The sequence below is a fragment of the Gracilinanus agilis genome, chromosome 1 (assembly GCF_016433145.1).
Source record: "Gracilinanus agilis isolate LMUSP501 chromosome 1, AgileGrace, whole genome shotgun sequence".
Taxonomy (NCBI): Eukaryota; Metazoa; Chordata; class Mammalia; order Didelphimorphia; family Didelphidae; genus Gracilinanus; species Gracilinanus agilis.
In genome coordinates this window covers 45,819,831-45,891,919 of record NC_058130.1, presented here as the reverse complement: position 1 = coordinate 45,891,919, position 72,089 = coordinate 45,819,831, and the positions used below count along the sequence as shown (strand labels likewise).

At 36.5% G+C, this 72,089-nt stretch overlaps 2 protein-coding genes across 5 annotated transcripts in view; one reads left to right on the top strand and one right to left on the bottom strand.

The window, feature by feature from the left end:
* The first annotated feature begins 18,005 nt into the window (after positions 1 to 18,005).
* On the top strand, positions 18,006 to 55,848 carry CRBN (cereblon). Of its 3 annotated transcripts, none has more exons than XM_044662621.1 (11): positions 18,006 to 18,082; positions 24,551 to 24,657; positions 25,468 to 25,670; positions 26,620 to 26,769; positions 31,444 to 31,606; positions 39,723 to 39,785; positions 42,380 to 42,464; positions 44,251 to 44,366; positions 47,688 to 47,752; positions 50,310 to 50,441; positions 54,640 to 55,848. In XM_044662621.1, exons 1-11 carry the CDS (start codon positions 18,022 to 18,024, stop codon positions 54,821 to 54,823), a joined length of 1,329 nt encoding a protein of 442 aa, XP_044518556.1. In that variant the 5' UTR covers positions 18,006 to 18,021; the 3' UTR covers positions 54,824 to 55,848. The 3 variants fall into 3 exon arrangements, with proteins under 3 accessions (XP_044518556.1, XP_044518484.1, XP_044518632.1); XM_044662549.1 differs by having other exon boundaries at positions 47,664 to 47,752; XM_044662697.1 differs by having other exon boundaries at positions 18,023 to 18,082; positions 24,554 to 24,657.
* Positions 55,849 to 62,965: 7,117 nt separating this feature from the next.
* Positions 62,966 to 72,089, bottom strand: part of TRNT1 (tRNA nucleotidyl transferase 1) — a 19,342-nt gene continuing 10,218 nt past the window's right edge. Inside the window, exons 5-7 of one of the 2 annotated variants that reach the window (XM_044656825.1) lie at positions 66,825 to 67,018; positions 64,312 to 64,565; positions 62,966 to 63,492 (exon numbers count right to left, since the gene is read on the bottom strand). In XM_044656825.1, the coding sequence (XP_044512760.1) occupies positions 63,244 to 63,492; positions 64,312 to 64,565; positions 66,825 to 67,018 (697 nt within the window). In that variant the 3' untranslated portion in view covers positions 62,966 to 63,243. The remainder of the gene's footprint in view (positions 63,493 to 64,311; positions 64,566 to 66,824; positions 67,019 to 72,089) is intronic. The other variant, XM_044656826.1, reaches the window with a different exon arrangement.

The window sequence follows — 72,089 nt, the reverse complement described above, 5'->3', positions numbered from 1 at the left end:
ACTCAGCCCAGAGAGTGAAAAAACAGATTCATACACTGGCTATTCTACATTTAGAAGTGAACTTGTTGAAATTTGGTATAAAACACTTTAAGTGTAGATCTGTTCTTCCCAAGGAATGAAGTAATAGGTGGGAAAGCATAACATCTCCCTATCTCACATCATCCCCAGTGTCAGGGTTAATAATATATTTCACTTTTTTTTTTTTTACTTAGAGTCAGACAAGCCAGCTCTGATGGATGTTGCTTTGTGTGTATGGCAAACATCAAATGCATTTTAATAATATTTTACATTAGCAAACATGTAATAATTTTCCACATAAATTTTCTGAATTTACAAGATCTAAATTGTCTCCCTCCATTTCTTCCTTCCCCTCTCCCAGAGAGAATAAACAATTTGATCTGGGTTACATATGTTTTATCATGCAAAACCTGTTTCCATACTGTTCATTGTTGTAAGAGAATGTTCATATAAAATCAAAAACCCGCAAATTAAAACAAATAAATTAAAGTGAGAAATAGTCTACTTTGGTCTTCATTCCAACTCCAACAGTTTTTTTCTCTAGAGACGGATACCATTTTTTGTCATAAGTTCTAAAGAATTGTCCTGGATCATTGTATTGCTGTCAGTAGCTGTCTTTCACAATTGATCATCCCACAATATTGCTGTTAATGTGTTCAATGTTCTTCTGGTTTTGCTTATTTACTCTGCATCAGTTCACGTACTTTTTTTAGATCTTTTCTGAAATCATCCTGTTCATCATTTCTTACAGCACAATAATATTCTGTCACCACTATATACCATAATTTGCTCAGTCATTCCCCATTTGATGGACATCCCCCTTCAATTTCCAATCCTTCACCACCATGAAAAAAAAAAGCTTGCAATGAATATTTTTGTTTAAGCAGGTCTTTTACCTTTTTTGGAAACTATAAATAATCTAAGTCAAAGGACAAAATCAAAGAAACAATTACTGATTTCATAGAAGAGAACGATAATGAGGAAACAATATCATAAATTCTTTCCTTCTCCATAGATCTCACAGGTAAACTATTCTGTGTTCCTCTAATTTACCTATGGTGTTGTTGGTGGGGGGGGGATTGAGGTGAACCCCCTGGGTTCAGGAAGGTACCCTTTGCAAGAATACAAGACTCTAAAACTTAGCTTAAAAATAAAATGAGAAATTTATTAATTTAGAAGGTAATATTGAATCCTGACAAGAGGACAGCATAGATGGGAAGCTGCCTCCTAGATGACATCAATTCTGAGGACTTTATGCTCTTTACAACAATTAATATGTGGCTTCTGGGTAGTATGCACTGAGGTATGGGGAGGGGGGGAAAGTTTGTCTGAAGACATAGGAGGTGACCCTCATAGTTTAGGGGACAGATAGATGTCTTAGATATAACCTGATGGTATCAAAGGCATAGTCTGAATACCTCTCTGTCCATCTCAAACCTAAAAGACAATCCAAGAAGGATAATCCTCCCAGGGTCTTTATTAGTAGTAGTCACAGGGATATAAGGGAGCAAAGGAATTTTCCTGCTTATAGTTTAGCCTAAAATACTTCTATAATTTGGGGCTAGAATGTCCCATACCATGTCCCCCTTCGCCAAATAGCTAGGGGGAAAGGGGTGATGGTCTCAGTATTCTGTAGCTTCTTCATAGCTGGGAATGGATATAGAGATGTCCCTGCTTATCCTTAGGAAAGAGAGAGAAGTATTAGCTGTAGGCATTATCCAGAGGTTCAGACTAGAAAGGTTGTCGCAATGGCATCTCGGTGACTCTCATGAGGGCTTTCATCCTAGAGGCAACTAGAGAAGTGACAATGTTACAAATGCAAGGTCCACATAACAAGATGCCCCCAATTATGAGGATGATAGGAATAAAAGGGACAAGTAAGGAATATAACCATGATGTCCAGGAGGATGAGCCAGGAAACCATTTTCTGTGGGTATCCACCATCCGAGTGAACAACTCATGTAACTCTTGGACTCATACCTCCACTTTGAGAGACTTATTGATATAGACACAACAAGAAGTATTCTGAACCATACAAACTCCACCTTCTGCTGCCAACAGATAGTCTCAGGCAATTCTATTGTCCATCACTACATTTGTCAGGGAATCCAAAGACTCCCAAAGTTCCTCACCCATAAGCTGTCATATTAAAAATTCTCTTAATGGTTAAGGTCAGGTTGGTTAGTCAGTATGACTTCATGTCTTAAGTGCCCTGCCCAGGGGATTGTCAGTGCTGTGGTCTTCTGAGTCCACCAGAGCAAATTGTCCCAAGAGCTCCTCTTTATACTGTGCCCTTCAGTGGGATAAGGGATTAGGGAATTCTGGTATAAAAATACTTGGGGATCCAGGAAGCCCAAAGTCCATTCCCCATAGTTGATGTAGGGGCTAAGGCAGGATGCAGTTAAAACTACTGACTTAAAAGATTCTTCAGGTGATCACCCTGGGGCATAAAATGGAGTGCTGGCCTGAGAAGCTAGGGGAGCCATATGGTGGCCACAGATGAACCTGTACCCTGAAGGGGCACAAATAGATGTGTCTGTAGATTTTAGCATTTGGGTAGCATTAATTCCCCATTTAGAGGAACTATTGCAAGATGCTAGCCTACCTGGCTGGTCTGAGGCCAGCCTCTAGCAAAGTTTTCAGCACAGACCAAGAATGTGGTTGTCAGAAAGGGGGTGCTAGGGTGGAGAACTTCTGTTTGGATGTTTACATTAGGATACCAATATGTACAAATAGAAGAATACATTGCTACTTCTATTGTGGTGTCAAGACCCTCAGAGCAGTTTCTACACACTGCATGAGTCATATTAAAAGGAAAAGAGTCAGTGTTCCAACCCATATCAAAGCACTGATACTGGAGGTTGACCCATCAATCCTTGATGAGTGCTGTATTCCCAGGGTGAAGCCCTTTTGCCTCAATTGCAGCTGTCTCAAGCACCACAGAGTACCCTGATTTCCTCATCCCATTTTCCATAAAGAACAAACCACCTGTGAATCAGACCATGTCTGGTTTAGGGAGTAGATAATCCTTAAAGTCCAGCAGGCTTGGAAAGGTGTGGTCTATCAATTCCTCAAGAGGTGTGTGTGTGTGTGGGGGGGTGTCCCAAGGAAGAGGGAGTAGGGAATCTGGGTTCAGATTCCTGTGTACCCTTAAGGTGAGCCCAGGTGTGTCTAGTAAAAGAGCCTGGTTAAGACCTCTAGTTTCCAGAATGTTGAGGAGCCTAAGGGGGAGGAGAGTGCCAGAATTTCTAAGGGCTGGCCCAGAGTTAGCTTAGACACTTCATTAACATGTCTAAGGTCTTGGACCAACCAAGCCCCATTTGTTTTTTTTCACAGGGAGGAAGAGTGAATGACTAGGTGTAGAACAATTCTCCAACCAGCCATGGGCTATGAATTTATCAATGACTGGTTGTAATCCCTTTCTAGCCTCTGGAGATATAGGGTACAGCTTTCTAAGTGGATAAGGAGAATTGGGTTTATGGTGAACCATGACTGGGGTGCCTGAATAGCTCACCCTGGAATGCCTTGATCCCAGACAAGGCAAAGCACTTTCTCCCAGATTTCTGATAAGATTGTAGAGAGTTTCTGCAAAGGAGTGACTAGCTAGGCACAATGGGGAAGATGGAGTTGAGATAAAGGAGAATTGATAACCTATATTCTTCAAGATATCCCTGTCCAGTAAGGGGAATGGGGAGGAGGGAATAATCAAAAATACATGTTGAAATAATTTGTCTTCATGGGCACAGACTAGGGGTGCCATTTCTCTACATCCAAGTATCTTCCCACGAACTCCAATTACCTTGTGCTGAGATTACTCAGCTCAACACTGAGGCAAGTCTCTAAATTAGAGCATCTTCTAATATCGAAAGAGGGAAAGGTAGACCCCAAATCCAGTGGCCCAACTGACCTCTGGGGCTGATAGGAGAGAGAAAAAGAGGTCCCACAAAAATGTCACCCCAAAAATGGGGGTTTCAGGAGTCCAAGAAGGGCCCCTTCCTACCTGAGAAACTGTGTCCTTATGGATGATCCGGGGTGCAGGAGTAGCTTTCAGGACAGCCAAATACATTGGGCACCAAATATTGTAGGGGGCTTGAGGTGAACCCCCTGGGTTCAGGAAGTACCCTTTGCAAGAATGCAAGACTCCAAAACTTAGCTTAAAAATAAAAAAGAGAAATTTATTAATTTAGAAGGTAATGTTGAATTTGGACAAGAGGACAGCATAGATGGGAAGCTGCCTCCTAGAGGACATCAATTCTGGGGTCTTTATACTCTTTATATGTGGCTTCTGGGTAGTATGCACTGAGGCATGAGGAGGAGGGAAGGGGAAAGGTTTGCCTGAAGACATAAGAGGTGACCCTTATAGTTTAGGGGTCAGATAGATGTCTTAGATACAACTCAATGATATCAAGACATAGCCTGGAGGTGTATCTCCCTGTACATCTCAAACCTAAAGGACAATCCAAGGAGGATAATCCTCCCAGGATCTTTATTAGTAGTCACAGGAATGTAGGGAGCAAAGGAATTTTCCTGCTTACAGTTTAGCATAAAATATTTCTATAATTTGGGGGTGCAATGTCCCATGCCAGTATCACTATATTTAAATCATATACCCATTTTTATTTTATCTTCAGATAGGATATGAGTTATTGGTTTATACCTAGTTTTTGTTATAGTGTTTTCCAGTTTTCCCAACTAGTAAGTTCTTATCCCCAAAGCCAGAATTATTGGTTTACCAAATACTAGATTTCTAAGGTCATTTACCCCTGTATATTGTGTATCTAATCTATTCCATTAATGCACCATTCTATTTCTCAGGGCCAGATTGTTTTGATGATATTTGGTACTGGCAAGGCCACTGTCCTTCACATCTTTTTTTTCATTAATTGCTTTCATATTCTTGATCTTTTTTTCTTCTGGATGAATTTTATTTATTTCTAGTTTTATAAAGTAAACAGTTGGCTGTTTCATTGTCATGGCACTGAATAAATTAACTAGGTAGAACTGTCATTTTGCCTATCCATGAGCAATTAATGTATTTCCAGTTATTTAGACCTGATTTTATTTATGTGAAAACAGTATTGTAATTGTGTTCATATAATTCCTGTGTTTGTCTTTGCAAATAGATTCCCAAGTATTTTATATTGTCTAGAATTATTTTAAATGGAATTTTTCTGTCTCTTGCTCCTGAACTTTGTTGGTAACATACAGAAATGCTGACAACTTATGAGTTGTCCTGCAACTTTCTTAAATTTACTAATTATTTCACCTAGTTTTTAAGTTGATTCTCTAAGATTCTGTAAGTATACTTTCATATCATCTGCAAAGAGTGATAGTTTGGTTTCCTCATTGTCTACTTTAACTCCTTCATTTTTTTCTTTTCTTATTGCTAAAGCTAACATTTCTAGTACAATAATAAATAATAGGGATTAAATAAATAGACAATCTTGCTTCTGTAGTATACAGAATTGGGGGTTATAGTTTTTTTCTAGCTTTGGCTGAGTTCCAAAAAAGCTGTTAGAGGTTTTAGAATCTTGAGGAGAGAGGCAGTTGACTGGATCTTCCGTGAAGGGAGGAAGTCAATGAGCGAGCTCTTAGATTATCTAGCTTCAATATTGAAATGTAGCCTAGCATTGATAGATTTACTTAAGAAATTATTATTTTAGATAGACCCTTTATATCTTCCTTTCCTAATACCACCCTGCCTTCCCTCCCTTACCTTAGTGGCTGTGGAGTTTATAAGGAGAGAAATTAGAGAAGAGTTAAATCTGTGAATAATTATCTAATTGATAGCATTATTATAATTTAATCAAATCATCATTTATTTTCTTTTAGATAGCATTTTGTAGAACTGAGTAAGGCAGGTCCTTACTCAGATTCCATCTTTACTTCCCTTCCCCCACCTGAGGTTCCTGAGATAACTGATAGGGCTTTCCTTTAATCCACCTTCCTGACCAACATCCTTCAAACAATTAAATACTTTGTGTTTCAATAGTTCTATTTAGTGTATTTTGTCTGTTAGTTATCAAGAGGGGAGAAGAGGGAAAGAGACAACATACTCTGGGCTCAGAGGGTAGCTGAGGCATCCATCTTGAAAGGAAGGTGTTACTTCAAAATAGGTCCCTTTCTGTGAAATTAACTAAAGCCTGTTTGTTAATTTCAGTCTAGTCTATTACCCTCAGCTTGTGTTTGAGTCTAAGTCCCAGTCTGTAAGCCTGCTGTGTTAGCCTGTTTAGTTTAACTTCTTTCTCCCAAGAAGATCTCTGTTTCCCTTCTGTGTTATACTCCTGACTTCAGTCCTATTATACCCTGAATCTCCTTTAATCCCAGCCTACCTGTAGCCTAGTTTATCCACTTACCAAGTCTCCAACATCCTCCTTTCAATTCCCTTATCCCAAACACCTTTCCTCAAATTACCCCCATAACACTTCACCCCTGATTATATTGGGAAGCTTTCAAATTTATTGCCATTGTAAATGATACTTGCCAATGGTTTTAGATAGATACTGCTTGTCATTTCAAGGAAAGGTTCATTTGCTCCTATGTTTATTAGTGTTGTTAATAAGAATTGATGTATTTTGTAGAAGACTTTTTCTGCATTTATTGAGATTGTGATTTCTGTTAATTTTGTAAGTTATATGGTCAATTATGCTGATAGTTTCCCTAATATGAAATGAGACTTGAATTCCTATAGAAATCCCACCTGGTCATAGTGAAAGATCTTTGTAGTATATTGCTGTAGTCGTTCTGCTCATATTTTATTTAAGATTTTTACACTGATATTCATTAAAGAAATTTGATCTGATTTTTTCTTTGTTTTTTCTCTTCCTGGCTTAGGTATCAACACCATATTTGTGTCATTTATGACTCATTATCTTCCTATTTTCCTAAATAATTTATGTAATGTTGGGTTTAATTCTTCTTTAAATGTTTGATAGAATTCACTTATGAATCCATTTGGCCCAAGGAATTTTTTCTTAGGGAGTTCTTTGATGGCTTATCCAATTTTATTTTTTTCTGAGATCAGAATATTTAAGTATTCTATTTCCTCTTTTGTTAATCTGGGCAACTTATGTTTTTTGTAAATATTCATTCATTTCTCCTAGATTGTCAAGATATATTGGCATATAATTAGAAAAAAAAAGCTCCTAATGATTGTTTTAATTTTCTCTTTATTGTTGGTGAATTCACCCTTTTGATTTTTGATATTAGTAATTTTCTTTTCTTTTTTCCTTTTTTAAAATCAAAGTAACCAATGCTCTTTTTTATTTTGTTATTCATAAAACCAAATCCTAGTCATATTTATTAATTCCATAGTTTTCTTTCTTTCAATTTTAGTAATGTCTCCTTTGATTCATAGGATTTCCAATTTAGACTTTAATTGGGAATTTTTAACCTGTTCTAGTTTTTTAGTTGCATGTGCAATTCATTCATCTGCTTTTTCTCTATTTTACTGATATGAGTTTAAATTTTCTCCTAACTTTGGCATTATTATCATCTTTTCAGTTCCTACCATCCTTTTACTTCACTGTCATTCTCTTTAATGAAATTGATTGTTTCTATAACTTGCTCTTTGATCCACCCCTTTTTTTAGCATTACATTATTTACTTACAAACTAATTTTTAATTTCTTTCCATAGACCCTTATTAATTATAATTTTGTGTTATGATCTAAAAGTATGCATTCATTATTTCTGCTTTTCTGCATTTGCTCGTGAAGCTTTTATGCCCTAGTACATGGTCATTTTTGAGTAGGTACTATGAACTACTGAAAAGAAGGTATACTCCTTTTTATCCCCATTCAGTTTTCTCCAGATATCTATTAAATCTAACATTTCTAAAATTTAATTCACTTCCTTTACTTATTTTTTATTAGATTTATCAAGTTCTGAGAGAAGTTTGAGGTCTCCCACTACTATAATTTTGCTATTTCCTCTTGAAGTTCATTTAATTTCACCTTTAAAAATCTGGAGGTTATACCATTTGATGCATATGTTTAATATTGATATTACTTCATTCTATTGTACCATTTATAAAGATGTAATTTCCTTCCCTATCTCTTTTAATTAGATCTATTTTTGTTATAGCTTTGTCTGAGATCATGATTGCTACTTTTGCTTTTTTTATTTCAGCTGAAGCACAATAAATTCTGCTCTGTCCCCTTGGCTATATTCTGTGTGTATCTTTCTGCCTCAAATGTGTTTCTTGTAACATGTCATAGGATTCTGCTTATTAATCTACTCTGCTATCCACTTCCATTTTATGGATGAGTTCATCCTATTCACATTCACAGTTATGATTTCCATCAGTGTATTTCCTTCCATCTTATTTTCCCCTTGATGCTGCTGTCTTCTTTCACTCTCTCCTCACAAATGTTTTGCTTTTAATGACCCTTCCACTTCCAACTCCCTTCTATTACTAACCACAACTATCCCTGCATTATCCACCCTTCTTCTTTATAGAGTAAGATAGGATTCTATTCCTAAATAAGAATGTTATTCCTTGTTATTCCTTCTCTGAGTCAATTCTGAGAGCAAATTTTAAGCATTGACCAACATCACCCCTATTCTCTAGTGCAGGGGTCTGCAACCTTTTTGGCCGTGAGAGCCATAAACGCCACAAATAATACATTGGGGGCAGCTGGGTAGCTCAGTGGATTGAGAGCCATACAGTGCTCACAGTGCGCACGCCTGTAACAGCTCCTGAAAAAAATTGACTTTATGGTGCCTGCAGAAAGAGCCATATCTGGCCCTCAAAAGAGCCAGATATGGCTTGAGAGCCATACGTTGCTGACCCCTGCTCTAGTGTAATAGTTTTTTTGCAACTTTTTAAATGATATAATTTACTCCCATTTTATCTTTCTTCTATTTTCTCTCAGTGCAATCCTTTTTCACCCCCTTTTTCTTTTGTATATCATGTCATCCTAAGCAACTTTCTTCCACATTATCTATCTACGTATTCCTTTTAACTGCTCTGATAATGACAAAAATTTTAAGAGTTACAAAAATATCTTTCTATATAAGAATATAAATAGTTCAACCTTATTGAATCACTTAAATTTTCATTTTCTTATTTAACTTTTTATGTTTCCCTTGAGTCTTGTATTTGAACATTAGATTTTCTGTTTAAGTCTGGTCTTTACATCAGAAATGCATGGAAATGTTCTATTTTATTAAAAAAAAACATATTTCCTCTGAAAGTATACGCTCAGTTTTTGCTGGTTAGGTGAATCTGGGTTGTAAACCTAGATCTTTTGCCTTCTGGAATATCATATTCCAAGCCTTCTGATTCTGTATTGTGGAGTCTGCTAAATCCTTTATAATCCTATAGCTCCATGGTATTTGGATTATTTCTTTCTAGCTGTTTGCTGTATTTTCTCCTTGATCTTGGAACTCTTGAATTTGGGTATAATATTCCTGAGATCTGTCACTTGGGGATTTATTTCAGGAGGTGACTGGTACATTCTTTCCATTTCTATTTATACTCTATTGTTCAAGAATATCTGGGTATTTTTTTTTTTTATAATTTCATCATACAAAGATAGGTTTTTTTTTTTTAATCATGACTTTCAAGTAATCCAATAATTCATAGATTGTCCTGGATCTATTTTCCAGGTCAGTTGTTTTAAATGAGATATTTCATTTTTTTCCTATTTTTCATTCTTTTTATTTTGTTGTATGATTTCTTGATGTCTCACAAAGTCATTAGTTTCTTTTTGTTCAATTCTAATTTTTAAAAATTTATTTTCTTCAATGAGCTTTTAAACCTCTTTTTTCCATTTGGTCAATTCTGTTTTTTAAGCTATTATTTCTTCTTGCATTATTGTTTACTTCTCTTCCCCTTTCTTCCTCTGTTTCTCTTATTTTATTTTTTTGAATTCATTTTTTAGCTTTTCCAAAGTCTGAGACTAATTCCCATTTTTCTTTCAAGTTTTTTTGTATGACTGCTTTGCTCTCACTTTCCCCTTTTTGGTTGCCATAATAATTTTATATGGTTAGGTGTTTTGTTGCTTTTTGCTTTTTTTTTTTTTTTACTTTTTCTTTTATCTTAATGGTGGGCTCTTTTCACAACATAGAGGAGAAACTTTCTTTAACTTCAGTTTTTCATTGCTGCTATCCTCAGCTCTAGTTCTGGGTTTCTTCAAGTTTCAGTTCTTGTAACATGGTATAATGAAAGCCATCTCCCACTGTTGATTCCATCACCCTGACAGTGCTGATGACTTACAGAGCTCAGAACACTATGAGCTACCTATACTGAGTCTCAAATTCTAGCCTCAGGCTTAGTCGGGGGCTTTTGGTCTCACTCTAGACTTGATCAAGTCAGATTAGGGCCTTGTCTAACTTCACCCTGAGCTTGAGTAAAGACTAGCTAGGTCTGGCTTTCTACAGGCCAGCACCCTGGGAATTTTCTTGCACTGGACTTTGACCCTCACTCTGGGTTTACAAGGACCAGATGTGCAGCACAAACTGTCTCACACTGGGCTCAAGTCCTCGCCACATGCTTGGGCTGGGGCTCCTGGCCTTGCTCTAGACCAGTGGTTCCCAAACGTTTTTGGCCTACAGCCCCCTTTCCAGAAAAAATATTACTTAGCCCCCTGGAAATTAATTTTTTAAAAAATTTAATAGCAATTAATAGGAAAGATAAATGCACCTGTGGCCATCACCACCCTCCCTGGATCGCTGCAGCACCCATGTTGGGGGGGGTAGCACCCACTTTGGGAATCACTGCTCTAGACCAACACAGATCAGGTATGCCTCATCTGTACTAGAATTCTAGACCTTATTGCAGACTTGGGCTGGGGACTGGGACTTTAAGGGTTCTGCTTGTTGTTTCATTGCTGTTAACTAAGGCAGGGTTCTCAGGGTCTCCATGTTGGATTGGGCCCAGGTTCAGATGCTAGAGCAGTAAATGTGGCGGGTTGGGTTGCTGTTGGCTTGTGTAGCACTCCTTGATGTAGTTTTGCTGCTGGCTACTCTCCCACTTCACCCCAGTGAGATAGATCTCTGCCTACCTTTCCAATTGTTTTCTGTAGGAGTTGCTTCACTCCATCCCCTTGCTATTTCTATCACTCCAGTATTCATTTTGAGACTTTTTTTTAAGGTTGGTTGGAGAGAACTCTTAGAGTGGTTCCAGCTTTACATACTTCTTCCACCATCTTGTCAAATGCATTTTTGATAGTCAAGAATCAATTGATGAAGAATTCCTGAGAGTCACTGATATTTTGTGCATTGGGCAGTGTGATGACAACCCCAGAATACAGCTGAATAAACAAGTTATCTGTGGACTTGTGCGGGCTGCCAAAAGTTAATTGATTGGTGATTATTATTTTGATTCTACAAATAGGACCAGAGTCGGTGATCATGAAATATACAGCACTAAAAGGCAGATTGAGAGAGAATAATCAAAGATAAAGATGCCAAAAGCAATGTCTACACCCCAAAATCAAAGCGGGGAATAGAGGGAAATGATCTAGAAACATCCAGCAAATATTCCATAGGATATAATAATAGCAATAGTAATAATGCTATTTTCCCAGCTGTGTGACCCTGGGCAAGTCACTTGACCCCTATTGCCCACCCTTACCAATCTTCCACCTATGAGACAATACACTGAAGTACAAGGGTTTAAAAAAAAATAATGCTATTTATATGGTACGATAAGTTTTCAAAGTGCTCTGCATATGTCATCTTATTTGATTCTTACAAAACCTTGTGAAATAAATGATATTGTTTCCATTTTACAGATGAAGAAACTAATGCTGAGAGGATAAGGATTACACAACAGCTCATAATACTCAAGTTTTTCTGACTAAATCTCAGTTCTCTAGTCATTCTAAGGCTTAGATAAGTAAATAATAAAATGTGTGGTTAGAAAAATAGCTTCCCATTACTTACTACCCATATATTTTAAATTATTAATATATTAGCAAGGATTTGTATAGAGCCTTAAGTCTTACAAAACACTTTATAAATATCATCTAATTTTGTTGTCACAACAACCCTAATAAATAGGTGCTATTATTATCTCTATTTTACAAATGAAGAAACTGAATCAAACAGAATAAGTGACTTGCCCAGGGTAGGATAGGTAGTAAATGTCTGCAGCCATATTTAAATGATCTTCTCAACTCCAAGTCCAGTGCTCTATTCCCTGTTCTATATAGCTGCCTTAAAATTAATACAAATAACTTCCACTAAATCCCTCATCCACTACTTTATTATAATACAGAGCTGTCTCTATATGCTCTTAAACGCTGTAGGGGCCATTCAACAATTCTGTGTGCCATCTATGAATTTTCTTGCCATTATGGGAAGATACAATTACAGAGTGGTAATGGACTAATTGAAAGTACATAAATTATAAAGATCAGTTCTGTTGTATAAACTGTGGGATCCCTATAAAATCAGTTAACCACTTTTCTGACAAAATTTTTCCCTCTCTTCCATAAGGATAATGGAGGGTGATCATATTCAGAGGAGGACTGGGAAGAATCAGCATAAGAATTTAACTTAATTGTTAAAACCTAACTCTGAAACATACTTACAATGTGATTATAGAGAGATAAAGCTGTTTAACTCTAGGTGACTTACTTTTTTTAATCAGTGATTACTATCAATTCGTTGAACTTCATATATAAAGACATGGACATAAATTTATCTTTAGAGTGAGAACAGAAAAATATGAAGAGCATCCTACTAATGACAGATTATATTGTATACCAAGTATGCACAGGAATAACTAACTAGGAATCAAAAAGCTTCTAGAGTTGTTAAGGCATTGTGGGAGAAGTATGTATCTGTAAATAGTATCCCTGCTAGGCTCACTCTATCCAATATAGTCTTTGAGAGTGAACTACTTTAAGAAAGATGACTCCATCAAGAATCAAGAATTCTAGAACCATTCTTTGTTATACTAAAGCTTGTTCCTATTGGTTCATATTTTGATGGAAGCCATTTTTACTTATTGGACTTGTGCTTTAAAGTTTCAGAAGGGAGAGTTGAGAGATTTATAATATTATATCTCTTAACTGAGAGACTGGTTAAAAGAAGCCTCAAGTACATCTGTGACCTCAGCTCAGAAAAGTACCCCCCAAAAAAACAAGAGATAAATTGATCGTTAAATGATGTTCATGGTTAGAAAAGGAGAAAGTCCCACTAAGAAGTCTTGATTTGCAAACAGATTGATTAAAAGTTATCTTATGCGGAGTTGTTGTACAATTTAGCTGGTTGCCAGTCTACAAAATAGCCTCAAACATTGATTTAGGTCCTTAAAGATAATTTATTACAACTACCTATTTGTCCCTAGAGGAGTTTAGTTGGATTTCCTAGAGAGTAGTGAGAAGGGACAAGAAATTCAGTGAAGAGTCTATCCATCAACTACTAAAAAACTGTTTAAGACAGATAATTGCTCTTGTAGAGAAAATCCATAGTCATATTAGATGGAACTGAGTATACATACCCATCAAGTAGGCTGTAGAACATTTCCAATTATATTTCAGCCTGAGAAGAGCTGAACCCAGATGAGTTCACTTTTCTCCCTTATTTTCTTCTTGTAGAGGTCCTTACAGAACCATAGTTATCCATGGGTCCTAGAGAGAATAATAGGCATGCGCTATACATACATATATACTGTAGTACTGAAAGTATTGGCCAGTAATGGATCCTTTGGACTTAGAGAAGATATGGGTTTACATGCTGTCTCTCATACCTTACAATCTGTGTGACTCTTGACAAATCATTTAACATTTCTAAGCCTTGGTTTCCTCATCTATAAAATGAAGGGCTTGGATTTGAGGATCTTTCAGGTCCCTTCCAGATTTCAATGTATGAATCCATGACCTAGGAAGCTGAATTTGATGACAGTCATCCTAGGCCATCTACAAGTTTAAGATGTCACAGTAGAAGTGCCAGTACTAGTCAAGTGGTAACCATGGTAACACAATGCTTCAGAAGCAATCAGAAAAGCAGTTACTCATTGGTGGATGCACATGCTTTATTTGAAAAGGCAGCATAATTTGTTATTTTACATAGTGTTTAATATATTATTTTAAATATTACCTATTTGTTTTCTATGCAAGATGTTTTTTCTCATTTCTATGCTTGCAATTGCTATGCAATTCTTATTTGGACGCTGTATGACAGGTAGGTGTATATGTACTAAACTCTATTGTGTATTTGAATAATTAATTATATGGTAGCTATCCTGGTCAAGGAGAGGCTTTATAACCACAGTTCCTTAGTAAATGGGAGCATAGAACCCAAAAAAGATGACTTTAAAGAACTAAAGTCTAGAAAATGGAAGGTGAAAGCTGCTCACCAACCATGAGATCTGTGTAATTAGAAATATTAATTTTTTAAATCTATAGACCAGAGATGAGTAGAGGGCTGTCATGAGGACACCATTAGAGGACAACAGCTGCTTGGCAGTATTAGATCTGGGAATTGTCATAGGCATTCTATCTTCTCCATGTGTGCCTTGGTCACGGAGGTTCAAACCATTTGTTCCTGCCACATATCCTCCAATGGAATGTTTTTGTGATATAGGTACCTTCCATAAATCTGCCAGAAAGAGATCCAGAGAATAACCTGAGAGTATTCTTTGTGTTTTCTTGACATCATATGAGTAATGGAGCACAAAGGCTGCCTGCCAGTTCTCCCTTTCTTTCTGTGAACAACCTGTATATACACACACATGCCTAAGTGTGTTGGCTGTCTATATATAGGTTGCATATATTTTAAATGAATAGATTACATATATATTCAAATATATGGGATGTATATGCATATTAATAGCCTTTATGTGAGCAGCTATGCTAAATAAGCTATGTAAACAGCATATACAAATATGCACATATACACATATTTTCTGATCAAACATAGCTTTGCTTTTTTTTGACATTTTATATAGCTTCTCCTTGATTGTGCTTAGTAAATACCTTTAAATTCATATCATAAAGTCATAGAATGTCAAAACTGAATGTAATTTTGGAAGTCATCTAGCTCAAGTTCCATCACTTTCCAAATGAGGAAACTGAAATGAAATAACTTCAGATCTAGATCCTCTAACTCTAGATTCATCTTTCTTCCCAATGACTTGTCTATTTTTGATTTTACTAATATATCTCTCAAATTTTCTTCCCTTAGATCTACTTCATTTCTCTGTGCCCAATTCTAATTCTTAAAAATAGAATATAAGCTCCCTAAGAGCAAAGGATAGTTTTATTTTTATCCTGGTATCTCCAGAACCTAGAAGAGGGGCTAGCCTAGGTAGGTGCTAGATTAAAGCTTGCTGAATTGAATTATAAAATAAAATACAATTTTATTTTCCAACTATAATAGGACAAAGAAGAGATTTATAGACTATTAGAGCTAGAAAGGACAAAAGAGATTCTTTTATTTTAAAAGATTATATTGATATACTTTATTTTCACATCATCTAATTTTTCCCTACAAACTTTCCCTTTACTCCTTTCCTCACACCAAGAAGTAAATGATTAAAAAAATTTTTTTAACGGGAAAAATCTCAACAAAACTGATTGATATATAGAAAAAAAATCTAACATTTTATGCAATGTCCTTCACCTTGAATCCAAATGTCTTCAAAAGAGTGGAATATTTTTCTTTTCTTTCTTATTTGGAAGACTAAACTTATTTTTTATATAATTTTACAACATTTAGGTTCAATTATTTTGTGGTTTCCATTTACATATACATTGTTGAAATCATATTCCCTTATTGAGACTATTATTATTCTGCTTATTTCACTTTGTATCAATTCATACACCTTTCTATTCTTCTATACATTCTGTTCATGTCCCATTACATTCATGTAGTACAATTTGTTTCACTATTCTTTAATAGTTGGACATCTGTTTTACTTCCCTTCCTTTGCTATGAGGAAAGTGATACTGTAGATATTTTTTTTTAATGTTTTTGAAGCTTCACTTTTTGCCAGTGACCTCTTTGAGCTTTCTGCCCTTTACTGGAATCTCTGAGTCAAAGGGTCTGGGCATTTTAGCCACTTGATTTACATGATTCAAATTACTTATAGAATGGTCATACCAAAGCTCAGTCCACAACGCATTAATGCATGTCTTTCCAACAGTGACAATCCCCCTCAGTCATCATCTTTGCTGTGTGTGAGATGAAAACTCAGGGTTCTTTTGAATGGTATTTTTCTTATTATGAGTGACCTGGTACTAGAATTGTCTGTTTATATAGATCTATCATTTATCTGTAGGGGAATGGTTTTTGTCTTGTGTATATATGCATTTCTTGCCATATATTAGTGGGATATATATATATATATATATATACACTCAATCAGCTAGATCCTGAAGAGGGACAGAGTACCAATCTTGGTGTCAGCAAGACTCATCTTCCTAAGTTCAAATCTGGTCTTAGACACTTACTAGCTGTATGACCTTGGGCAAATCACTTAACTCTGTTTGCCTCAGTTTCTCCTTAAAATGAACTGGAGAAGGAAATGGGAAACTAGTTCTGTATCTCTGCCAAAAAAAATACCTCAACTGGGGTCATGAAGAGTCAGACACAATTGAAAAATATCTGAATATACACACACTCAGTGTCTCAGTGATTTTTTAACAATTCTGTGTCTATGTACACATATACACACATAAAATATACGTATGGAAACTTATATATACATATATACATGTATATGTATATATATATATATGGATGTCTATATATATATATGGATGTCTATGTATGTGTGTGTGTTTTCTTTATGTGAATCACAACTTCCATGCATGGAACAAGCAGTTACATCGAATGGAGAAATGTTGACTAGGGTGGGCATATTCACTTACCTTGGCAGTATACTTCGTAGGGATGTACATATAGAAGATGAGATGGATGCATGCATTGTGAACTAGAGATACTGTGTTTGGGAGGCTCCAAAGGAAAGTGTGGGAGAGAAGTATTAATCTGCCCACCAAACTGAGGGTCTACACAGCCATTGTGTTGACCTCATTGTTGTATGTCTGTGAAAGCTGGACTAGCAGTTTTACCAGGAAACTGAACTGCTTCCATTTGAATTGTCTTGAGAAGATTCTCAAGATCCCCCGACAAGAAAAAGTACCAGATACAGAGCACCTCCAGCTGAACTGCCAAGCATTCAGACTCTACTGCAGAGAAGGCATCTTTAATGGGTTGACCATGTTGTTTAAATGCCAAAAGCATGTTTGTCTAAAAGATATTTTTATAGAGCACTCACAAGGCAAGCCTGCGAACGGAGGTCAGAAGTGCTACAAGGAGCCTCTCAAGGTTTCTTGGAAGAAATTTGGAGGGGATTGTGAGCCATGGAAGACACTGGCATGGGGATCCAGCATGGCATGCCTGCATCAAAGAAAGCAATGTGATCTATGAGCAAAGAGGAATTGCAAGAGCTCAAAGGAATGTGAGTTCTGAAATTTTAGCAACATCTCCATCCCAAATACTCATATGGGCTCTCAGTGCCCGACCTATGGTAGTCTTCCGAGCTTGAATTGGTCTGATCAACCTCAAACAGTAAGTGGACACAGAGATGCCTTTTTGGTCCTCTACCAGGTCCTTTTTTAACTCTAATTTTCTGTGATTATCATCTTCAACCTATTATATTAAGAGAATACAATATTTTTACAATTATTTTACAACTGAATTCAACATTGTGTGCACGCGTATATGTGCGTGCATACACACACACCCAGAGTGTCTACCAGATCCTCTTCCTCCATCCCGCACCAGGAGCTCTGACAGCCCTAATAGCTGCACCAGAGCTCCAGGAGTGATGACTGCGGTCCATGGAGACAGGGCTCAGCAGGCTCCCTCCTCCCCCGCCCCTGCCGTCTTGCCCCGCCCGCCCGCGGTGGCGCCGCTGGGCCGGCAGAGGGCGCTGTGGCTTTTCGCGCTCGGAGCCCAACAGGGCCCGGACTTGACAGCCGCCGTCTCTTTTTCCTCGTCCGCCCAAATGGTTTTTCCCAGTCTCCCCCGCGGGTAAACAGACATGGCTGACGAAGGTGGCGGAGGAGAACCAAACATGGGGAACCACCTGCAGCTCATGCCCGGTAACTGCCTAGCCGCTGATGCCTCCGGGGGAGGAGTGAGGAGGGGTGGGGAGGCGATTCGGAGTCTCGGGACACCCGCTCGGGGCGGGGAGCAGAACCTGCTTGGGCCCGGCCCGGCCCGCCCCAGTTGGAGGCCGGCGGCCCGCAGCCCGCGGGCTAGCCCTAGCGGCGGGCCAGGGTGGGGGCGGGGGAAAAAGGGGGAAGGAAGAGAGAAGGAAGGGCTGGGGACCAAGGGATGGGGAGCTTTGTTGGGGAGGATGGAGCTGAAGATAGAAGTGTGAGGGAAGTGGAGATCCCCGTCTCCTCTTTGAAGCGTCCCGGGTCTCCACCAGGCCCTGCCCAGGGAGCACTCGGGGGTCGTCGTCCCCGGTCCCCCTCTTCCCCCACCACCCCTCCCCCCACCACCAGTAGAATAGAAACTCCTCGAGGGCAGGGCCTTTGAGTGTCTTTGGGCCTGGCCCAGGCCTGGCACGTAGGAGATGCTCAATAAAGGCCCGCCAGCGTGCTGCCTGCGGGCCGCGGCAACCCCCTACCCCTATCCACCGTGGCCGCAGTCCCCACCCGAGACAAGCTGGGCTGTATTAGCGTTCCCCACCTCCCGAAGCGGACAAACGGATGGAGCCAGGCGGGCGAATGTATTTCCGGGCCCTGGCTTTGGCCTCTTTGACTGCTCCTCAATGACAGCAGCAAATCTGCGATGATGCCCCTTTGACAGACGTGCACGCTGAGGCCAGGAAGGGGAAGGGACCTGCCCGGGCTCACCAGCATGGTGTGTCTCACCCAGAGTTCGGCCCATTGACCTTCACAGCAGCGCTGTGATAGAGAGAGAAAGTGGGCCTTATTTTAGCTTTCCCAGGACCCCCGAAGCTTGATCCAGGCCTTTTCCTCCTACACGTGGGCTAATTCCCAGTAAAATGGGGACAAAATAATTTTATAAATTAATTCCAAACCCAGACAGAAAAGATGGTAATTATTTTTATTTTGTAGGACTGTAGTTAGTAACACATGTTAGTCACTATTCATGTGTTAAGTATTGTGTGACAAGCCTAGGCTCTCTCTCTGTCTTCATGGAACTTGGTCCAGTTGGGGAGAATTGGGTGGGGAAATACTAACCATATAGAGTTGTAAATAAGTAAGTGCCTTGTGAGTGGCTAGGTGCATTTGAAATCTATTATGGTGGAAGATGCAGGAGCTCCAGAAAAATTTCCTGAGAGTAGTGGAGTTTGATTTGCACTTTGAAAGATTTTCTTTGTGTATTTTGCATGCACCTTTTTACATGTTGGTCTCCCCCATTAGACTGTTAGTTCTTTGAGGGAGGGACGGTTTTTTACTTTTTCATTGTATCTCCTGAACCCAGTGCAATGACACATAGCAACCCAAAAGTTTTTAATCACTCAGTAAACATTTTTCAAGTGCTTATTTTGTGCCAAGTACTGTGCTAGAGATATAAAAGTAAGTAAAGGCTTGATTGATTCAAGGATGGGCATAATTAAAGTTGAAAGAAAAATTACTTTTAAAGGTAGATCAAGGATGCAGAAAGGGAAAGAATAATGTTTAGGGACACATGAGAAGGCCTGTCTAGCTACAGTGGAGTGTAATTTTAGGGAATAAGTGACAAATATCTGAAAAGCTAAAAATTTTGACTTTATCTAGTAGGGGCCATTGATTGTTTTTGAACTAGGGAGTGACATTGTCACAGGGCTGTTTTGCTTTAATCTGGAGGCAGAATCAGGCATAAAATGAAGAGGAAAGAGAATAAATAGATGGAGGGAGACCAGTTCCAAAGTACCTTTTCTTGAAAAAAAGTAAACATTGGGTAGTTGTTAGGATACTTAAAGCCAAATTTGGTGATTTGTCTTATGTCCAATTAAATACTATTTGGTCTAAAAGTTAAAAAGTTAAACACTTCAATTGAAAGAAACAGTCTTTCCTCACCTTTTAGAATGAATGCAAATTAATTTCTTTAATTATTAAATCTATTTTTTTGTTTTGTTTTGCAGTGTAGCAGGTGAAAAAAGTACAGATGGGTTTGTACTTAACACTCCATTAAAGTGAATCATTGGTCTTTATAGTCTTCCAGATAGACTGAAGTTGCACACTGAACAAATGTTGGTGTGTGTTCCGTCAGGAATATCAGTAGTCACAGAGTATGTGTGTTGCCAATCTAATAATAAAGATTTTCCAATAAGAGTATGAGTTTTAGTTGTTCAGATGCATATATTATTCATAAATCTATGCAATAAAAACTTTTTTATGGTTTTCCTATTGAGCTCTAAGGAAATGGTTTAATATTTAAGGAATGGGGAAATCTACCTGAAGCAACTGGAATATTAACAGATAACATAGCTAAGTGAGTTTTAGCCAAATGTTTTTCAAGGAGAACCATTATACAAGAAAATGAGGCAAAGATAATTAAAAGGAGTCAGATTATTTAAATGTAATATTTTTGAAAGTTTTAAAATTTCACTTAAAGCTGCAGAATGATAAAATTTAATATAATGGACATTCATTCTTTTAACAGGCAGATGAAAATGAACACTGCCAGATTTGTGTAAAGAATGAATAAAATTATAAATGAGAAAAATTTGTCATATTTCAGTTCTTAGATATTGTAATTTATGGGAGGAGAACCATTCAGCTAATTGAACATTTCCATAGTCCTAGCATGAAAATTAATAAGTGATTTCAACTTAACCACTGTAATTTTGTAGCAAATTTCTTAGATTTTATAGTTGTTATTCTTAGAAGCTAATAAAAAAATCCATCACATTTACTAAACTGAGACACATTTATACACTGGACTATATTTGGATTCACACTATCTATATATTGAAATATTTCAAATTTGGTTAAATTAAAAATAGCATATATACATTTATTATCTTCTAATTATGCATTATCATTCTATTTATTAATTCTAACATAAGAGAGTGATTGGACCTGTGATTTCATTGGTATAGTGAGCTCTGTGATGAGAAATCTTTCTCTGCCAATGGAGGTGGGCCCCTTCTCTGAAAAAGTATAGTTTTAGGAAGTTACCTTGAATACCAAGAGTTTGCCCAGGGGTCCCACAGTCAGCATGTGTCAGATGTTAGACTTGACCCCAGGTCTAACGCATCAGGAGGGCCCTCTAACCACTCTATTAGATTAAATACACCTCTACTGGGAATATTGTGAGAGAGTTTATGGATTGCCTGCTATATGCAGTACTTTGAGATAGGCACTGACTGGCCTGTTCCTGAGAAGCTATAATCTACTTGGAGGGGGTTCAAAATAAAACACATACATTGCCATAATTGTAATCGGGGCATGAAAGCCAAACTGAGTACTAAGAAATGTTGAGGCCAAGTTCCAAATAGCTGGGGTGAAGTCAAGATGAGGGAAGATGTGTCTGAGCTTGAAGGAAGGGATTTCTGTCAGTGGAGAGAGGAGGCCATGTGAGTGGCATGGAAGTAGGAAAACTAGGGCAGGATTGGGAGTAGCCAGTAGTCTGGTTTTAGCTGAGACATAGGGTGTATAAAGAGGTGGAGCATGTGTTTAGCCTGGAGTTAGATTGTGGAGGACTTTAAGTGATGGCCTAAGGAACTTGGTGTTTCTTTGTCAGATCTTCTTTGGGAAGATCACTCACTCCAGTTTTTAAAATGGATTAGAGAGGAAAAGGGGAGTCTTGTTGAGAGGCAGCTGGTGGATAGTGGAACCAAGTTCATGTCCAGCCTAAACACTTCCTGGATGTGTGACCCTAGGCAAGTCATATAACCTCTACCTGCCTCACTTTCTTCATCTATAAGATGAGGGTTATAAGACACTCAGTCTGTTAATTCAGTGCATTTTCTCTGACTGTCCCAGATGCCTAAAATTCTTTCCCTTTTCAACCCTGCCTCCTGGCTTCCTTTATTGACCTAAATGAATTCTTATCTTTTACAGGAAGCCTTTCCCAATCCCACTTAATTCTACCTCCCCTCTGTTAATTATTTATTATTTATCCTGTATATAGCTTGCTTTATTCATATTTGTTTGCATGTTGTCACCCCCTTTAGATTGTAAGTTTCTTGAGGATGGGACTGTTTTCTCTTATTGTATCCCCAGTACTTAGCACAGTGCTTGGTACATGGACACTTAATAAATGTTGTTTGATTGGCCTGACTCCCAGGATTATTTTAAGGATAAAATGTAACAGTAGTAAAGTGCTTTGCAAACTTTAAAGCATTATAAAAATGCTAACTACTATACTATTATATTATAGCCCCAGTGGGAAATAATAATGGTTTGAAATTAAGGTGCAAAGCATTTATTTCATGAAAGTATAAAGGAGAGGAAATGTGTACAGTTTAGTACTTTGTAAAAAAGAAAGGTGATACCTATGTGTAAAATCCACCTTTTCTAGAATTACAGAGTCGATTTTGCTTTACAAATGTGAAGTATAAACAGAAAGAACTTGTTGATCTCTTCCTTATTGTAGTGTTACAGGAAATGCATTTTTGAGAGGACCATATTTTTTGGTGAAAGTCTTATTTTCCATTACAATTTCACAAAGCAGAATTATTTTTCATGTAAACTTCAGAAGTAAGATTTTCACATGGTGAAATTCATTATCTTTTTTCGTGTTTAGTTATTGATAGCAGTCAAACTAAATATTCACTGTTTAGTGTGACCAGAAAGAATGTTGCAAAGATTCCAAAATCAACAAGCATTTATTAAGCATCTACTGCTGAGAATATAAGTCCAGACCAAAAAAAAAAAAAAAAAATCTAGTAAAAGTGAACCATCATTGAATCACCTAATCACAGAATATTAGAGCCAGAACCCTTTGATTCTTTTAAAGTGAAGAAACATCAGTGAAGGAAGACTTACCCCAAGGTAATACAGCTAAGTAAAGGGTAAAGATGACTCTCAGCTCCAAGTAGTATTCTAGTTCTAGGTGATTTTGTACTTGCCATAATGAACTTTTGAAAATCTTTGAAAATCAGTAAGTGCTACAAATCAAGATGGGTGTTTTGTTGATTCTCTAGATTTAAGAAAGTGATAGAGGAAATGTTAATAATTCAGATTAAATCTAAAAGAAGAGGGAAAGAAAAAATTATATTGTACTTATTATTTGCCAAACTCTGTGTTAAGTGCTTTACAAATATTATCTCATGTGATCTTCATAATGACCATATGAGGTAGGTGCTCTTGTCACCCCTATTTTAAAATTACAGAAACCAAAGCAGACAGAGGTTAAATGATTTGCCTAGGGTTGCACAGTTAGTGTTTGAGGCTGGATTTGAATTCGACTTCCAGACTTCAAGCCTAGGGTTCTGTCCAATAAACCATTAGTCAGATTGTTAAACATTTACCAGCACATCTTTATTTCAGACCTGTTACTCTTCCTCCTCTATCAGTTCTATCTACTGAGGATGACTTTTTATTTTCTTTGTAAGCAGGAAAAAAGTAGATTTTTAATGTTTATATTACAAGCATAAAATATCATTTCTTCTAGAGAAAGAGGTCTTAACTTTATTGGTATAGTGAACATTTGGCTATCTGGTGAAGTCTGTGAACCCCTTCTCAGAGTAATTTCACTAAAAAACTGAGAAATTCTAAATTTCATTTAGAGGTTAGTGAAAACTGTATTAGGATGGTATTGGGGGTGGGATAGGATGGATAAAATTGGGCCAGTATCAGGATGTTAACTGTGGGTTGGGAAAGCCAACAGAACCTCTCTCCAGGCAGAGCCTGGTCTGAGATCCTACACACAGACCACTCAATCAATAAATAAAAAGTAATTTAATTAAAAGGAAAAGGATAGAAGGGATGTGGATAACCCTAAACTAATTTTATCTGAGAGTCTCAATGAAATGTCTTCTCAAGGAGAGTCTTCACAGAGTTTTATCCTATACTACTCCTCTCCTAACTTTCTAGGAAATCCCTAGTACCTGATCTTGCTAAGCTGCACTAAACCCCCATAGATGATATTAAGGTACTGGTCTGTGTAAGCTTGGCAGGGCCCAGGTAAGGTCCTGGATCCAAAAGGACCCAGACCTGGTCTCACAGTCACTGCAGACAGTTAGTTCAGGGTCACCAGGTTCTTCTCTGAAATACAGCACACAAGACAGGAATAAAGATAGGATCAGCCACTAGGGAAAAGCAGCCACACTCTCCAGATAGCTCCAGAGAGAGATAGCTCAGTTCCGATCCAACCCTTCCTTCAAAATTCCAGAATCTTTCCCTGTTGAACTCATGCCTCTCTCCTCTGTATCTGTTCCTTGCAGACCATCCTCACATGCTATAACCCTCTCTTATAACAAAACAAAAATGTATTTTTTACCCCACTCAAGAAATTTATCTGTGGATTCTTGGTTAAAAACCTTTGCTCTAAAAGGACATATCCCCAAAATTTTAAATGCGAAAGCTTTTCATTAAAATAATTTGTATTTTAACACATTAATTCACTTCTTAAAAATTCAATGTTCTTTTACTGCTCATTAGCAGAAAATGAAGAAGATGATGAAATGGAAGTGGAAGATCAGGACAGCCAAGAAACCAAAAAACCTAATATCATAAATTTTGACACCAGCCTGCCAACATCGCATATGGTGTGTACTCTTGATGAAAATCTTGATCAGAGCCACTTTTAACTATCATAATTCTACAGATTAGGGGAAACCAATTGTGCTGTTATCACTATAACCTAATGCAACTCTGTTTGGATGAGGATATCTGTCACTAACTGATAAGCCTTCTGTAATGCAAAATTTTGTAAAAACTGTACTTTTGGGGATGTGTGTGTATGTGTGTGTGTGTGTTTGAAAAAAGAAATTTGAATTGTGGGTCCCAAATTTTTCGAATATAAGGAACCTCTTAATAGAAAATAATTTTGACTCCCACATTACTAATATCCATTGAATTAGGAAATAATGTTTAAAATCTACTACGAATTCAGAAATGCTTTTTAATCAAATTGTATTTTATTAGATATTCATGAACATTTAAAAAACAAGTGCAAGATATTGTTTATTCAGTTTACAAAAAAGTATACTTGTTAAACTTAGCAACATTAGGTGTTTTGTTGAAGGTAAATGACAATGCTTAATGTGCATGTAGATTCATATGGTCCTTTCTGTAATTTCTTAGCCCATAGATTGGAAACTTCTGAATTAAATATGGTGTTTAGAGTAATTTTTACTCTTCTTTAATCCCAGAATCTTGTTAGTACTGTGATTATTTTAGTGTAATGTTTAATATACATTGCTGCATAATACAGTAGTGTTATTTAATGCTTTAAAATGGCACATATTTTGATTTAGACTTTTGGAGCACTGTTTGTATGTATCACATTAATAGTGTTTTGATAAGGTTTTGCTTTCCTATCCATGAAGTCATTGTGTGTATGTATTCTTAAATAGTATCTGGGCTCTGATATGGAAGAATTTCATGGCAGGACTTTGCATGATGATGACAGCTGTCAGGTGATTCCAGTTTTGCCACAGGTGATGATGATGTTGATTCCTGGACAAACCTTACCTCTTCAGCTTTTTCGCCCTCAAGAAGTTAGCATGGTGCGGAATTTAATTCAGAAAGACAGAACTTTTGCAGTTCTAGCTTACAGGTAAAAGAATTTTGAGTTAATTTTTGATACCATTTTTTTTTCTGGAGTCACTGGTACAATGGAGAAGCAAAAGCAAATGATTACTGCCCATCAGTCAGTCAGTATACATTTATGTATATACAGGATGGCATATGATTCTATAGGTTAATACATTTTACAATAAAACTATATAAAATACCATTTGGGAAGGTTGATGAATTTCATTATCCAAATTCATATACATGTGTTTGTGTGTGTGTGTGTGTGTGTATATATATATATATATATATACACGCATATACATATTTGCATACATGACAGATAATTCTAGGATTAGACTTTGAATATTTTTATATTTCATACATTGATTGTATTGTATTCTCAAATTTTTGAATTGGTTCAAGTTTCAATTCTTAATTTAAACATTTCCAGAAGCTTGATGTCATGTGCTACAAAATGTGTAAAGTAAAAAAAAAAACATTCACTTCTTAATCTTGGAAATTTTACTAATTTGAAGAGAAGGAAGTTATATATTTTAATGTAAGAACTTGATTTTGCAAAGGACAAACTGCTGATCAAAATGATAAATCCATGAATACAGCTCAGTAGTATAAAAAGACTAGGCTTTAAACATCGTAATTAGGAAATTGGAGGTTGGGGCAGGAAACACTGTGGAGGAGGGATCCAAAGAAATATTGAAGCTAACATTTGATGTGGATGAGTGAAAGGATGTTTGACAGAATCTCCTTAAGTCCTAATTGATTCAAATAAATAGGTACCTGTCACTTTGTTAAAAATTGCTAATGATCTTTGGCAAATTTGATAATAATTTTGTATAAGGGACTGTAACAAACAATAATTTGTTTTGTGAAGATTGTACATGTGTAGTGCCCTTAATAGAATTGCCTTTATTGAAATAGAAATTTTAGAGAACTGAACAGCATTTCCTTTTTTAAAATCATGTCTTCAGTAATATACAGGAAAGGGAAGCACATTTTGGGACTACTGCCGAAATATATGCCTATCGGGAAGAACAGGACTTTGGAATTGAAATAGTAAAAGTGAAAGCTGTAGGAAGACAGAGGTTCAAAGTGCTTGAAATAAGAACACAATCGGATGGGTAAGAAATTGCTATGTGTGCTTTAAAAGTTGTCCCTTTATTAGCCTTGTGACTTTAGCCATTTCTTAATAGGTTAGTTTGATTGTCCTTTAAAAAAAAATGACCTTTTCCATGTTTTCATACTGCTAAAGAACATTATTATCATGCTTCCTGTTACAGGGAAGAACTTAGTACATACAACTTTGCTCCCATTCACAATGCTATTCCAGAAAAGATGTAAGTACATTTATCCATGCAACAGAATTTGGGCAGATTTCTGTCAGGAAGACTATCGGTCCTTCACAGATGACTGGATGTTCACACTGCACTAGCAAACTTTGCAGGCCATCGCTGTACATTAATTAGTCAGCATACGTTAAGTGCTTACTATGTACCAGGCACTGTACTATGTGCTGGGAATACCAAAAGTGGCAAAAGATAGTCCCTACCCTTAAGGAACTTCCAGTTTAATGGGAGACAATATGTAAATAAATATGTACAAAGCAAGTTATGTACAGGATAAATGGAAAAATCAATAGAGGAAAGGTACTACAACTAAGAGGAGTTGGGGAAGGTTTTCTGTAGTAGATGGGATTTTAGTTGAGGTTAATTCTCAGGAATTAGGTTTTATTCTGCTTTTTGTATGCTTTATAATTCTTAATACAGTGCCTGGACACATAATAGGCATCCAAGAAATTCTTGTGAATTGATTAAACATAAGCCATCCTGGCTAATGTTTTGGCAAGGCTTCTATGTATTTTTTTATATTTAAATTTTATTCATTTTTGTTGCTCACTATACTTAACATTCTAGCCTTATAAAAAAGCCCCGACTTGATTACCAGTGACCACTTCATCTCTTGAAAAACTAGATATTTATTATTATCACTCCTTCCTTCTGCTAATATGAAGTTCCCAAAACAAACAGTTGGGAGGTAGGAGAACAGAAGACTATATAAGGGGCTAAGAAGAAACAGGAAAAAAATTGATCTGGTGAAGTGCATTGTAACCTCACAGGCTATTTTCTCAATACAATTTTTGCTAACTTTTATAAAAATCATGTTCTGAAAGTTTTTGTTTTTTCATGCAATGTTATACAAATTATATATATATATATATATGCATATATATATATTTATTTGTTTATTTTTAGGCATTGCATAAAGGAAAAGTTTTCTATGTATTTGAGTTTTTAGTAACTGCAAAGTTACTATTTGAACACAAGATGGCAATACACCAGTACCTATGAGCCTGGTCCAGGAATGTAAAGCATATGATTGTGACTTAAGAACACTTGTTATCTGAAGCTAGAAATCTTTGAAAGGGCGTTTTTCCTTTGCCCTCAAATGAGACCACTTTTAAACTATCTCAAAAAGATGAAAAATCTGTCCTTATTTAAAAAACTTCACTAAAAGATAATGTAGATTGCTTTAACAACCCTTGCTGGCAATTCTTTTTATGTAATTTAAGTCACTTTAACCTATTTTCTTTTCTGTCTCTGGTAGATGAGAGATTGAGAATAAAAGGGCACTGCTCTTTCGTGTTAGTCTAGATAATAACCATGAAATTTGTGCCATGTAGCCTTTTCATTTCTAGGGAAAATAATCTTAGCATCTTAAGGATTTTCCATAAGTCTTATATCACAGTCTTTGAATAATTTTTGTGACTCTTGTGAATTTTCTGACTCTTCAACTTATGAAAGTCATCATTGCTTTGAACAAACTACAGTGGCAAATAGAATTTTAAAATGGTGTGTTCATGAAGTTGATAATTGGAAATAGTTCATTGTTGGTTCTAATGGATTAATAAAATGCACGGTAAGCCTTTTAGTTGTAGTCCTTTACAGATCTTATCTACTCATAACTTGTAAACACGCATGCTTTGTCATATGAAGTTATAGTTTTCTGTCATGGTTAAATGAGATTTTTTTGTTAATTGTGTCAATAATATGAAGAGATGGGAGCTTTTTAATTCCTCTGCATATTTATATACTTATATTCATTTGATATTTAACATGTTACCTGGGCAACAACAAAAACAAGATTGAGAATTTTAAATCATTTTAGTTCATATTTGGATAGGGCAAAAGATTTTTACTTAATGTGTTTAGTGAACATACATACAGTTAAAGGAATCCCTACTTCAAGGATTCATTTTAAAATTTCTGTGAGTGATCCCCAACCAGTGTTTATTACAGTCACTCCTTACATTAGTTGCCAACCTTAGTGATTTGCTCTATCCCCCAAATTTTTTTTTCCCAGCAGCTAACTCTTTGGTTATATGCTACTGCAGATTTTTTCTAAGTTGGTACTAGTACACAAGATTTGCACATTGTATTGCTGTGTAATTCAGGTTGGTGAAACTGCCAGACTTGGATTATACTGAAATAGTCTTTGAGATCCCAAGTTTGCTTCCATGCCATGATGAGGCATCAAAATAGTACCATAATAAGGGGTACTGATCATTAGTTTCACACAATACCTACATTCTCTAGAGGGTATATGTAACTAGTTCCATTGAACCTATTAAGTGGAAGTATGTGTTTCTTTTTCTTGATCTTCATTTGTTAGGGCAATAGTTATTTTGAAAAATTATTTTAGAAACCCTAAATGTAACCAATGATGAAGCCAAGTATCTTAAATTAAAAAAATAATTGGCTTTCTTATTGAGACACTATAAAAAGTGAAGATTTTGATAAATAGCATTTTAAAAACTAAATGGAATAGCATATAGAATTTGAGGTGTTTTATTTGCTTAGTAGTTTAAAATATTTTCCCCTTTCTTTCTTATATAAGTCCTTTTCATTCATTTTTAAGGGCAGTAACCAATACTTTTCCATTTGCCTGGCACAGCAAACTTTCAATTGTTCTCTGATAATAGGAGAAATAATGCATGAAATTTGAAATCTATAAACAGTTCTTTAACCTGGAGGAGTCAGTATTGCCTAGTAATAAAGACTTGACATGAAATCAAAAGCCTCGCTCTGCTATTCAATTGTGTTATTAGTTTAGATACCCTTTGATTTTGATTAATTTATTTGCCTTCCCTCAGTTTTAGTTTCTAAATTTATAAAAATAGGAAGACACATTTGTTTAGAACATACATTTTAAGGTATTGTGAGTAAACAGCTTTGTAAACTTTTGAAAGCATTTAAACTACAATATACATATATTATAGGATCTAATTTTATATGAACTCAACACATGTGAATTCAGGTATACATAATTGACGATTGAAAAAATAAAAAGCAGAAAAAAATATAAAATAAAAATGTTCAGATTTTTCACTAAATTCACACCATTTTCCCAAGTGGTATAAAGCCTCTCAGCACTTCACCAGGTCATGTTCATTCTGACTCTGAGAATTGTTAATGTGAGTCATTACATTGTTCTAGGGTAAACATTAGTTCCTGTAACAGCCTTTGTTCAGAGTTTTTTCTTGAAACAAGTCTTGTCAGGGTCAGAGCAGTGCATCTCTTTGTCTTTTTTGTTTACTTTTTAAAAAACCCTTACTTTCTATCTTAGGATAGGTTTTAGTCCTAAGGCAGAAGAGCAGTGTAGGATTTAAATTAATGTTTAGTACTCCAAGTATTATATTTTATAAAGTTTATTAAATAATCATTTGAAGTAAAGGAATAAAAAGGAAATAGAAGTATAAAAACGTAATTATCTAGCCAAAATAAGGCCACGTGAATAGTTTTCTCACCTTTCCCAAAAAGTCCGCTTCAGCCTGTCGTAATCACAAGAGAGAGAGAGAGAGAGAGAGACTCGGGGTTACACAAAATTTATATCCTCCTAAAGGATATAAAGTGGGAAGGAAAGTGGGATGCTGGGAATTGAAGTTCCTAGGTTCAGATTCTGATTACACTGCAGTAAGGGCTAGGTAATAGGGGTTAAGTGATTTGCCCAGGGTCACACAGTTAGGAAGTGCCTGAGGCCAAATTTGAACCAGGACTTCCCATCTCTAGGCCTAGCTCTCAGTCCACTGAGCCACCTAGCTGCCCCCTCTTTGTTTCACTATTTAATTATTAGTAAAGACCTCAAAGTCCAAGAGTAGTGATGGTGGTAGCTCTAATAAGCCTAAGAAAAGTCATGAAGTTACATAGGTATGTTTCTATAAAATGCTTATTAAATAATGGGGTTTGCTATTATGTACAATTTTCAACTTACATGTTCACATAAAACGAAGTCCTACTATATGTTGTTATTAACCTTTTAATCTCTTTTTGGTGTAATAAAACAGCCAGATCATTTCGTATTTTTTTCTCTTTTTGTTAAAATGCTATTTATAAAAGGCAAATAAGGAAGACTTTGTAATAGATAATTCACAAAATAGATTATCAGTACTTGATTTTATGTTGACTTTTGAATCTTTTGGTTCAATTACTTCCCCCCCTTCCCCCAGCGTCATGTGTTATGCAACTTAGTCCAAGATATCTCTTCCTGATTCTACATTAATATTAAGCTGCCACAGCTCAGGCTATCCTCTATTGGAAATAGAGCATAATGGTACAATGTATGGACTATTTTCTTTCAGAAAAGTGGTTTGTATATTGACATGTAGTCATTGATGAACAATTAGTAACTTTACAAAATTTTGTATTTTTAGAATGATTGTATCTATTCCAGGGCTTGGAATCTGAATCCAGTTAGTTTTTGCTTTAATTGTCTCCCATGTTTGGTTCCTTTGACTGCAGAATCCAGCAAGCAAAAGTACAAATCCTTCCTGAGCGAGTGTTGCCTTCAACCATGGCGGCAATCCAGTTAGAATCTCTTAGTAGGTGCCAGATTTTTCCATCTTCAAAACCTGGGTCATGGGAAGATCGCCGCTCACAAAAGTGGTGGCAGAAATATCAGAAGGTGAGCATAAGTTGTTTCTACATTTTTTTAAATTAAATTAAGCTGTTCCCTTGCTTTTTGGAGACTGTTCAGAATTCACTTCACCTCCTATGGCATGCATTTTGCTGCAAACTTTAAGGCCTTGTGTCAGATATCTACAAAATCTGTTCCTCTATAAATGTGGTTATTTTTTAGAATCATACAGCCTTAGAACTAGAAGAGACCAAAGCAATTAGCTTATTCAACCCAGTCATATTCTAGATGAGACACCTGAGGTCTCAAGAGGGGGAATTGTCCAGGTTTGAAGATCTATGCACTTACAATTTAGATTTTTCAAATTTTTTTGACAAAGTATACATAAAAGCACTTCAAAAAAAGGTAGGAAACTTTTATCCAGAGTTGGACATTATTAACTGCTATATAACATGACCAATTTTTATTTCTGGAGCCATAAGCACAGTTAGTATAAGAAGAAAATTGGAATGATAGAAAATAGAAATTATTTTACATTTACCTTTCCCATAAGAGATAACCTTTAAAAAGAAGATTTAGAATTATATTTGTTTAAATTTTGTTGCTCTTAAAAATATTGGTAGTAAATAAAATATTTAAATAAAAAAATAAAAATATTGGTAGTAGCTAATTGAACATAACTTTTAAAATGGATAATTTTTTCTCTTACAAAACTGAAATAACAGTAATTTATCTCTTTTCCAGGTTTCAAATAGAATTTACATTTTTTATTGGTTTCTGCCTAAGGAAATAAAACCACCTCAATCTCTTCCACATAGAGGTGGGGATATTCACTACTACAGTAACCAGGAAGGCTGATATTGAACTTCAGTTTTTTGAATTTATTCTAGGAGTGTGTTCTTTAAAGTTACACCAAGGCTTTACGTTTTTCCATTTTGGGGAATGGAGGTCGTCTAGCATTTTGGCTCTGTGATCTATATAGATAGAATAATTGGATTGTTTAATCTAACTTCTGCTTCAGATTGTCAGAAGTGTAAGGTAATGTACTAGTCATGGTACTCTTTATAGTTGAAACAAAGCATTTTTGTATGTCCCAACTGAAGAGAGCTCAAAAGATCACTGGTAGGCAAAATGTTTAAGATCACCCATTTCCTTTTGTACAAGACATTTATAAAATTATTCCTTTCATTGTATGACTTTTTCTGTCCTTTGTAAATGGAAGGGTTTAAGCATTCAGGAATTAATTTGCTAGATGTCTGACTGACCATTGGTTTGGTTTTGACAGATTCATTATAAGACCTTGGAAAGTCATTTAGGTCTACTGTGCTTTAGTTTACAGCCTGTTAAATATGACTTGTGTGGTTTTTAATTAGTTTTAAGTGGCTTAAGATTCTTATCGGAGAGGCATCATACAAACTGCCATTATACAATGTCCAAATAACTTGCAAACTTAGATCTTCTTGACATTTTAATAATATTAATACTAATGACTAATGTCTTGGCATTTGCAACTTCTATATGGATGTTCAGCTTTCCCTCTCCCCTTAAAATGTAGTCTTTATTTCACTCTTGTTTTTTTTTTCCCTTTGCACTTCTTTTAGTAGGAGGAAGATATCTTTTCCAGTTTGTTTAAAAAACAAAACAAGTAAAATAGTTAACAGGTTCTCTTAATTTTCAACACTCAGAAACAATGATTATCAAAATTGTTACAAGAATGTAACTTGTCTTTGCTGTAATAGTGAACCTTAAAAGTTTACATTTTGTTACCATTCTCATTCTTAAGTTGGTGAAAATCTCAGAATAAGAACCAGGTTACTACATTTTTTTCTACAATCCAAAATTCAGTTCACTTTTTATATGTACTTGCCTACCTCAAGGAGTTCCTTTCACATTCTCAATATTAATATAGATGTATATTTTAATTAGATGGAATTCTTCCTTTCTTCTGACCTCTAGCCCCTGCCAGTAACTTTGGAAAGTTATTTAGCTCAGAGATAATAGCAATTATAGTTCTTTTTCTTTATTATGCTAATAATTTGACAGGCAGTAAGGCATAGTGAATAGGCGGCCAGTCTTGAAGTCAAGAGCTGAGTTTAAATCCCATCTCATACAAATGGTAGCTTTGTGACCCTGGGCAAATCATTTATCCCCTTAGTGCTCCAGGCAACTCTCTTAAGACTTATGTTAGAGACCATGTGCTTATCTGCTTTCAAAGGGATGATAGGGGAACAAACTTTTATATAGCACCTATGAGCCAGAACCTATACTAAGTACATTACAACTATTATTTGATCTTCACAACTCTGAGAACTAGATGCTATTTAATTCCATTTTCAATTTGGGAAACTGAGGCAGACTACAATTAAGTGACTGGCCTAGAATTGCATAGTCACTAAGTGTCTTTGAATTGGAACTCAGCTATGTTTCCTGGCCCATTGATTTAGCAACTGCTTCTCTAACTGCCTTTGTGAGTGATAGAGCATGTTTCTCTACCAAGGATTTTCTATATCAACAAAATCATAGGCCTGGTCCCAAAAAATAGACATTAATAATTAAGTTCTTTATTCTTATAGAAGGCCAGCATGTAATCACTTTCTTTCCTGGTTTGGTCCTCAAGTTTCATTCTGATTCAATAGGACATGGGGCTAGCCAGTTCCCCTTCTTGATAATCAGTTCTCATTAAAGTGGAGGGAATAGAAAAGATAACAAGGGCAAAGATGGGCAGACAGAAAGGAGTAGTAGGGGAATGTAAAAGAAGAGAAGAGCAGAGCACACTTGGAAAAGAAGAAACTGAAGACGAGGGAAAGTGAGAATGGAGCAAGAATAATATAAAATGGATTAGACAGAGATGAAAGAGGATAGCCTTGATAGTGAAGAAGGGAGGAAAGCCAGCAGTGGCAGAATTTGAACAGGAAGGAAAGCTAGAGTGGAAAAGAGAGCGAAAGTGTTTCTGCAACAAACTTCAGAAACAGTCCCTATACCCTTTGTCCCCAGTGTCCCCCTCCTGTTTTGAAAAGAAAGAAGGGAAGACCACATTTTGGGGTCGGAAGAAAGCAATGGATTACTCTCATCACCCTATAAATGTCCCAGATGTTTGGTATTTGAGGAACCTAGTGTCTTTTTACTTCACCCAGGAAGCCCTTTACATGCAGAAGAAACCATTGATTCTTAGATGTGGAAGCCCTGGGACAAACCTGTGAATTTGGGAATCAGCATCTTCAGCATTTTATCTGCATTACTCCTAATGTATATGTGTCTCTAAGAGCCTCAGTATTCATTGTATTTGCAAATCTTTCTTAGCCAAGTTGAGCACAGAGCAAACTCTTCTACTTTTCAGAAAGCATATTACAATTAGAATCATTGGACGTTAAGTTTTCATGACAGAAAGAAATCTAGCAGAAAAGTGGGGGCCTAGTAATGACAATAGAACAAGAGGATTCAGGTGCCATTTATGAAAGCCTTATTCATATTTCAGTATTTCAGCCAACCAAACCCTTTGGCTAATGAGATTGAATCCTCTAGGAAATGTTTTCCTTAGGAAACTCTTTAAGACTTGGTTCTTCATAAAATTTAGTTCTAGGCATTCCCGAGTTCTTAAAAAGGCATAAATTGACCTTGTCTCCATCTTGCAGTAGGAGTTGAGGTGATGCGGTTTGGGAGATACTTAGATGATTCATGGCTTAGTCCCTCTAGCATGTGCTAATCAGGTTGCCACACACTTTTACAGCAGAAAAGATGCTTAATGGCAGGAGTGCACATCATCACCTGCAAAGAATGACTCGTCCACCAGCCATACTGCTTATCCAGACTTACTGAAGGCTAAACTTCTGCAGGAATATAAAGATCCAGGTGTGTAGTGTCCCTGAGATTTATGCAATTAACCTTGAGATTGTTTGCACACACCTCCTCTTCTCTCCACTCCCAGAGTAGAACACTTTTCACTGAAGTCTGCACATCCTTAGTATGAAAAGTACCCAGTCTTCAGGAAGAGGGTTTTGTCTGTGTAGGAAGACTATTATAGGAAATGCAGAATAAGAAACATGCCACTCTTTTGTGTCATCTGGCAATGGGAGATTAAAGCAGAAAACAAAAGTACTTAGCCATTATCTGTGAGCAGTTTTAGGAAATGGTCATTCTAGCAGGAGGCCCTATCTTGGTGTTCCTTCAGTATGTTCTATTTTGAAACCTTTTGCTTTGCCATTATTTTAATTTACTCTTTTATCAGAAACAGCTGTTAGAATTTGTTGGGCTTAACTAGACTTGTTGTCATGGGAGTGAGTGGAGACACCTGTATATGGACCATATTTTTGAGTGTGACAAAAGTGTTATTTCTTTGAGTAGTCTGTTCCTGCTGGGATTCTGTGTGTTCATTAACTTTATTGAATTAACCAGAATACTATTTTTAAAGATAATTTGAAGACCAACAAAGTATAGAAACCTTCAAAAAAGCAATGTCACATGAATGCCTACCCTACCCTTTCCACTTTTTGCCCTTAACAAAGGCAAAAAGCCTTGTTTTTTACCAGTGTATTGTACACACCAGAGGAATTAGTGCATAAAAAAGAAAGTCAAGCCATCATACCCCTAACAGTGTCCCATGACCACCTTGTATACTAGCACTTTGTGTCTTTCTCTTTCTCCTTGGAGAAACCTAGGAATTTCTAGTTTCCTGCATAAGCTAATATTTACTGGACTATTTTCTCTTTAACACTAAAAATCCCACCAAATTTTTTTTTTCTGCCAGCCTATTTCTAGTTGGGACTTTTAGAAGAACACAGATAACAACTAAGTTATTTGGATAAAAGATGTGGTAGATTCAGAGCTTATATAGGATACTATGGAATTACTAATATTGCCCTCTCTGGTTTCATTGAAAATTTAATAAATAGTGATGGATTCCTACAACTTCTTTGTTACTTTTCACATGCTTTTGAAATTGTATTTGTTGAGAAACCAAAAAAAAAAAAGAAGACAAATGTAGTTCTGAGAGCCATTGATGACTGCTTCTGGGTACCAAGAAGTGTTCATTGTAAAAACACTGAAGCTGGCCTTCAGTAGTTAGCCCTAGGCCCCCTAAAATGATGGGAACTTCCATTGGGAACTAAGGCATCAATCTCTACTCTCAAGGCACCAGCATATTTCAGCTATGATTAAAAATTGGTTGAAGCATGATCATTGCTCTTATGAAATAACTCGTGTTGCAGATATTCTTAAAACATATTTGGAAAAGGATATCCATACATATCTAGCATTTTTGTTCTTAGTGTGCCCCAGAAATAAGAGAGTTCTTTTCTAGTGTACCAAAAATTTCTTCAAAATTTGAGGATTTTGAAATTACTTGAATTCTTTTTGCTTACTCTTCACAAAAGTGTTCAATTCTTTTTCATATATTTCTGCTCTTTGATTCAATATTGATTTAACTATACACAGTTGAAGGAAATAATTTTTTAATACATTAACTTTACAGTGCCTTTGTATCAGAATAAAATAGTCATAAAATCTTCACTATTAGACTAGTCCTTAGAGATCATCTAGTCTGATGCCCTTATTTTGCAGATGGGGAAACTCAGAGCCCAGAGAATTTGTAACTGCCACATACTAGCAGAGCTGCAGCTAAACACCAGGTTTCCTGACTCTCAGCCCTATAAGACACCATTCTTTTAATCTGATAGTAGGAAGTCATTTAGTATATGAACTGTTTTAATAATGTTCTTGTACAAGATATTTTCTTTAGATAGATAGGATTCTAGACTTAGAGTCAGAGCTGGCCAACTCTCTCATTTAACAAATGAGATAATTGAAGCCAGAGAAGCAACTTGCCCAGTGTCACATAGCAGTAGGGGCGGATCTAGGTTCCTCACCTAAGGCCTCCAATTCCATATCTTAAGCCCTGTCCATTGTTCCATGTTTCTTCCCTAGGTCTTCAACATAGTATTCAGCTTACAAAATTCTACAATTGTACTATAATAGCAACTTTTAGAAAAGTAATGTTTTTGCTTTTGCATTAGCAGAAGGAGAAATGGCCGTACTCTTAAATCCACATTCACTACTGCTTTTCAAGTACAGAATTACTTGATGACTTAGAAAATGTAGAATCTAAGCAGAATCTGGTTTCTTAATTTTTAGTTTGTTACAGGATTAGGAACTTTAACAGTGTATCAACAAGCTAAAACTTTCTATTATGTTCTTTGAATTTCTTTTTATGGAGTAGCAAATAAAAGAGTAGTAAATGGAGCTGTTGAAAGACAAGATTGCCCTAGATGTTTGTATTTGTATATTTATTATAGCTAAGCTAATTAAAAGCAAAATTTGTAATTAAAAGAACTCCACAAAGCTATAAATATCATAAAGGATCTATAGGTTTCATTGATGTCAGTCAGGATTATTATTTTCTACAATATTTTGCTTCATGCTGTCTTTGCCTCTTAGGGAGTCTGAATAACATATTCTGCTGTGTTAAGCCTATATAAGTTCAGCATAAGTAGACTAAAGGACTTTTGGCTCACCTTGTAGAAATAATCAAGCTTCTTTCCTCCCTCCACAGTTCTCCACAGCAAAATTAGAAAGTACAATTAAATTGGGAATCATTTATAAAAACAGATGTACTTGACAACGCTATTGGGTAGGCAAGGGGACAACTGAACTTTGTATTTAGATTTTGCAAAATAATTGGATTTTTGTCCTTTTAAACTATGGGGTTTGGGATTGATTTTTAAACTTCCAAACAGAAATTCTTTTTGTAAGTTCTATTTCTGTTGGTTTTACTGATTTAATTCTGCTCTAGCCCTATTGTGAGAACTCATTACATGATTTTAATATACTTCAACATAAATAAATATACATTTTTCCTTCAGTGCTTTACTTCTGCCATTCTTGTGTGCAAGGCATCTTTGATACTGTGCAGCAGCCTATTGATGCCCACTAGGTATCTCTCTCTCTCTCTCTCTCTCTCTCTCTCTCTCTCTCTCTCTCTCTCTCTCTCTCTCTCCAGTGAGGAAATTGGAGTAGATGTGACTTAAACCAGTTTTTGAAAATATCCATATCAGTTTAAGTTTCCATCATAGTTGAGGGCAAGTGTTATGTTTTAATACCATTTGGTTTATTCTCATTCAATCTGGTAATACCAGTATGGAGCATTGGAAAATTCTAGGTAAGTAAATATTGATTACATTAAGACCTGTGGAATAACATTTTGTTTTTAGCCCAGGTACTATGGATTCTATAAGTTCTAACTTCACATTGAATTTTGTTTTGAGGTTTTCATGCAAATACAGTGAAAATTATGTAAAATATTCCAATGATGTTTTAAGACTATTTATCTTTTCATATTCACTTTATTGTTTTTTCATTTTTTAAGTTGTCCTAAACATTTAACATAACATGTCTTTCATTGATATTCAAAATATACAGTGGAAATACAGACTTGCAGTTTATACCCAAAGAAGTTCCATTGTTTAAATGATTCCTATAATTGAATTGCATTGAGATTACTTGAATATCTTATCCTTCTGCCCACATTTCAAATAAAAATGATTGTTGTGCTTGAACACAGGGAATACTTTTTGACCTTTCAGTAGAAACAAATCCATTGAGCTTCCATAGACAGATTTGTTTTATATATGAAAGTCTTTCCCTGGATCATCTATGATTTTAAAATAAATCATGCAGTTATTTAGTTTCTATTTAATTCAGTAAACATTTATTAATTGCTTACTATGTGTAAGGCATTAGGTCCTAGGGATACAAATCAGTCAAATCAACAACCATTTGTTAAGGATTCAATATATGCTAAGTGCTAGGAAGACAAATGAAAAAACATAGACCCTACCCCCAAGGAATTTATGTTTTGACTGTGGAAACAAAGTACAATATAGATGGAAAGAAATCAGTTAGTCACTTCACCTCTGTCTGCATCAGCTTCCTCAAATATAAAACAGATAATATTCATACCTACTTCCTTACAATACAGATTGTTGTAAGGATCAAATGAGGTCAATATTTGTAAAATGTTTATCACAATGCCTGGTACTTAGTAGGTACTTAATAGGCTCCTTTCCTGATCTTGAAAGGCACAAGTGGGGGAGAAATAGACTTTTTTTCTTGAGAAAAATTCATATTTTTAATACAAAGGAATTTTTTGTGATTTTGTGTTCTTGTTTTTCAGAGGAAGTTTCATTGTGCAAGTCTGACTTCTTGGCCATCCTGGCTCTATTCCTTATATGATGCTGTAAGTTACTTTCTCAATTTTTAATTTTTGAAATCCCATTGTTTCATTTTTGGTGGATATTAACACAGAATATCTACATTTTGATACACGTTTATTGAATGGAGTTTTATTTCCAAAAATGTAGCACTTCAGTAGATGAAAGGCATTAGGGAACTGAAAAGAATGCTTTTTAGACCCCTCCATAAGGACAAGGTGTTTGAATATTTGTGTGTGCATTCATATGCTTTCTCTCTCTCTCTCTCCTACACCTACATCTTTCCTTTCTTTTCTTTCCCCTCCCTCTTTTCTTTCTTATTTCCTTCTTCCTTCCTCTATCTTCCCTTTACCTCCATCTTTCTTATTCTTTTTTCCTTATATCTCCTCTTAATCTGGGATTCATTGACCTCCATTGAATAGATTTCTACAGGTGAATAGATTTCCAGAGGTCTGTGAACTTTGATGGGGGAAAAAAATCTTTATTTATAACAATTTATAACTGAAATTTCACATTTCTTGCATTTAAAAGTTTTAAGAAAAAAAGCATTACTCTGAGAATGAGTTTGTAGAGTTTGCCAAATTGTTACAGGGGTCTGTGACACTTGGGAAACTAAGTACCCTTGCTTTCTGGGTTCTTGGGAATCACACCACAGGTGAAATTGTGAACTGACATTTAGAATTAGGAAAAGAAGCCTCCAAAAGAATCAGTCTAGACCCTCAGATGATGAGGGAGCTGTTTTTTTTAAAATGTATTGCCTCATTCAAATCAATAGAGGACTGACTATTCAATATTCTCAGAGACACCATAGATGAGGCCTTGATGCAGAAGGTTGATATTACCCTTGTCAGGTGTTTCGCTTTTACTGAGAATCTCTTAAAACTTGCAGGCACAATGAATTTCCACTTGGATACCATAATGTTATGTATAGTTATTGCCTGCAAATCTATATGATATAATGTGGACTGAGATAAGAGCAAGTGAGACTCTCCATTCCAATCTACCCTTTCAACTACCAAAATGATTTTCCTAAAGTTGCAGGTCACCCCCCTATTCAGTAAACTCCAGTGGTTTCCTGTTGCCTCTAGGAAAAAATAAAAATGTAATGTTTGATATTCAAAGCCCTTCATAATCTAGTCCCTTCTTTACCCTTCCATTCTTCTTACCCTGGCCTCTGGCTGTTCCCCAAAAAAGATATTCCATCTTTTGTTTCTGGATATTTTCTCTGGCTGTCCCCTGACCCTAAATGTTTTCCCTCCTCCACTCTGACTACTGACCTCCCTGCCTTCCCTTTGAGTCTCAGCATTAAATCCCACCTTCTATAGGAAGCCTTCTGCAACCCTACTTAATTTAAATGTCTTCCCTCTTAATTATTTCCTACTTATCCTAAATACAGTTTGGTTTTATATATTTGTTTGCATGTTGGATCTCCTATTCCTTGAGGACAGGCAGGAACTGTCTTTTGTCTCTTTGTATCAGGACTTGAACAGTGCTTGGCACATAGTGGAAATTCAATATATGATGATGATGAAATCCATATAAATTACTCTTGTGAAAATTTGAGAAAGGAGAGAGTACTTTCAACTGAGGAGATAAGGGAAGGCTTCTTGGAAGAGTAGCCTCTCTACTAGCCCCCAAATAAGCAGAGATGAGGAATGAGTTTATTTCATGTTTGATGATTGACCTGAGTGAAAAACACAGAAATGGAGGAAAGAAGAACATAACAAGGAAATAGTTTGGCAGAGTATAGGCAAGCCTCAAAGTGAGAAGGCTGGAGATGTAAATTGTATTTTTATTCTGCAAGTTTTTCATCAGGGGGAGTAAGGATCATACTTAGCACCTATAAGATGGGAATGGAGAAAGAGAGATGCTGGAGGCACAGAAAGAAGGGTTCGTTTTCTTGTCCCAGATAACGAAGCTAAAGAAAAGAGTGGAGAGAGAACAATCAGACCTGTTAGGACTGGTGTTAGAGATGGATTGCCATGTGTAGCATTCAGTTCATCAAATGCTTCTGAAATTCCCACTTTATACTAGTCACCTACTAGCATTCTGTTAAGTATGTTTGTGTTTTCTATGCAATGTTTCTCAGTTATATACTTTAGATCTCCTAGACCCCATCTATGCTTGCTAGTCTTGTATCTGCCATTCTTCACTTATTTAGTTCACTTCTTAAAAGTGATCCAAAACTTAAGTGACAAGAATATTAGTATTGAGAACTTGGAGAAACAAAAGAAAATATAATGCATTTTATGGAAATACAGAAAAAAATTGTTTAATATTTTTAATAAAACTTTTTTTCTGAAAAATAATTAGTCCATTTTTTTCTAAGAAGTGATGAATGTCATAAAATAATTGCCTCGTTTAATGTATGCAGAACTAGAAAGTACTCCAAAATAATGGATTTTTTTAAAAGATCAGAAATAGAGTTGCTAATGGGGTATCATTTTTTGTATCCTTTCTTTGTATCCTCAAAGCTTGTTGGCACTGGCTTAAAGTAAGCACTTAGCAAATGTTGTTTTATTTACTTTTAAAATATATAGACAGTATTTGTAAAGAACTGTTTACTCTGACCTTTTATAGATAAAAAATGGCTAATGTGAATGTTTTATTTTAACCACAGGAAACCTTAATGGAAAGAGTCAAAAGACAACTACATGAATGGGATGAAAATCTAAAAGATGAATCTCTTCCTTCAAATCCAATTGGTATGGAAAGCTAGTTTTAGCTCACACTGTTTAATTCAATGCAACAAACATTCATTAAGTGCCTTCTTTGTTGGAAAATGTGGTATTTATTTAAAGAGAATTCTTTTAATCCAGCATTGTTGAAACCTAAAATATTTATTTGACTTTTAACTCAGTTTAATGAAAATTATTTTAAATTAGTCTGGGAGAAAAATCAAAAGAAGGAAGGTGGAATATTATTATTTTTTTCATCTCTTTGATTCACATGTGAAAACTTATGTAAACTGAGGCACAAACTCTATGGAACTTGTCTCCCTTCTACGAAAAGGGAGCTGTACCTCAGGGATCTATGACAAACACAAATTTCTGCTGAGACCTACATCCCCTGTTCCTTGAAAAGAAAGAAACAAGCAATATCAAGTGCCTAATAAGATTAAAATCAGTCTTTATTAAGTAAGGACATACGTGCACATGGGAGCAAATTGGTCTAGTATAGGTGGCTGGCAGGTATTTTTATGATTCTTAGCCAAGCAGGTAGGAAAAGGGCTGATCCAGGGAGGGAATCTGGGTTGGTATGGGTGGAGAGTTCCCAGGAATGGGGCAAGCAGATACCCAGGTATGAGAGGAAACGAAGATATCTTTGGTACATATTTTTAGACTAAAGCAGCAAAATAAGAGTTGAAGTTACTCTGTCTCATAGTTGAGACCAAGTTATAAAACTCAGTCAGAAATAGAGTTTGGGACTTAAGTCAAATCAACAGTGATTTTTGTTAACTCATCTCAGAAAGTGACCATGGGAGTTGGTATAGCATGAGCCAGTGACTATCCAGCCTATAGGAGGCTGGAACTCAGAGAGAACTATTTTCCATGGTTATCGCAGCAAGGCTATTAACTTTCAAAGACAGTTTCTTCAAGTTACTGTTGGTCCTAAAGATAATCAGTTTCTCCAGATCACTGAATCCTAGGTAAACAGAGTTATTAGCCTTCTTACATATCTTCATCACAGATAGTAGGGCATATAAGACAGTTTTCAAGATAAATGGTTATTTGGCCATTTTCCTCAGAAAAGTATAATAAATAGTTCTCTTAAAAACCATAGTAGATTGTTTGGACATTTATAAAGGGCAGTTTTTCAATTAATATCAATCTTTGTATTTGTAAGTAGTCCTAGTACATCAATTAAACTTAATCTACTTTTTAATGTTTGTATCTGTTTTTTGTTATAGTGTGATTAAAATAATACTATATTTGCCATGGAGAGTTCTATAGGTAAATAACTCAAAATCAATTGGATTTGCAGATTTTCCCAGCATGTGAATTAGAACTCCTTTTGTAAAAGAATGGAGAGCACACGTAAACCTGTTAAATTGCATGAAGGATGGGTGTCATCATTCCATATGAGTCAGACTTTTTTGAACTTCCCAAAAATATGATTTTCTGACATCTTTCATTAATTGATGTGTTTTTATGTATATTTAAAACATTGCGGGGGGGGGGGGGGCAGATAGGTTTTTAGTGAATAGAGAGCCTGGTCCAGAGACAGGAAGTTCTGGGTTCAAATGTGGCCTCAGAGACTTCCTAGTTGTGCGATCCTGGGCAAATCACTTAACCCCGTTTGCCTAGCCCTTACTACTCTTTGGCCTTGGAACTGATACTTGGTGTTGATTCTAAGACAGAAGGTAAGGGTATTACAGCTTTTGTTTGGGATCCATTTTCAAAAGATAGGTGATTCTGCCTGTCTTTTATATGAGACGTGCTTGTTTTATTTATCTGGTTCTTAAGTTGAAAAACTTATCGTGTCTTGAAGATTTTTCTTATAGAGTAGCTGCTTGTCTTCCTATTGATGATGCATTACGAATACAACTCCTTAAAATTGGCAGTGCTATCCAACGTCTTCGTTGTGAACTAGATATCATGAACAAAGTAAGTATGCTAATTTTTTCTCACTATTCTTGATGAAGTCCAAAGTTAGTTGGATCTGATATACCAGGATGCCTGGTTAGGATCTATGAAATCAGAGTGAGTATTCTCATTTGAAATTACACTAAGCCTACAAGAACTTACAAATTTAAAATTTGTTTTTTATATAAACTCTTAAAATGACAATTCAGTAACATATTTTTCCCTGAATATAATTGAACTAATTGGTTCAGAACTATTGAATTGTCATTCCCATTTTCTTGATAGAATTTTTAAAAAAAATAGCATAGTTTTAGAGAGAGAGCTGGAAAATGGGATTTAGGATCCCAAAGATTTATATTACAGTGGGCTTTTTTAACACAACAATCCCTTACTCATAATTTTTCAGAGCAATATTGATGATTAATTGCTCTGCTAAAAATTTTTTTTCTAGACATTATGGATTGTTTTAATGAGATCATTTGGCCCACCAATTTCCTAAGTAAATTAGATATACCTAATAAAGTTTAATATAAATTGGGGGTGGGGGGAGTCCCTTCTGTCCAAGTGTAAGAGTCAGCATGATACTTGTTCCCCAGTGCCATTTTCATACCATGCATCTTCTACCCTTTTCTCTTTTTAAGATTAATTTATCTCCTGATTCAGATTCCTGTTGACAATCTGCCCACCATTCAAGTCACATTTCCTTGTTTCTCAAGGAGTTTAGTGTATTTTTTTTAATTGGACCTGTGATTTCATTAATATAGAAAACTTCTCCCAATGCAGATCAGCAGCTGGCAATCTTACCGATAATCTTAGAGAATTGCTGGGCTTACTTGGAAGTTACATGAATGTGTTAGCCATGAGACTGAGCCTAGACTTTCTTGGAAACAAGGCTGACTCTCTCCATTGTGCTATTCTGCCTCCCCTCAGTAGATATTCCCTAAAATACCTGGGTCCTCCTGATCAACAGTCCCCTAAAGTCCCCTGACCTATACTCTGAGGTTCTTTCAGCCACAGCCATTCTCTCCAGCTGACTTCCAAATCTCCTTCTTCCCTTTCACTACCAATCTCTTGCCAGGAGTTTTGTCTCCACTTTGTGGCTACTCATTCTGAACCCTGTGAATTCTGACCTCCACCCCCACTACCAAAACCCCCTCTCTCCAAGGTAACTAATGTACTTAAAAAAAAAAAACAAACCTCAACGATTTTTACTTATACCCCTTCTGAAAACATCAGACTAATTTCCCACTATGCCTTTTTACTTCCCATTGGATTCTCCCTTTTAATAAAGAAAAATCTGAATGAAGCCCAATCAACAAAGCCACCATATCTAGCAGTATTATATGTTCTTTGTACTATAGTCCCCTGCTTTTCTACTGAAACAAGATAGAAAGAATTCTGAGAACCAAGGTAGTAATTGTACTTAATCTGAGTTTGGGAATATTTTAGGGTTGTTTTCTGTTCCTTTGCCTGTAGTCATTGCTTCTATTTTTCACTTGGTTCTATTCTCTTCCCTCATTAGCAGCTACCAGTTGACTCTTATGTGATTTTGAATTGCTCACATTCGTTTTTTATGTCACAGTGATATTCTGGTGGGCTCATATTCCACAGTTTGTTAGACCATTCCTAGGTGAAGGTCTCCACTTTTTTATCTCCAGTTTATGCTATCACGAGAATGTCTGTGTGAAGATCTTGTTCTCTTCTTCAATAAGAACCCAGAGTTATACCCAGTCAGAGTGGATGGTGCAGACAGTCTTCCCAATTTAGGAACTTTTCTGGCCTCATTACACTCATGTCTCTATTGCAACATTGTGTGCCTGTGTGTCAGGAGCGTCTCTGTCAATTGTTCTGTCTGATGTGTGTAGCTTGAAACTAACCCGAAGAGAGATTCTGTTCCACTTTAGCTTCTTATCCCTGACCTTCACTCAGGCCTCATCTCCCTTGACTTCCCTGTGGCTTTTCATACTTTCAAAGTCTGCCCCTTCCTTGAGACTCTTATCTTCTTTGACTTCATTGACACTCTTCTCTCCCTCTTTTTCCCCCAGATAGCTAACTGTTCTTTGTTAGCCTCCTTTGCTATATCTTTATCTGTCTTCCTTCCACTAAACATAGCTGTGCTCCAAGGTCTTAAGTCATCCTGTCTTCTTTCTCTGTCTCTTTTCCCTTAGTGATCTCATTTACTCTAATGGGAACACTTAGCATCTTCACACAAATGACTACCAACCTAGGACTTGGAGACTAAATGTATTTTTATCTGCCTATTGGATAGTCTGTCAGCATTTCAACCTGTGTAAAATAGCCCATTATCCACTAAAGCTACCCCTCTTCCAAACTTCTTTGAATTCTACTCAGTCTCCCTAGTTCTAACCTTGAATTCACTTTCTTTTTCTATTTTCTAGTGGGTTGCAAGCTTTGCCTCTTCTGTCCCATTCTTGTGTACTCAGTGGCCACTTCCCAAGTTGAGGTTCCCGTCACCTCCTGCCTTGACTGTTGTAATAACTACCTGGCTGGTCCACCTTCTGTTAATGTCTTTCTTTACCAATCTGTTTTTCACAAAATAATCTTTCAAAGTCACAGATTTGGCCTTATCATTTTGTCAAGAATTCTTCAGTTACTTTCTGTTTTCAGTGTGTTAAATAGCATATGCTCTTCACCATGACATTTGAAGTCCCCTACAATCTGACCTTATATCACATTCCTCTTTATATAGACTCTACAGTTCATCCAGACTGGAGTAGCTTCACTTCTGACTTGACATTTCTTCTCATACCTCTTTATATACACACAAGCCATTCCCCTTGCTTTGGATGCATTCCTCATCTTTGCCTCAAAATCTTTATCTTCCTTCAAGACTCACTTAGGTGCACCATCTCTCTGAAGTTTGCCCCTCATCTACTCCAAGGGTATTTGCCATCTCTCCTTTCTCAGATCACTTTGCATTATGTTTCTTTGTATACATGCTGTATTTACCCTCTCAACCTCACTCCAATCTCCTAGCATTAGAGTTTAAGCTCTTTAAGGAAGCAAAGAATGTTTACTTTTTGTCTTTTGTGTCTTAAGATGTTGTTTGAATTGAATTTTTGTGCTTGGATCAATTTGGATCAGCATGTGATCTAGCATTTTCTCATTTAACATCTCATCCATTGTCTTTCTGTCCTCTCCCCACACTTTGTTTTTTAATGACTAAGGGACATATTTAGGAAATATAGCACTCGTAGAAATTCTTGGGGAAAGTTGAAAAATGTGATGTGATGTATGTTTTATTACTGAGTTGGCTTGACAAAGTATACATTTATTTTCTTCTATTTATCTTCTAAGACTGTTCTGTGTGTGTTTTTTAAGTGTACCTCCCTTTGCTGTAAGCAATGTCAAGAAACAGAAATCACAACCAAAAATGAAATATTCAGGTGAGATTCTTATTCTCTTCAATTCAGCTAAAGGTTTTTATTGAACAAGTGCTGTGAGTTTGAGGAAGTACAAAAGGGGTCTAACAATGGAAGATATATGAGGAGTAAAATCAGAGATAGATGCAATTTTCCCCATAAATGCTTTTGTATTTAATTGATGAATTTATTCACCACTCAGGTAAAATCTTTTACCTATTAATTATTGGAAAAGGTGGTTGTCATATAAAGTTTCTTTCAGGTATTTATTTTTCATGAAATAAAACTGACACTAAATATTTCTATAAGGTATGTATATAAATTAATGAAATTGCCTTCATTAGGTATAAGTAATTTTTTTTTAAAAGAAGCTCTTAAGGAATTGTAGGAGTCAAATGATTTCTTTGTAAAGCCCCATTGGTATTCAGTCAAGACTCCAGTAAAAATGAAAAATCTTTGTTCTTTCTACTCTGGTTGCCAAAACTAAGGTAGTAAATTCATTTAATCAGTATTCAATAGCTGGCTTATTTTTCAGCCTAGCATCATTCTTGCTCTATTTTATTGTCACATAAGAGTCTTAGACCTGGAACTGCAAGTATGATATAACCCAGGCCTTTTAGTTTAAAGATGAGGACCCAGACTCAGTAGGAAGTAATTGAGTTGTAGTATAGGTTATCCAACTGTTGCTCCAGTATTCTTGTTGCCACGCCATGGGAAGATTTTTTGGATGTGAGATTGTTTTTTTCAAGAGGGCTGTCATGTAATAGGAAAAAAACTGTTTGACCCCATAGTGCAGAAGTAGAAGGAAAGAAGCTAACAAGCATTTGTTAAGCCCCTACCATGTGCCAAGGCAGTATGCTAACTGCTTTACAAATATCTCATTTGATCTTCATAGCCCAAGGAAGTAGGTGCTATTATTATCATCCCCATTTTACAGTTGAGGAATTTGAGGCAAACCAGTAACTTGCCCAAGGTCACACCGCTAAAGTATCTGAGACCAAATTTGAACTCTTGTCTTCTTGACTTCTGGCTCATTCCTCAAACCACTGCTTGTAAAAAACTGTTTCCAAAGGTAGCCTCTGCCACATAAGCATTGAGTGGAAGTTGCAAAGAAACCTACTTCAGACTTCAGATAAGGAAAAACTTCTTAACAATTAAGTTCTCCAAAAGTGGATTGGGCTACATAGGGCAGGATGGATTTACCCTCCCTGGAGAAATAGCTGGATATTTAGAGGATACTCTGATTTGTTTGTGAGGTGAACCAGATGGTCTCTGAGGACCTTCTAACTCTGAAATCTGGTGATTCTGGAATCCTACCCAGATGGTTTCACTCAAGAGAGGGGTGGAAGTTGGGCTGTAACTATAGTGATTCTGGGCTTGATATATTGCCCCAAGGATAGAAAAGACCATCTTCATTTTACATAGTCAATCAGCTGCTTTGCTGTCATATTGTAGTACAAACACTAATAGAGGGCAGATATTGTTGTTTCTAGTTAGAGACGTTGACACGTATCCATCTTAGTAATTTGTCTGTGGCTACACACTTAGAATCCTTGAGTTGGAAGAACACGTGAGAGTCCAACTCCTCCCTAATTTTATAAGTCAAATAAAATGCAGAATAGTGAAGAAACTCCCTCAGCTAAGACTAGACAATAAGGTTGCTAACTCATCTGACTCCTTCCATGTATTCTAGCTTAATTTTGGACCTGTTTGATTTTTGGCTTGATGTATACTCTCATGCAGATTTTAAAAAAAGACTTGAACTAAAAAAGCACATTCTATAAAGAAATGTGGTCAATAAGTAATCAGTTATTAAATTGCTTGGAACAAGTAAGAAATACACCCAATAGCAATGTTGTGTTGTGAAATTTTCTTTAATTTAGATTTTCACATGCACACATGAATTAAAGTTGCAACTGTAGTTAGTTAGGGCTTCACAGAATCTCAGAGATATAAGGAACAAAATCACAGAATTTCCAAGTTGGAAGGCTCATCTTGGCCTACCTAGTTGAATCTGCAGTATGCTTTTGCTGGAGATCATAAACAACTTGCAGACAAAGCCAGAATTAAAATGTAGTTCCCATTCCACCGTATAAGTAACAATTGAGGACCTTTTAGGGGGAGTTTTGGAGGGGGAGGATATTTTCTGTGATTTTGTATTTTTTAGTCCTTGTGGAGATTTTTTTTTCCTTTTAAAACCAAAGTATTTTAGAAAATTATTGATTCTTTTCAGTCCTCATTGAAAATGAGTTCAGTACTCATTTCTAAGGGCAGAATTAAATGAATGAATTGAGTTTTTATTGATCATTAAACCTTTTCAGATATAAGTTGAACAAAAGCAAGGTGACTGTCAAGTGTTGTCTGTATTTTGAAATTCTTGACTTTTTACTCTTAATATTATATATCAAGATGTATTAATTTCTAAGCAATATTTTAATAGATTTTCAATTTTATTACCTTACACCTATTAAGATCCTTCTATTTCTTGCCAGTTCTCATGTTATATGTTAAAATTAAATAGGAACATTTTCATTCCAGATTCTGTGTGATTTATATAACTGGTCTTGATTATCTCTTATAGTTTGTCCTTATGTGGACCTATGGCAGCATATGTGAATCCTCATGGATATGTCCATGAGACACTTACAGTATACAAGGCTTCAAACCTCAATCTGATTGGCCGATCTTCAACCGAGCACAGCTGGTTTCCTGGGTAATTTAATGATTGTTGAATTGTTTTTATTTTAATTTACCTTCCTAGAGTTTAGTGTATTCTATGCTATAATCAGACACAGAAGCCAAAAGTCCTGAGCCAGAACTATAGCACAGCTATAAAATGAAATGAATAATTCTGCTTAAATGCTCTCCAACCTGTGAATAGTGAGCAGCAGCTGTTGCATTATTTTTTGTATCTTTTACATAAATAAATACCATAGAATGAAAAGGCAAGAAGAAATTTCCAAATGCTATGATCTTCAAGCAAAATTTAAATTAAAGGCAAAAACCACTGTATTCTGTCATCCATGACCTAAAGGTAAAATACTTGGTAACCAGACATCTAGTTCACTTCCCTTTTTTAATGATGAACAAACTGGAAACGGACTTCTCTCAGGTTGCAGGTGGGGTGGGCTTGAGGGTATAGAAAGTGTCTGAACTAAGATTCCAGCCCAGACCTCTTTAAGTCCTGGGTTTTTTCTACCACCTGGCTATGAGGCTCCCTATTGTCTTGTACTCGTAGCCCTCTGCCATGCCAGAGAAGCTTCACATATGCCACTGCTAGACTAGTTAGTATAGGAATAGACCCCACTGTCTGGAGAATTTTTATACTCTGTGTGATAATTGTGCTTTAATCAAATTGTTGAATTTACCATCATAATGTTGTGATTTGTAACACGTGATTCTTAAGTCTGAGCACCTACCTTAATGGTTTAGAATGTGTACTCAGAGCTGAGGTAAATATTTCACATCATTTTGGCTTTTATCCAACAGACATAATGTATGGTTCATATTAATATGTAGGCCATGCTTAACTGCTATATGTAATAGGGTATCGACTGCTATGTATCTTCTAAAGAACTCAAGGTCCTAAACAGAATATTTTAAATATAATTCACTAAGTTATAAGTTGTTAAATATGTACTTAAAATAAGAATGTGTTTGTTGGATGAATGAATAGTAAAGACTTCAGCCATCCACATGTGGTGATGATAAAAAGTTCAGATAATTTGTTACGAGATTTAAAATGAGAAGGTACTTTAGAGCCTTGTCTATTCCATTCCTCCAGTTTTGTAAGATGAGGAAACTAAGGCCAACTGAAGTTAGGTTACCACTTAAGATCAAACAGATTGTATCAGCTAAGATTTGAAGCATCATTTTTGGATGTATTTGATTAGTCTGCTAAAATCTCTAATTTTGCTTATGTCCTCTTATCTCACTTTCTCCTGTCCCATAGTTTTGGAATCAATTTTTTGAATCTATAAGAGGATTTTACATTTGTTCTTAGTAAATTTCAGGGCTGGAGGACCTCAGAACCTTCCCTATTGCAAACTCCTCCCTTCGTAGATGAGGAAAAAGAGACCCTTCTTAAAAGTGATTTACCCATGTCAAACTGGTTGTAATTGTGAGAGACACAATTTGAACTAATCATCTAACACCAAAGGCACAATTTGAATTAGTCATCTAACACCAAAGCCAGTATTCTATTTTATCATTTTGTCTTTAGTTCATCACTTTACTCTTGAGATCTTGGTGGTTTCCTAACTTTTTCATCCTTTATATTAATGATTTCTCCACCCCCTTTTCCCCCTTCCCCCCCCTCCCCCCCCCCGCTCTTATATCATCAGTGCCTTTAAGTCATTAATAAAAGTGTTAAGTAGTACAAGGTCAAGGAGAAGTTCCTAGGGCACACGACCAGCATCTCCTTCAAATTGAAATTGCTAATCTTGGCACTGACACTTTCTATATCCCCTGCCCACCTGATCTGAAACCTGAGAGAAATCAGTTTCCAGTTCGTTCATCATTAAAGAAGAAAACGGAACTAGATGTCCTTTAACGTTCTTCTTGCCTCTAAATCCAAAATTCTGAGATGAGCCTGATCTGGTTACAAATATCAATCACCACTTTCACTGGCCAGTCAGCTGATACAGTTTTAAGAGTTTCATTTTTTAAGATCCTTTTTTCTCCATTAAGTCTTTCCTCACATTATCAGCCCACGGTAGCATCCCTCTTTTCTGGCCCCACTGCATTTGTTGGACCACTACTATGACATTTCTGTGCTGTCTTACTTTGCTATCATAGGTCAGGAGCTGGGGTAGGTTGGTCTCAAACACAGTATAAATTCCAGTTTTGCAGTTGTTACTTCTGAGAAGCCTCCATATTCCCTGAATATGACAGGAACTCAAAAAATATTTTGTGGAATTTCAAAGCTGAAAGACAAGAAATTATCTGGTTAGTTTTCCTATTTTACAGATGAAGTATCAGAGAAATGAATAAAGTCATTTGCCCTAATCACACAGGTAATTAGTAGCAGGAGATTGAAATGATTTCCCCAACTGATTATTAATTTCTCTTTTTAACAGAAAAAGAATCGAGGGAACCTTTATATTTAATATTTAAGGATCTTAAATTTCTAAGATCATTTACTTTGTTACTCTTATTTCCCATCTGCCATGAGAAAGGTCAGTTTGTTAAATAAAGTCTGGCAGGGGGCAGCTGGGTAGGTCAGTGGATTGAGAGCCATGCCTAGACACGGGAGGTCCTGGGTTAAAATCTGACCTCAGACACTTCCCAGCTGTGTGACCCTGCGCAAGTCACTTGACCCCCATTGCCTACCCTTACCACTCTTCTGCCTTGGAGCCAATACACAGTATTGATTCCAAGACGGAAGGTAAGGGTTTAAAATAAAAAATAAAACCTGGCAAAGATGACACTTTTCTAGTCTAGGATCTAAATTCCCAGACTAATCAATAATTTCTCTTGGAAACAAAATCATGAATTATTTCTGGTTATGTTTACTGCTTGTTGCACAGTGTTATGGTGGAATAAAGACACCAAGTAGTTAAGGCCAGACAATGGTTTATTTAGTAATTTATGTGGTTACAGAAACAAATCACATCCAAGGCTCTCAGTAGCCAAGGATCCTGAACTTTGGTTTGTACAGTTATAAATTGAGGGGGTGTGGAGCAGGACAGAATGTAGGTATTGAAGTCACTATTCCTTATTTTTCCTGAAATCAGATTAAAGTGGAAAGTGGGGCTGGGGGGCGGTGCAGTTGGGTTACAATATATCCCCCAAGTCAGATTGCTTACAAGAAGTTAAAATTTAACAAAATGGTAGACGTAGGAATTGTCAATATGGAGTTATTAGTGCTTGTTTTTTCTTTTACTATGACTATTATCTGCAGATCCACTGTGTGGTGAGGAAACAAAGACAGATAAGAATCTTTTGCTCCTCAAGAGTACTTAAAATAACTAAAATTATACATAAGAAATATTTTTACAATAGACTTAAGTTTTTAAAATCTGTTAATGTACTCATTTTTGTCTTCTACTTTTCATTACATTGCTTTGAGTTGTTGATTTATCTTCCCAATAGAAAAATAAGTATGCTTTTTGTGGCCTTAAATCCTTTCATCTTCATTTTAGAACAGTTCATTTTTGTTGAATCAATTTAATAGTGTAATCTTGAATGCCTTTAATATCATACTGTGATGATTTAATTAATTAATTTTAGGGATGTTTAATTTATACACAGTAGAAAAATGATATACTTCTGCAGGTGGGAGGATAAAAACAGATCCTGCTGTTCTCAATGAGCATGAAAATGCAGAATAACAAAAAATGCAGGTGCAAGACTAGCATGTGGCCTTGGCACGATGAATACAAGAGTAAACTTGTATTCAAAAGAAAACCTCTAGATTCCTCAGAACATTTTTCTCTATGGTGGAGGGAAAATTAGCATAGTTTTTTTTCTTTTCTTGTGTGATAGAGAACCCAGTATTTCAAGTTTGACTAACCAAAAGTGTTTTCTATAGTGTTTTACCTTTGTGTAGAAAGTACCAAGTAAGCATTTAGTCCCACACAAAATAAGAAGTGGTACCTTGGAGAAAAGTAGAGACTCTAATTTCTTTGGAGTGAAATAATATTAAAAGATTGAAATACCAAGGGTAGCACTTCCAAATGTCCATCCCAGATATATATGTATTTTTTGGTACAAGAATTGTTTTGCATTTATTATTGCTATAGAAACATTAGCTAATGCTTGCTTGCATATGAATTGACTTTTCTGAAATCAGGCACAAGTTCTAATTAAATCTTATAGATTATTAAGGGTTGCGATAGTCTTATCAGTATTTGAAATAAATTTTTACAAAAAACTATGGTCATTTTAAAGATGATTACTTTATTTTTCAGGTATGCATGGACTATTGCCCAATGCAGAGTTTGCTCAAGTCATATTGGGTGGAAATTTACAGCCACTAAGAAGGATATGTCACCCCAAAAATTTTGGGGGTTAACTCGCTCTGCTCTCCTGCCCAGGATTCCAGAAACTGAAGATACAGCCAATCAAGATAGCTCGCCATTACTCTGCTTGTAACCTAATGATTTGCTTTGGGAACAAGAAACAAAACCAATCAGTCAGTGTTTCTAAATCAAATCTACCTTGGAAGTTAATTCTTCTTCTGATGCTTACCGAGAAGCATCATTACACTGAGGTTTGCTGTATGTATGAGGAATTGCTACTTCTCTGAAAAACAGTAACTGAAGATCTGAATTCATTGTTGAAGAGGAAGAAAAGAAATTTAGCAAATAGGTTTGATTTCAGGAATATCTATCCTAAGTAACTTGGTAAACTTGCCACTGCCCTGTTGAATTTGACATCTGTTTTTACCCAATTAAGGTTTAAAAACATTGCTGTTGAAAACAGAATGTTGCTTATAGCCTTCATTTGTGGCAATAAATATTAAAAATGCATTTCTTTTTTAGGGATGTTTGTCAGAGTACGTGTAGCACATGAAAACGTTTTTCAAAAGTGGCACTGATGTTTCCAGGTTTGTGTGTGTCTGTACACACACATGCACACTCACATGCACACGTGCACACATACCCACACATGCACGCACATACACACACACACACTCTCACTCTCTCTTTCTTTCTGAATTTCCATTTTGCTCAACTGTAAATATCTTGGTGTGAGACTGGTTGCTCCATCCTGGTATTTGTGATTGTTGTAATGCTGTTTTAATAATGGCAAAAGGCAATCAGTGGCACTTGCTGCTAAAGCAAGTAAGGTACAGTGTTCCTTTTTTATAGGGAGATTGGATCATATATTAAAAAAGGCTTTTTCCTTTCCAATTTAGCTTTTCTGCCATGTTGATTTGTAAGTCTTTTGAAACATTGATGTAAAATGTACAGTTTGAACTCCCCAAATAAACTTTCCTCATTTTCCAAAAATATTAGTGAATTCTGACTCATGCTGTTAAATATATTTGTTTAGCATTTGGTAAACTGTTACCCACTTAATCTTAATTTGCTGAGTACATGAATTAATTTCCATGAAGCAAGTTTAAACAATATGGGCATCATCCTTTTGGCTCATTTTACAACCTTAATACTCTATGTCCCATTTTATTATTGGAAATGAACAGGATAAGGAAAAGCAGAATAATGACACAAATGTTCAATTTTCTTGAAAAATGTACTTAAGTAGGAATCTAGAGGTGTGACCTGTTTATATTTCTTCAAATAGTGTTTGGTTCACCATATATGTTTAACGTAAATAATGAGAAAATACTCTTTAAGTCAGTTTACTAATAAAGGAGCTATTATATTAAATTGTATTCAATGATTATGTTCCATTTAACTGTTTATATAAGTGCACATGCTACAAGCATTGTATAAACATACAACAAAATCTGCGAATGTGATGTTATTTTTTTGGTTATGAAAATTTTTCAGCTAAATTTGAGGAATGGCCACTAATTTTTTACGTAGTGTTTAGTTGACCCATTTTGATAACAGTTTTATTTTCACCAATTTACCTTGATAATGACCTGGAGAAATCATTAGCCATGCTGAGTAAGTAGATGGTGATTTCTCCCCCCCCCATTTAGAAATGTTTTCTAAATTCTTGAAAAATCAAAATGTGAGAACATGTCTGTACTATAGTCACTCAAAACATTTTCCTAATCTTCATGCCATTCAAGTTGGAATGGAGAAGTTAAGATGCCGTTTTCGATTGCTATTGAACACAGCTGTTTTTATTTCCCTGAATTATGAGGTTACCTCAGACATCAAACCGACATTGTGTGACATCTGAGCATGAAATATGCTGCTTTTTGGTATTATGTGCATATATAATCATGTGAAGCTAGGTTAAAATGCAGTTTAATTATGATTTTCTTTGAATTTCATAGACATGAGCATCTTTGTTGGAACTAAGTTTGTGACAACCTGGTAAATCACTGAAGGATGGCCAATCTCTTTTTTGTGGTTCCTAGCTATAGAAGAAGCACATGTAGAGAAATCATGAAATATGTATGTATTGTTTTATAGTATTGCTGTAGTCTTAAAGAGTTCTGTACATTATACAATTTTATGACTTGAAAACCCTTTTGCTTTTTAAGAAAGGATATGAATGTTAGGACGATGACTTTAGAGAACAGTGAATAGTCCCACACTGGCTAGCAGAATGCCCGGTCATATTTAATTGTACGTTTTAGAAGTATTTGCCATTAAGTGCTCAAGTAGCATAAAATACCTCTAGGAATCAACAAGATTGCATTTTTTCAGTATCTTTCCTTAGATTTGTTAAAAGAAAAATGCTGAAAGCTGTTTTGTAGCATGTAGTGATTCTTGTTTTCATGTGTTTTAAATTTTATCTGCATTATCTTGTGATTTTTTTATGATGCTATTTTGTACATTACTATTTCTGGTTTGGAGTTCAGATATTAAGTTTTCAAAAGAGTTTAGGGTGTTTTGCAGAGTTGCTGTGAGAAAGTACACTGCTTTCACTTTCGCAGTCTGCTTTTTGAAATAGATCTCAGAATAATTTGTCATACTGCTTGCCAATATTTGCAAAGAATTAAACTCTTGAAGTATTTAAGAAACAGTAATAAAGCCCTAACATCGTGATTGACTCTTTGTGATTTGCAAAAGTATGGATGATGTTTAGTTGTAAAAATGAAGAAATTGTGTACATCTGTTTCTGTCTGTTATTATATTGATTTCTAGTCTCTTCTGAGTGCACAGTATCCACACTGTATCCACGTTGGTGTGGATACTCTCGGTTCCATCTAATGTTTTAAGTGTTGCTGTGGCCAAACATCTGGTGACAGAGTCCTCCATACTTCGCTAGGTTGGTTGAAAGACCAGTATTCCTGTGCTTATTTATTTTTAAATATTCAACTGACTTCTCATGGACATTGTTGTTGAAAGATAAATCCCTCACAAAAGTCCTGTACTGTGCAGCTGGTGGAGTCAGGAAGACTCATCTTCCTGAATTCAAATCTGGCCCCTAGTTACTAGCTGTGTGACCCTGAGCAAGTCACTTAACTATTTTCCTCAGTTTCCTCATCTGTGAAATGAGCTGGAGAAGGAAATGTCAAACCACTCCATTATCTTTGCTCAGAAAACACCAGACAGGTTATGAAGAGTCAGACATGACTGAAACAAAGGAATGCCAAAAAAGTGCTCTGCTGTGGCCTCCTCTTGGCTTGGGAGGTAACATTCCAGGTTCTTAAATTGGAACAGCTGAACATCCAGGCCTGCCAGTGCCAGCATCGCTAGAAATGTTGTTGGTCAGGAGCTCAAGAACTCTTTTTCCTCTTTCAAAACAACTAAATCCTTCTGAAGTGTGTCAGGGATGGACTACTGATGTAGGTGAATCAAATGCTCTTCACAGGAGAGGCTAAAGTTTACCCTATTCAGATGGCTGAAGGGAAACCATCCTTTGGTTTCCAGTTTGCCATTTTTCCTACCTTCCTGATCTTTTGTTAGGCTCTCACTAGTACTGCAGGCTTCAGTTATCTGAAGGAATGTGAGAATCTTTGGACAAATTCACAAGTCAGTTACTAAGAAAAGAAACTAATGTGCCCAGCGCAGTCAGACTGGTGTTTGGCAGACAGCGGTAAAAGCATCAATTGTCACCTTTTTTCCATTCTACATAATGAGTTTCCTTTTCAGAACAAAATCTTAGGGCCGTGTCATTGGGTGTGGCAGTTGTATGTGGCAGAATTTTCAGCAGTTACAGTCCTTAGAATTTTAGTTTTTTCAGATTAAGATCATAAACTCCCACTGATTGGCATGACTGCATCCTTGACATTGGTAATTGTTTATTGTCTTGGACGCGTGCTTTTCTCATCCCATAGAGATGAAGGAGTTAAGATTCTACAGTGAAATGTGTGCACTGTGCTTGAAAAAAATTCCTTTTAAAATGAATGTTCCTAGAAAACATAAGTGAAAGGGCCCATTTTCAAAAGTCTACAAATCCTGATGAAGCAGCTTTTCAGAGGGACATTTTTTCCCCATATACAGACGAGCACCCGTTCCTCATTGGGATACTGTTCATTTCACTCTTTGGGACAGATGTTTCTCCACAATATTTTTATACACTCAGCCCATCTTCTCAGGCACACACAAAAGCTGGATGGCGCATACATAGTGAGTAGTTTCCAAACTTTTTGATCACCTTCCACTATGGTCAAAAAGTGTGCTGCATACTTTGTTATCATGTACATTATGAAACAGAAAAGGACGGGGCAGAAATGAAACCTTGGAGAGCAGAGCTAATAGGGAGCTGGGGAGTTTGGGTAGGCAAGAGGCCTGCTCAGAAGCCCCAAAAGAGGAGGCCTGAAGTAAGATGGTGGGTAGAAGGGAAGAGGGGATCCATGTGGAAGATACCGATGCAGAGAAATGACAAGTTTTATAGACTGATTACTGGGGGGAGGGAAAATGAGTCAAGGCGAACGCTGTGAAACCTGTGTGACAGATATGGAAGATCAGAAAAGGGCAAGTTCTGAACAAAAGGTTCTTTTAAACATGCTGAATTTTTTAAATTCAGGGACACCAAGTTCAAAATGGCCTGGAGCTCCCCTGCTTATGGGTCTCCCTGTGAATCCGAGTCATCTGCAGATGCAACTATGGGAGCTGATAGGAAGTCACTGAGTAACGTGACAGAGGGCCCACGGGGAGCCTTGGGGTAGACCCCGTGGCAGGGGGCCTCATACAGATGATGAGCCAGCAAAAAAAGGAAGCAGTGTCCTAACAAGCCAAAGAAAAGAGGGGAAGGAGCCAGGAGTAAATGGGGTCAGCAGTGTGAAATGCTAGAGATTAAGGATGAAAACTGAGGAGGAAATCACTAGATCACTTGAAGAAAGCAGTTTCTTTCAGTTGAACCCAGGAGAGGCTAATGAGGTTGAGAACCTGGGAAGTGGGAAGCTGGTGAAGCCCTCCTCAAAACAGGAAGCTCAGAAGAGGGGTGAGTCCTTTGGGAAATGATAACAGAATGCCGCCTGTTCACCCTGCACTGCTCACTTTGGGGGACTCCTCCCCTGGGATACATGCAGAGTCCCCCACTGGAGAGATGGGGAATTTGGGAGGGGGGGCATTATCCCCTCCCCTCCAGAGCCTCTAACTCCTACTCTAGAGGCTACTGGAACGACAAACAGGGAAATGGACCTGAAAGATGAACTTGGGTGCCAGGCCTTCCTCAATTACCAGGTTGAGACTGAAATGAAGATTTCTCAAGCCTCTATTTGTCCTCTAGCTGGAGCATAAAAACACCTACAACACTTTTTAAGACTGCAAGAAGCAAATGAGATGGTATAATTTGCAAACCTTAAAGCACCACATAGAGTGGTGACTAAAGCAGCAGATTTGACTAGATCTTGGCTACAGCATCCCCTTCATGGCCCCTTGGGACTAAGTGTATAGAGCTATAATGAATGATATTAACTCTTCACTTAATATTTTAGATTTTAGGTGACCGATTCCCCCCCATTCTCCAGGTCTTAAACCCTGCAACCTGAGGTGAAACCAGACAGCAAGGTTAAATCCAGTCTCGTTCTCTCAACTCCCTACTTCCCCCCACGTCCTCCAAAAGAAGCCGAAAGTAAGATTGGGATTGGAAGAGAACTCAGTGGCCTGCCAAAAGATGATCCCTGACATTTTACCTATAATTTATGGCCAGAAATATTACCAGAATCCACCTGTTTGGGGGGAGAAGTTAGCCTAAGATATATCGGACCTCAGCAATTTTTAAATCATGAAAGGAGTCCCTGTACTTAATAGCCAAGAGGTACTTGAGACAGAGATAAAGCACTCTGACCTGGCAAGAGACCATTAAGAATCACTGGCCTTTACTTTGCATTCTTGAGGCTCTATGAAGCCACGGGAAGGTTAATGGTCATGAAACAAAAGGAAAAGAAGTCCCCATTTCCTTTAGGCTTGAATTATAAGACAAAACAAAAATTAGTTTAATCCTGAAGCATACCACTGGGTTACCTAGAATTCCTAAAAAATACAATGCTAAGGAAGCAAAACAGACAAAAGAAAAATGCTTTAAATGATTTTAAATTGGGATGCTCTGGGGCCTTAAGGGTAAGTGCAGCTGCTGGCCTATCTGGAGGTACTAATAAGAGACGACTCATTTTTCCTACCCTGGTACTTAATATTACTAAAAATGCTCAATACTCAATAAATTGCCTCTCCTCCTGATAGTTCTACTGCACTCCGTGCATTCTTACACTAGCTAGGCTGCCATCTAGTGCTCACATGTTACTATTAGCTGGAAGACTAGTTAGCTATCCAAATAAGGAGAATAGAACCTTCTGAATGAAGACCACTTACATAAAATTTTAGGTTCTTGGGTTGAAAGCAAAGTGATTCTTCAAAAGTCAACCAGGAGATGCGTCCTTATTCGGGCTGACCTTTACTTCCTACAAAGACCCAGTGATGTCCACCAGCAGAGCTCATCATTTAGGCTCATCTGCAACATAAAAGAGCTCACAAAGCAAGACACATTTGGTATCAATCCCTGCCACAGCTCGGAAATTCCTCAGGTGCTTGTTGTTAGGAGCGTTTTAGAAGAGGGTAGCCATGAGGAATGAAAGAAATCAAATATAAAATGGACTCTAAAAAATTAACAGCTAAAATGTTTATTTTTTTCAAATGGCCAAAAAAAAAAAGGGGGGGGAATCAAGAGAGCAGTTGAGATAATTAAAGTTTTTTGCAGTAGAAACATGTACCTAGTCGTCTTTCTAAAGCTCTCCAGGGCAGCAGGAAATCCGTTTTAAATTCAGTCTTTCTTAAAAAGCTGCATCTTGTTTCCTCTACAAGAACTGGCCTAATGTCATTAAGGAGCCTGGACAGAACAGGTCTTCCCATGCCTGCACACTCGCCCTTAGAGACATTTCCTTCCTTTCTGAGGAGTTGGGAGGCCATCCGAAACACCACTATTTTACAGATGAGGAAACTGAGACTGAGGAATTATATAACTTGTCCAAGTTATTTTGTCTATAACTTTGTAACTTAAAAGTGTCTGAAAAGAAATCTGAACCCAGGTTAGTTTTCCTCGACTCCAAGCCTAGCATTTTACCAAACTATATAACACTATCAAGCTACCCCCTAGATGTTTAACTGGGACAGCTACTATCATAAGATTAAACTAAGGGGCAGCCAGGTAGCATAGCAGAAGAGCACCAGGCCTTTAGTTGGAAGGTCCTGGGTTCTAATCTGGCCTCATTCACTTCTTGGCTGTGACCCTAGGCAAGCTGTTTAATCCCACTGCCTAGCCTAAGACAGAATATCTATTGATTCTAAGACAGAGTAAGGGTTGGGGTTTTGTTTTGCCTTTTTTTTTTAAATAAAGACTAGACTAGAGCTGGAAAAGGCTCTGCAAGCTAACCAGTGAAAATCCTCTCACTTGACAAACGAGGAAATTGAGGCCCAGGGAGAGGAAGTGATTTGGCCGCAGTCACACAAGATCAGAAGCTGTCCGCATCACCTCTATCTCCAGAGATACTTTCCCACGGCATCACTGCCTCCCATAGTTAACTGTGGTCGTGAGCCTCAGTTATCTTTGATTCAGACACTCATATTTAAATCCTCTTCTTCCAAAGGACAAGGCTACTAGGACAGATTATTATTTTTATACACTCACCATCATAGGCTCCTGATTCCCACCACTTCCTTCCAACCTCACAGTAAAATACAACCAAAAGGCCTCTCCAAGACTGTGAGCTCAATGCATTCCCACCCTCTCGTCCTATCCCCCAATCTAAGAGAAATGTACTTTGTCTACATGGGCACCCAGTCTCATCACTGGGACTATCAAATCCATTAAAACACAAGCCGCCATGCAATGTTTGACCTGCGTCGGGTGTATGTGTACACTCACTAGTACACTTCTTGTCAGAAAAATGCTACTAAAAAGTGAATTTCCACTGAGATGACATGGCATTTAATGCAAACTTGCTCATTCTACAAAGGAGCCATCTAACTCAAATGCAAACACTGAAATCTTTATTTCAACCTATCTTTCATTTTCTTTGTGTTTTTAAGGCCCATCACTTTGGAGGAAGGAATTAACTCATCTAGGAAAAAATACTAGAAACAAGGAGTTAAGAGAAGCCAAGGAGTTTAGTGCTATATAGCACAAGGTAGGAATTCTACAGGAATAAATCAAATGCCACCAATGAGTATTTGTTAATAAGTTTGTATTTACCACTAAAATGTGAAACAAAAGATAGGCACTGCCTATTCAATGACTGGAACAGTCCCATTAAGTAAGCTTTGATATTTGTGAATGAAATTTAAAAATGAAAAGCTTCATTCTCTTCCCAAGTTCTGGAATGGCCTTTTCTTCTAAGGCTTATTCACTTTCCTCTTCCCTCATGTTTTCATCAAGGTTGTTACTTTTTAGCCCCAACCCTTCCATCTTGGTCAAAGATTTCTTGTGTTTCACAAAGCCAGAAGGGACTTCAGAGATCATCCAGGTAGAATCTCCAACCATGTTCAGGCTTTCTTTATGAAGCTTAGAAGTTCCTCCTTGTCCATCTGGTAGCCACTCTTCTTCCACTGTTCTCGCAGCTGCTGTAATATTAACCCAATTTCTTTTCCTGAAGAAATACCAACTTTTCTCACATCATGGCCACTGACAGGAAATGGAGGGATAGACCACTGTTGCATTTCCTTGAGAAGATCCGCCTCTCCTTGATATTTGAGTAGTTCACAAATTCGACCAAGTGTATCAGGTTCCCTAGACTAGATTGCAAAACAAAGAAAATGAACTTATATATGAAGCAAAAGGAGGATATTTTAACTAAAAGCATTTACTGAATCACAGAATTCTAACATTAGAAGAAACCACTTCGTCCAATTCCCATTTCTATTTTCAGATAAGGAAACTGAGGATCAGAAGGCTGGATGATATGTTTGAGCTAATAAAGCTAGATAATGGTAGAGGCAGAACTGAAATTCAGGTGTTATTGTTAGCCAAAACATTTTTTCCATTACCTCACGAGTATTTACTTGATGTAAGAAACTTCTAATTATGATGACAGATAAAAAAAGACATGATATTGTGAACAAATGTCCTGGATCTGGACTTGGGACCCAAGTTTTAATCCTGCCTCTGCCATTGATAACATTGGGAAACTTATAACTATATACCTGTGAGGCTCTGGTAGGCAGATCCTCATATTCACAAAATAATCTATTTCTATAGTCACAAATTATTGAAGAAAATCAGTCCAGGGAAGTTCAATCCCCTCCTTTTACAGAAGAAAAAATTCCAGTCCAAGGAGCTCAAATCATTTGCCGCAGGCCCCACAGTTCAGTGGCAGTTAGAATTCAGCCCATGATCCAATGCTCTCCCCACTACCTCCATTTCTGGGTTTTACTATGTGCTGATCATTGCTACTTTTAATAAAATGAGTCTACAGTGAATATAGTTAATAGGAAATGAAATCCTCAAGTTTAACCAGCTGGTTACTTTTTACAAAACCCAAAGTGGAAATAAAACCAGAATTTCAAGAAGAGTTCTCAGTAAGACAACTGCCCAAACCAGCATCATATACTTACATCTAAAACAAAATCTTGATATGGCTTTAGTGGTTCTGAGCTATCAGCAGCTTTAATTAAATCTTTTCTATGTTTCACAATAAATAAGCCAAGATTTTTTTCTTCTTTTGCAATCTTCAATCTCAAATCAAGGTTTTTAACATCATCCTGTACTTTGAATAATGAGGCCAAAAGAGTCATTGGCTTTGGAGAAAGAGTCTCAGCATTTTTACTGACTGTATTAAACTCTTCTAAACTCCCAGCAGCAGGCAAACCTGTAAGGGAGGAGGAATAGTTGTTTTTAAATGTATTGATTAAATGAACAAAAACATTTACTTGCATGTCAAAGTATTAAACTAAAAAAAAGGTTACAAATAGAAATAATTTGCTTTCCCCTTCAGAAATGCTGTGCCAAGTCATATGCTCTGCACAGTACAGGATTCTTTCTCTGACAGTGGCATTAAGAGAAGAAGGGGACATTGTCTTCTTTACGACAATCTAAAAGAAAAAGGGAGATCTAGCCTAAATATCCAAATTTGGCATAAAAATTTATAAAGCATTGTACGAAGAATTACAGAAGGAAGGCAAGCTGAACCACTTTGCAAAGCTCCTGGAATTATACTAAAGTATTCCCAGAACAAAAGCTCACTTCTTAGTATCAATATTCTGTCAATGTCATTATTTTGAGTCTTGAAACAGCAATCATTGAACACTTGAAAAGAAATTTTCACATAAAGGGCAAGAGTGGGTGTGAATAGGCTACAACATCTGACAGATGAGGAACTCTGAAGAACAGATCTAAGATATCGCCAGGTAAACAGGCTAGTTTCAGGCTACATTCAAGGAATGGTGGACAGACAGCCCAAGCCCCCCAACATGTATCCTCAAATGGTCAAGAGAAAATGAGGAAAGCCTCATGGATGCTGATCAGGCATGGATGGCTTGTGATCTTTACTGTTATTGGGAACATCCAAACCAACAAGACTGTAGAGCCATGTGACATTCCATTTAGGCCTCTTTTACTAATTAATTATCTAAAAATTTTTTTGACTCATACCTTTTGGCTTGTCTGCTCCCCAGTTATTATCTTACTGAGTAGAAATTAAACAATAGGTGGCATATATTCCTTTCACTTATATTTTTCAAACTTCTATGTGTTAGTAAATCTAGTCTACTGGGATATGCTGAACAAATATGAATTCATTTTGTCCACACCCTAATACTGCCCCTCTCAAGCCTGTATCTCTTTCAGCCTGACTGCAGACCACCCTTTGCTCAATTTCCCCTGGTTTTGGATGCTCACTTGTGGAAGACACCCACCACTACGCTGAGGAAAATCTTCAGATGAGCACAGTAATGCAGAAAGTGAACCAGAGAAACTTTAAGAAAAGGTTCCACTATGTTCTGTACTTAATTTCCAATAGCTTTACTGATGACACCTGACTTTCTGCAGAGGGAAAATGTGCTGACATCTTCTAGAAAGACTAGATCTTGCACTTGGGTGAAAAAGGATAGCAGTCCATAAGATACCCATGTTTTTTACTTTTCCCTACATGCACTACCATTTGTCCACCTGGAAGCTTATCCTAAATCAGACTCAAGAGATCTTCCTGAAATTTAACTCCCAGTACAAGAAGTTTGTGTCTTCTAGACAGATTTAGAGATGGTATTGTGCTCTCTTCCTGCCCCCAAATATAGAAACGTTAGGATTGGCTCTAACAGTTCATTCACATTTATAGGCACCCAATGGATCCTTGAGCTATTGTTTCCTGTCTCTCTCTCCATATCTTGGACAAAACTTTTACCCTCCCCAAATTATATCATGACATTTTTCTTTCCATAAATATTCTTGGTGTGAAATCTTCCTGTAGGACTATTTAAAAATCTTAATTTCAATTACTCCCTTTTAATCTAATGTCTATTTATTCCTTCAAGAATGATCAATCCTGGGGGCAGCTGGATTGAGAGCCAGGCTTAGAGATGGAAGGTCCTAGATTCAAATCTGACCTCAGACACCTCCCAGCTATGTTATCTTGGGCAAGTCACTTAACCTCCATTGCCTACCCCTTACCACTCTTCTGTCTTGAAACCAATACATAATATTGATTCCAAAATGGTAGGTAAAGGTTTTTTTTTTTTAAAAAAAAAGATCAATCCTCAGAATAATAGGATTTAGGTTTGATATGATTGTAAGAGATCTAATAAATATTTCAATAGGTATTTATACAACTTTAAGGTTTATGAAGCACCTGATAAACTAAATTATCTCATTTGTTTCTTACAACAACCCTGTGGGATCTTAAGAGATATTATGTCCATTTTACAGATGAGGAAACAGAGATTCATAGTGAATATGATTTATTTACACAATATAGAAAGTATCAAAGGTAGAGTATTAAACTCAAGTCTCTCCTACCTTCAAATCCAATACTCTTTGTTACAGAATACTGCTTCTATTGGAATAGTAAGACATGACTTTTTCCTTAAAATGTAATCTAACTTACAAAACATCCTGTAACTCACACACTACTCACCAATGTAATGAGCCACATCAAGATCATACATAAGATGAACCAAATGATTGGCATGGTTGCCAACAAGAATTTTTTTCAGTTCTACCCAAATCCTCTCTCCGGAAATTCCAGCCAAACCTTTTGCATTTTCTTTAATTGCTTCCAAGGTCTTTGAATCATGGGTACCAGGTCTATCTGCAATTCTTCCATAAAACCTACAAAATAGAGTTCTCACATGTAGTCAGGGTCAACACAAACCACATCATATATTTTATTTTTAAATGTGTATTGACAATATTGACACTAAGTTTAATTAAATGGCAAAGGAAGCCAAAGTAATCATAGCAATAAAATATTTCTTGTCTATGAATACCATGTAAAGTTACTCCCTTCTTTAGTATGTATATGGCTTAAACTCTTCTTTTGCATCAAAGTGAATTCATGTAGCCTATTCCCAGAAAAAAATAAGTATCAGGAAAACAGCTGAAATAGGAATTCAGAATGAGAAAATTACATAACCAATCAGCATGACTTCATAATTGTATTTGATATGCTCAACATCAGACATATTGGTCTTAAAAGAGGTATAAAACACTTTACAGAGCTAAACATGAAATAATTTTTAATCCAATCTTATTTTTAGCTCTGAATTATCTCCCTCCCTTCTTTTGTGCTGATCAGAGTTCAAAAGTCTTTCAAAGTTATTTGATTTTACATTATTTCTAGTATATAAATTGTTCTGGTTCTATTCACTTCATTTTGCATCAGTTCCTCCAAAGTCTTTCCAGGTTTCACTGAAACCATCCTCTAACTATTTTTTCTTTCACCATAATACTCCAATTTGTAAACGATTCCCCAATTGATGGGCATCACTTCATTTCCCGATTCTTTTTGCCACCAGAAAAAGAGCTGCTAGAAATACTTTTGTACATATGAATCTTTTTTTCATTTCTTTAGGGTACAGATTTGTGTGGGTATCACTGGGTCAAGGGATATGCTCAGTTTAATGGATTTTGAGGCATAATTCCAAATTATAATTTGACCAACTGGTATTAATATGCCTCAAATATAAATAATTTTAAAAATAATTTGTTTCTCAGCTTGAATCATCATATTGCTTTCCTCCATCAATATGAAGAATGAAGTTATTAGTTATATTCATGTACTTATGCCCTAAGAGTGAAGCCAAAAGGATAGAAAATTGGGCCTCAACTTTAAATTGTGAACAATTATAATTAGTACTTTTTAAATCTAAGAAACTTTCTCCTGTCTAATATTTTTTAATTAAAATATTTAAGAAAGAAAGTCTTCAAAAGTAGCAGGACAGCTTTGAAAGTGATATGGTGAACATATCATATATTTAAAAGAAAAGCAATCACTACTTAGATAATAAAAGTGTGCAGTTTCATATACAAGCTTCTGTCCCATGAACATATTGTTCATATGGAATTGTCTTTTTAAGTATTTATTAAATTCTGGGGGAAAAAGTGTTAAAAAGGAATTGAACTGATTATATATAGGGTTACAGCTAGGAAGGGAGGAATGTGAAGTTTCTTAGGAGTAATGTACCAAGAATAAAATAAACTCTAGTGAGGACTAAAGAAAGAAAAGAAAGAAAAAGGGCTTCAGTACATTATGGGACACAAATACTAATGACAAAACAGAAAACATGGTTTTTTGTTAGGAAAATAAGTTATAAGATTATTTGTGTCTAAAATACTACCTAAACAAATGGTGTATGAGGAGCAGTTGGTACAGTGAAGGTTTGGAATTTTGGAAAAACAACCTTGAATGACAGGAGTGAAGGTTGGAGGGAGAAGCAGGGGCTTTTGGGGGTAAAGAACCTGGGAAGGGGGTCTTCGTCTGAACTCTGGAGGAAATGGAGGACTTTTACCAGATCTCTAGAGTCTACCAAGACTACCTGAGGGTTTCCCTGGATTTCTATTTCCTTGAAGACTTGGTTGGTCTCCTGCTTCTTAACTATACCATCAAAGAAGAATTGCGACATCTTCCGGCGGCTAGTAGGGGTGTGTGGAACCAACCAGCTTGCTGGGCCAACCCTGAGTACTCACTGTCCTGTCCTGTGCCAATTTAAGAGAGACCCTCATAAACCTTCTGTCTGTAGTTTAGTTTAGCTAGCAGACAGAGGAGAGAGAGTGAAAACTCCTGGCCAAGGCCAGAAGAATTGGCCAGGTACAGGGCAGGGCTACCTAACCCCACTCACCTCACCCCACCTTGATTCTTCAATATAAAACATTAATTCTGTTACTGAATAAGTAGTCAGATTAAGTTCCTTTGGGGACACAGTAGAAATAGAGGGAAGAAAAGGGAATGGAATTGGGGGAGACTGTCTAGCAAGCTTTGGCTATGCAAAATCCAAGGCTGCCAGTCATTCAGACTTTTCCTGACAGGGTTGAGTTCAGCAAGAGTTTCTTGGGGTCCAGGCAATTAAGTTAAGGCCTATAACTAAACCCAAAGAAACCCCCAACTGGACACTGACTCTGGTCCATCTGTTTGCTACACCAGTCACAGAGATAACTTTGTTGCCCTCTGAGTAAAGGTGAAGAGTTCCTTAGATAGGCTTTTCTCACTCACAAGCCTGTCTGTTCCAATAACATCTTGGGGATCCCTAAATCATCTTTACAGGTGTTAAACTCAAGATAAATATGGGGGCCAATAAACTGAACATAAAGATCCCTGCAAGCTGTATAATAATTCAGAAAACCACATTAACGTTATATATGGGTTTTTTTTGGTAATCTTATTTCATAAAAAATTTCCCAATTATATTTTAATTTGGTTCAGTGGCTGTGTATTTGTTATTTCTGACCTAGATCTACTGGTAAGCAACCTTTTCAAATCAGAACCAACTAAATCTAGAGTCAAAACAAATGGTTAAAAGGAATAAAATAACAACCCATTTATTAAACAACAACCAAAAAAAAAAAAAAACCCAGTAACTTAGTATCAAGCTAGCTGGCATACTAATAAAGGGAAGCCTGGTTTAAAAGACTTTCTTGTTCAACAAAATAAACTTTTAGATTTTTACTGTACTATCTTTTTTGCTCATTTCTTTGAAATTTGACATTAACTAGTTAAATTCAGCCACATGCAAGAATTCAAGCTGTTTTCTACAATATTAAGATGCAAACTGCCTTTTGATGGGATTTAAATAAATGAAACTCTGCTCACACATATTAATGGAGTCAAAGACAGAGGAAAACCAAGTCTGGATTCAGAATAATACTATAAATGACAAAATTATTTCCAAGTTTGTAAAATCTCTTGTGCTAGAATTTACCAGATCATTTAAAGTTTTACCAGTTATACACACTGCTGAACAAGGCATATTAAATCAGAATTCATTCAGCTTGATGTATCTTTGTAACCAGATATATGACTCCTTGAAACATATTATTTCTAATTCCAAAGAGCTGAATAAAATGTCTGGCATGACTATCAAATCCAGTTCTTCAAAAGACACTTTATGTAGATGATTCATAAACTTGAAAAGCACACTGTTTGTGAAAGTCTTTTTTGACTCATTTTTTTATGAGATTCAGATGCCATCAGCAGCTAAGACAGAAACTCAATGTGCTGTAGCAAATCAAAGATGCTATTGGGATTCTCTCATGATCACATTTTAGAACCCTCAAAATCTTTAAACGTGCCAGTCTCTATCCATCTCAATATTCTTGAAGATAGTCAATTCTATCTATAATGCGTTTGCCTTCTCTCACAACCTGAGAAATGACTAGCTTTAAATGACTAATAATAAAAAAGGCTATATTACTGACTTATTTAAATGATCCATAATCAAAAAAGTACTTGAACAATCAGTTACAATCTAAAAAGCCCAAAGTTTTTAATCTTCTAAAGGCTGTCAGTTATCAATCTTGGATCTAATTAATGCAGATACAAAAGAAGGAAAATGTTAGCATTTAAGAAGCAGCAAACATTCCTATGCATAAGTATAGGATTGAGATTAAGGATGAGAATTATCTGACAATTTGAACAACCAGGTCCGTCATCTCTTGAGTTTGGTTCCAAAAGAATGCTCACAAAGTCCCTCCAAATGAATAATTAAAGTTCAATTAAAGTCCAAAGGAGGACAGTTCAGCTGGGACAAAAGCATAAGCAATCTCTTGAATTTGACGACTGCACACTGTGTTCTCTTACCCATTCAATTCCTCCCAAAAAATTTAAATTCATTTAAAAAAATTCATCTCCTTAGAGATGTCTTTTGTTTTTACATTACATTTATTTTTCAATGTAACACTCCTGAATCCCAACCCTGCAGCCCAACCTCAGGAACAAAAATCAGGGAAAAAAAGTTCAGCAAAACTAATCAGATATTGGTCAAGCCTTTCTGACAGCATAAGCAGCATTTAATTACATAGTTCACTTCTGGCATGAAGCAAGTAAGATTTATTACTACGTACATTTCATACATAGATTTTTATGTCTATAGTCTATGGAAATTTTTCATTCACCACCTCCAAAATAATTTATTTGTGCACAATGCTTCCACAAAATATTACCAAGAACTAGCCAAGTTCAATAGTATCAACTGATATTGCCCTAACTTCTAAGACATAATTTCTTCCCCAACTTTGGAAAACTGAGGTCTCTTCCTAGGATTACTCACCAATGGTGGGTGAGCACTCGCATTTGCAAGTTTTCGTTACCTCCATCCCTAAACTGTCTTCCTTGTTCCTCAAATAAGTAATGACATTCCTTAAGTCTGACATAGCACTTTGTTTTAAAACAACTTCACTCATGCTACAGTATCTATCTTGCATTACAGCCCGAGGCTGGTATACCCTTACCAGGCCAGATGTTCCATTAGGGCAAAAGTGATCCTATTTCAATTTTGCATCTCCCCCACACTTAGCAAAATCTAAGCATCAGATGCTTCATAAACTTTTCCTGACAGCTTGAATATTAACTATCCCAAAGCGTATCTGATTTTTGGACACATAAACACAGACACATGCATTACCTTGAATTAAGAGATACTCTTAGCTTAAGTTGTATGACCTGATAGAGAAAACATAACTTTTTAAGATTCTGCCTGCCCATTCTTGAGGGAAATCCTTCAGATATTTTTCTCATTAAACCTCGTTGGCCCAAAGTATAGGATTCCTAAAAGCAAAAAGGACCCTTTTCATCAATAAGAGTTACAGGCATAATAGGGCAGGTATCCCTGATGCCTTGGACCAGAGTATCTCTTCAAAAAGCTCAATACATGCATCATAGAGAGGGTTTAATAGATAGCTTGTTTCC

What these genes read in the sequence shown, in the direction of transcription:
- CRBN (XM_044662549.1), top strand. Translation starts at nt 18,022, where the DNA reads ATGGCTGACGAAGGTGGCGGAGGAGAACCAAACATGGGGAACCACCTG. An exon ending in TTTGCAGTTCTAGCTTACAG is followed by an intron (nt 25,671 to 26,619) that starts GTAAAAGAATTT and finishes TCATGTCTTCAG; the next exon opens with TAATATACAGGAAAGGGAAG. An exon ending in GGTGGCAGAAATATCAGAAG is followed by an intron (nt 31,607 to 39,722) that starts GTGAGCATAAGT and finishes CTTGTTTTTCAG; the next exon opens with AGGAAGTTTCATTGTGCAAG.